This window comes from Phyllobates terribilis, unplaced genomic scaffold (genome assembly GCF_046119375.1).
Source record: "Phyllobates terribilis strain yellow unplaced genomic scaffold, ASM4611937v1 Scaffold_3__8_contigs__length_932513732, whole genome shotgun sequence".
Classification (NCBI taxonomy): domain Eukaryota; kingdom Metazoa; phylum Chordata; class Amphibia; order Anura; family Dendrobatidae; genus Phyllobates; species Phyllobates terribilis.
In genome coordinates, this window is record NW_027362763.1 from 206,086,128 (window position 1) to 206,158,216 (window position 72,089).

At 42.8% G+C, this 72,089-nt stretch overlaps 1 protein-coding gene across 1 annotated transcript; it reads left to right on the forward strand.

The window, feature by feature from the left end:
• Window positions 1-9,204: 9,204 nt before the first annotated feature.
• AMMECR1L (AMMECR1 like) lies at window positions 9,205-59,679 on the forward strand. The gene is made up of 7 exons (XM_073673037.1): window positions 9,205-9,359; window positions 24,096-24,422; window positions 29,345-29,455; window positions 41,937-42,051; window positions 49,176-49,266; window positions 51,229-51,325; window positions 58,998-59,679. The coding sequence occupies exons 2-7, from the start codon at window positions 24,109-24,111 to the stop codon at window positions 59,107-59,109; spliced, it is 840 nt and encodes a 279-aa protein (XP_073529138.1). The 5' UTR covers window positions 9,205-9,359; window positions 24,096-24,108; the 3' UTR covers window positions 59,110-59,679.
• Window positions 59,680-72,089: the final 12,410 nt, after the last annotated feature.

Below are 72,089 nucleotides of genomic sequence, written 5' to 3' on the forward strand. Positions count from 1 at the left end.
GTGCCTTCTGTGGGGAAAGCTGTACTAACAAGTGCAGGAGGAGAACCTGTAAATCTTATATATTAAAGCCACAAAATCACATCCACCACACGTTACAGTAAAGATGAACTAGACACACCTGTTAACCTCTTCTTGACATTTGCAGTACTATTAACTCATATGTATGCTTCCCTTCTTTGAGGCAAGCTCTGGATCTGAGCCTCCATCAGCCCCAGCAGACACTGGCTGTTTTATTCAGCCAGCAGGTGGAGCTGAGCTTCCCCCACTTTCCTCCCTGCTGGTATTCAAGAGGTTGTCCACTACTTTTATCATTGATGACAATCTTAGGATAGATCAATGTCTGATCGGTCGGGGTCTGACACCCAGCATCCCCAAAGATTAGCTGCTCCTGGTGTTGGCAGCTGGAACTGCTCAATTGCTCCATCTTCTGACAGTGGCCACGGAAGGGTACTGCACATCTGCCTCCTATTGAAATCAATAGGAGGCGAATGTGCAGTACCCAGCTGTGGCCACTCTCAGAAGACAAAGCAGCTCCACAATTGAGCACTTGCATATGCAGATACAGCTGATTGGCGGGTGAGCTGGGTGTCAAGACCCTGACAGATCAGACATTGATCTATCCTAAGGATAAGTCATCAGTGATAAAAAGTAGTGGGCAACCAATGTTCAGTCAATCTTTCCAGTAGAAAAAAATCAACTTGTATAAAACCTGAGTAAATAAAAAAAATTGGTCTTTATCTCTCAGATGGTTACACTGTAAACGGATACAGCACTGCTGCATGTAGTATGCACACAGCTATGCTATATGCATGTTTGTAGAGATCCCTCTTCCATTAAAGCTCCAAACATCAGTAATTTTTACTGCAAGCAAATAACGGACCAATGTTCATCAGTGTTTGGTCAGTGTCAGTTTTTACCATTAGGGTTACATTTTTTCCCTGTACAAGAACTTTTCTCAAGCTTCTCCTATCAAACAAACATGAAAATCTAACAGAACAAAGAAGGCATCCAACTACTGTCCAATTTTTTTTTTCACTTATTCCAAAGACTTGCTTCAGTAAGTTTGACTGGGATCAGAAACTGGCGCACCTGTCAGCAGGATTGTGCTTAGTAAACTACATACACTGTCAGGTGGGCGCTGTTACATTGAGTAAAACGATACCTTTGATGATGAAATCCGTTCTGTGGTTCTTTGAGGCTGTGTGCCCACGTAGCGTTTTTCAAGCGTTTATGCTGCGGAATTTCCGCAGCGGAAACGCTTGTAAAACGCTAGGTAATCCGCACCCCATGGTCCCCAAGGGGATTCCGCATGTTCTATGCACATGCTGCGGATTTTTCCGCAGCGTTTATGCTGCGTACAAAAATCCGCAGCATTTCATTTAATTTTGCGGAAGCGCAGCGGAACTCCCGCCATTGACTTGCATTGAGACGCACAGAAACCGCGACTGTACATTTTTACAAGCGGCTTCTATGCGTCTCTATGTGCGGATGGTACCCAGTTCTGGAGGAGAGGAGACTCTCATCCAGACCTGGGTACCATTGTACCTGTAAAGAAAGAATAAAATAACAAAGTTTATACTCACCTGTCCGGCGTCTTCTCTCTGAATGCCAGCAGCGCTGAAGAACCTTCGGTGACGTCACAGTCATGTGACCGCAGGCCCTTCACCGCTCTGTCTCGCGATATGCCGGCAGCCGGGAACCAGCCAGGAAGCAGCGCTGCAGCCACGCCGGGGCATCGGGGGTGAGTATAGCTTTATTTGTTTTAATTTTTACGGTTCACACTGTATAAATCCATGCTGTTTGCATGGATTTATACAGTGTGACCTAGTTGTCAAGCACTTTCCAAGTGATGCTATCGCCTGGAAAGTGCTTGTCAATCTGCATGCGGAAACGCATGTGAACCCGCATGTGGATCCGCATGTATTCTGCAGGAAAAACGCATGCACAATCTGCATGCGTTTTTTTCTGCCAGGGAGATGCAGAAATGCTGCAGAAATTTTCTGCTTCATTTCTGCATCGTGGGCACATAGCCTTATAATCTTTATTTTCAGTTCTGCCATAATGATATGCATGTGCTCTGGTGCTCTCATTATGTATTCATGTATTCCTATTGCTGGCCTCTGACAGGTCACTGTGCTTTCAGTCACCTGCCTACTGTTTTAAATATTGCCTGTGTAAGTTCTGTGAAAATTTACATCCCCCAATATGGCCACTGCGGCCCGCGCATGTGCAGTAGCATCTTTTGGTTGCCGAGATACTACTTTGGGCGCCTTTTGCTTCAGGAAAAAGAATTTGGGTGCAGCAATATGGTGCCGCACATGCGCAGTAGCATCTCTTGGCGATCGAGAAATACTACTGTGCAAGCGAGGGCCATATTGCTGCAGGCTAATTTATTTTTCCTCTAGCAAAATGGTGCCTGCGCAGTAGCATCTCTTGGCGATCGAGAAATACTACTGTGCAAGCGAGGGCCATATTGCTGCAGGCTAATTTATTTTTCCTCTAGCAAAATGGTGCCTGAGCAGTAGCATCTATCACCTGCTGATGCTACTGCACACGCGCAGATGCCATTTTGCTAGAGGAAAAATACATTTTTCTGTAGCAATACGGCCTGCGCTTGCACAGTAGTATTTCTCGATCGCCGAGAGATGCTACTGCGCATGCGCAGCGCCATATTGATGCACCCAAATTCTTTTTCCTGAAGCAAAATGGCGCCCGCGCATGCGCAGTAACATCTCGGAAACCATTTTACTCAAAGTAATGGCGCCCACCTGACAGTGTGTATGTAGTTTACTAAGCACAATCCTGCTGCCACGTGCGCTTTAACGGCTTCAGCTTTCCAAAGACGCCAAGCCGATAAAAGTAGTAATCTGTCTGTTCTTCTGGCATTTTCTGCTAAAACGATGCTCTATACTTCACAACACTATGGGAAGACTGAAAAAAACTGCCAGCAGACAAAGAAATTATTTTTTCCATACTTTTCCCCAGACAGTGCTCTAGTGTATTACAGTGATGAACCTGGGCTGATGGAAAAAATTAACATTGTAATCAATTTGAGCGAGTGGAGACTCTATTGATTTATCAAAAAAAAAAAAAATCTGAAAGCTGTGCTACTGCACAGTGGCAGCAATTATGCTTCAGTGCCTGTAGGGCATTCTGTGCACTTGAAGGAAAGCTATGAGAATTTAGACTTTATTCTCATGAAACTTAACTACAAGGATCAGTGTGTTGCGATCTGAAAGTTCTCTCTTTGCTTTTTGGGCAGCAAGGAGGATACACAAAGTACCCATGCTTTTTGTGTGAATGGGCCAGCTGGGATAGGACTTATCTCTGGAACCAAAAAAGTTGCCCAACAAGAACATCTTTGCAACCTGCACTCAAGAACATAGTTCCAGAAAGTTTTTAGTTGATCCCACTAAAATTCTGCTGCCACCACTGCACATTAAGCTTGGACTGATGAAGCAGTTTGTGAAAAGCTCTACCCAAAGAAGGAGAGACATTTAAGTACCTGTGTACCAAGAGCAAGGAGAAAGATTTCATCAGGATATCAAGGAAATGGAACAACAATACCAAGGTAGATGGAACGTGAACATGATGGGGGACTACTTCTGGATGCTTCACAGAGAAGACCCTCAGGCCTGCTACAATAGAAAAGGTATCAAGAGAAGCTTTGAAGAGATCATGAAAAGGGGCAAGAATTAATTTCCAATAAAGTTGCAAAATGAATGTTCAATACATTTTTATATATAATATTGTGTACATTTTTGACTACAATAAAGATTTTTCTAGTTCATCTCGCTTGTAAGTAAATTCACGTGCGTTTTGTGCAAAATCCATGGTGATGGTTAGAAATAGAGGTGCTTTTTGAAATGAGGGCATAAGAAAAAAATGAATCAGTCATCGGATTTGAAACAATTTTCATGAACCCAAATTTTGCATACCTGTGTAATTGATTGGATTTAGACCTAGAGACCAAGTCAGTCCCTTGAACGAGGCGCTGCCATTAGGAAATACTTTTGGTTCTGAATGGGTGTTCTAGGTTTGTAACAATGTATAAGAAGGTGATACATGTCACCCTGGGCTGTGACCACTATTGGCCTGCAGCTGTGCACTATGGCATCTTTCTATCATAGCCATTAGTAATCATTTCTGTCATTAATAATACAGTAAATATGAGGCTACGTTCCCATGATGAGCGTTTGGTGCATGTTAATGAATTTCTGCGCCTATTTAAATTTGGTTACTTATTGCTTTTCCATTGCATTTTTATTGCGTTTTCATCTGTTTGGTGGGTAGTGCTTTAACTACTTCATTACCTTCGATGTATAGATACATCAAAGGTTGTGTCCCTCCCTTTGATGTGGGCTCTAGTGCTGAGCCTGCATCTTTCTGTGCACATGATGGCTGATCTGATCAGCCGTCATGTGCCTCTTAATAGCCGTGGGTGGAGTCCCCATCCACCTGTGGCTGTTAAGATGTTAAATGCCGCTGACAACAGCATTTAACTCGAGCGCGCTGGAAGTACGTCATAAGGCTATGTGCCCACGATGCAGAAATGAAGCAGAAAATTTCTGCATCTCCCTGGCAGAAAAAAACGCATGCAGATTGTGCATGCGTTTTTCCAGCAGAATACATGCGGATCCACATGCGTTTCTGCATGCAGATTGACAAGCGCTTTCCAGGCGATGGCATCACTTGGAAAGTGCTTGACAACTAGGTCACACTGTATAAGGCTATGTGCCCACGTTGCGGACCTGAAGCATATTTTTTACGCTTCTCCCTGGCGGGAAAATCGCATGCGGATATTACATGCGGTTTTCCCGCCAGGTAGAAGCGTTTGTGAGGCGTCTTTGCATGCATTTCCGCATGCGGGTTATCAAGCACTTCTCCAAGCATCACTTGGAAAAGTGCTTGACAACTTGTTCAGAATGGTAAAAAATAAAAAAATAAACTTTATACTCACCTTCTGATGCATTCTCTGCCCCGTCCGGAGGCTTGAGCGGCTCACGCTGCTGTGTGCAGGACCTGCGGTGACGTCATTGAGTCATGTGGTGGGTCACATGACTCAATGACGTGGCAGGTCCTTCAGACAACAGCGCGACGGAGGGAAAACATCAGAAGATAAGTATAAACTTTATTTTATTCTTTTTTTTACAGATTCTTTGGTACCCAGGTCTGGATGAGAGTCTCCTCTCCTCCAGACTTGGGTACCATCCGCACATTGATTCCGCGGCGCTTCCGCAAAATTAATGAACATGCTGCGGATTTTTGACTGCAGCATATACGCTGCGGAAAAATCCGCAGCATGGGCATTGACATTGCGGAATGCCATTGGGGACCATGGGGTGCGGATCTACATGCGTTTTTCAAGCGTTTACGCTGCGGAAATTCCGCAGCATATACGCTTGAAAAACGCTACGTGGGCACACAGCCTAAATCCATGCAACCGGCATGGATTTATACAGTGTGAACCGTAAAAATTAAAACAAATAAAGCTATACTCACCCCGGAGGCCCCGGCGTGGCTGCAGCGCTCGTTACTGTCTGGTTCCTGGCTGCTGGCATCTCATGAGACAGAGCGGTGAAGGGCCTGCGGTCACATGACTGTGATGTCACCGCAGGTCCTCAAGCGATGCCGGCATTCAGAGACAAGCCGCCGGACAGGTGAATATAAACTTTATTTGTTATTTTATTCTTTTTTTACAGGTACAATGGTACCCAGGTCTGGATGAGAGTCTCCTCTCCTCCAGAACTGGGTACCATCCGCACATAGAGACGCATAGAAGCCGCTTGTACAAATGTACAGTCGCGGTTTCTATGCGTCTCAATGCAAGTCAATGGCGGGAGTTCCGCTGCGCTTCCGCAAAATTAAATGACATGCTGCGGATTTTTGTACGCAGCATAAACGCTGCAGAAAAATCCGCAGCATGTGCATAGAACATGCGGAATCCCCTTGGGGACCATGGGGTGCGGATTACCTAGCGTTTCACAAGCGTTTCCGCTGCGGAAATTCCGCAGCATAAACGCTTGAAAAACGCTACGTGGGCACACAGCCTAAGGGTATGTGCCCACGATGCAGAAATCAAGCAGAAAATTTCTGCAGCGTTTCTGCATGTAAAAACGCTTGCGGATTTTACATGCGGATTTGACTTGCGTTTTTCAAATGCATTGGGACCACAAATCTGCATGCAGAAACGCACAAATAATGAACATGCTGCGGATTTTTCCGCAAGGAAAATCCGCTGCGGAGAATTCCGCAGCATGGGCACAGAACATGCAGATTTTCATTGGGGATCATGGGGGACTGATTACCAAGCGTTTACACTGTGGAAAATCCGCATCAAAAACGCTTGAAAAACGCATAGTGGGCACACAGCCTAAGGCTGTGTGCCCACGTAGCATTTTTCAAGCGTATATGCTGCGGAATTTCCGCAGCGTAAACGCTTGAAAAACGCATGTATATCCGCACCCCATGGTCCCCAATGGGATTCCGCAAGTTCTATGCACATGCTGCGGATTTTTCCGCAGCGTTTATGCTGCGTTCAAAAATCCGCAGCATGTCATTTAATTTTGCATTTCCGCAAGCGGAATTGCCTTTGTCCAATGCATAAAAAACGCAAGGCAATTCCGCATGTGGAAAACGCGTGATAAACGCGCGAAAAATGCGCGATAAACGCGTGCGGAATTCCGCATGCGTTTTTCCGGGAGAGGACTTGCATTTATGAAGCAGAAATTTTCTGCTTCATAAATGCAACGTGGGCACATAGCTTAAGACTAGCCCATCAGTGCCTGCCCTATGACTGCAGGGCGCCGACGGATTGACACCCGGGGGTCTACAGGAGACTCCTGTGCTTGTCACTGCAGATCTCATATGAGCGGCCCATGGCCAGCGTTCATAGATGATGATTTCTGAGATAGATTGATTATTTATTTTTATATATATATATACACAGTACAGACCAAAAGTTCGGACGCACCTTCTCATTTAAAGATTTTTCTGCATTTTCTTGACTATGAAAATTGTACATTCACACTGAAGGCATCAAAACTATGAATTAACACATGTGGAATTATATACTTAACAAAAAAGTGTGAAACAACTGAAAATATGTCTTATATTCTAGGTTCTTCAAAGTAGCCACCTTTTGCTTTGATGACTGCTTTGCACACTCTTGGCATTCTCTTGATGAGCTTCAAGAGGTAGTCACCGGAAATGGTCTTCCAACAATCTTGAAGGAGTTCCCAGAGATGCTTAGCACTTGTTGGCCCTTTTGCCTTCACTCTGCGGTCCAGCTCACCCTAAACCATCTCGATTGGGTTCAGGTCTGGTGACTGTGGAGGCCAGGTCATCTGGCGTAGCACCCCATCACTCTCCCTCTTGGTCAAATAGCCCTTACACAGCCTGGAGGTGTGTTTGGGGTCATTATCCTGTTGAAAAATAAATGACGGTCCAACTAAACGCAAACCGGATGGAATAGCATGCCGCTGCAAGATGCTGTGGTAGCCATGCTGGTTCAGTATGCCTTCAATTTTGAATAAATCCCCAACAGTGTCACCAGCAAAGCACCATCACACCATCACACCTCCTCCTCCCTGCTTCACGGTGGGAACCAGACATGTAGAGTCCATCCGTTCACCTTTTCTGCGTCTCACAAAGACACAGTGGTTGGAACCAAAGATCTCAAATTTGGACTCATCAGACCAAAGCACAGATTTCCACTGGTCTAATGTCCATTCCTTGTGTTCTTTAGCCCAAACAAGTCTCTTCTGCTTGTTGCCTGTCCTTAGCAGTGGTTTCCTAGCAGCTATTTTACCATGAAGGCCTGCTGCACAAAGTCTCCTCTTAACAGTTGTTGTAGAGATGTGTCTGCTGCTAGAACTGTGTGTGGCGTTGACCTGGTCTCTAATCTGAGCTGCTATTAACCTGCGATTTCTGAGGCTGGTGACTCGGATAAACTTATCCTCAGAAGCAGAGGTGACTCTTGGTCTTCCTTTCCTGGGGCGGTCCTCATGTGAGCCAGTTTCTTTGTAGCGCTTGATGGTTTTTGCAACTGCACTTGGGGACACTTTCAAAGCTTGCCCAATTTTTCGGAAAGACTGACTGGTCCCAACCCCATTTATAAGGCAAGAAATCCCACTTATTAAACCTGACAGGGCACACCTGTGAAGTGAAAACCATTTCCAGTGACTACCTCTTGGAGCTCTTCAAGAGAATGCCACACTCTGTCCATCCCAGCTTTCCCCCATATTAAAATCTTCTTCAACTTCGGGTTCAAACCAACCATGCACATAAAAGCCTCTGTCAGGACTGCACACATACTGGCAGGCGACCAGTCCATGGATTATTATTTATCCTATTCAGTATATCAAGGCTGCATTATACAATATATGTACTTTTTACCTTTTGTGTCTCCCCCACTTCCTCATAGACTGTAAGCTCGCGAGCAGGGCCCTCACTCCTTTCGATATGCTTATTCTGTATTGTCTGTATAAGTCCCCCCTAAAATTTGTAAAGTGCTGCGGAGTATGTTGGCGCTATAAAAATAAACTATTATTATTATTATAATGCCAAGAGTGTGCAAAGCAGTCATCAAAGCAAAAGGTGGCTACTTTGAAGAACCTAGAATATAAGACATATTTTCAGTTGTTTCACACTTTTTTGTTAAGTATATAATTCCACATGTGTTAATTCATAGTTTTGATGCCTTCAGTGTGAATGTACAATTTTCATAGTCATGAAAATACAGAAAAATCTTTCAATGAGGTGTGTCCAAACTTTTGGTCTGTACTGTATATAATTATTAGTGCAGAGTGTACTTTAATGAGAAAAAAATGAACTTTTAAGAATTTACCAAATGGCTGCAATGAAACAAAGAGTGAACAATGTAAAGGGGTCTGACTACTTTCCGTACCCACTTGTATCTCTGCATGTTCGAATTTACTCCAATATTCGGATCTCACTCGGCCATGCAAGTCGATGAATCAGAGAAACCATCGGATGACATCTGAGTGCAGTCCGATTTCCGTGTGTGTGTGTGTGTGTGTGTGTGTTTTGCACTGGATAAGCCCCATACTCGGTGTAGCACAGCGCCCTCCCGCGGCCGCCATACTCCACCTCCTCATGGATCACTCTGTACACGCCGCTCCTCTCCGCTCAGGATCTGACACGCCACGTGAAGAAGCTTCGCCCAGACTCTGACTCCTCCCAGCCAACACATGTGACCAACCACATGGTCATGACGTCATCAAAGGTCCTTTAAGCCACTAGGTTCTAGCATCTACCGGCCGGTTCGGTTCGGCTGCGGATGGCAGAGTCCGGCCTGAGGGCTGGAGACGACACGGAGCCGGCAGTGGGCAGAGCGGGTGAGATCCTGTATATGTTGCACATTAGACGCGTCCAGCAGCCGGCGCCTCCCGCCAGACATTACTCATCTACTGCAGATGATCAGTTACCTGCACTGATCGGGGCTGCCGGCTGATCCGACCTCCGGAGTCTGTGTGCCGCCTGCTGACACATGGCTGCTCCATCGCCACTGACCACAGGTGGCACCATAATATGACCCAGAAGTTACAGTTTGGTCATGGAGCAGATGATGGGCGGCAGAAGGCTCACCATGGTGGGCTAGTGTTATGTTAAAGGGGTCCTCCACATACAGCAAAGCGACCCCAGAGCCTGGCGGGCATATGAGGTAAGGACACCAGCTGGTACTCACCCTCCCCCTCTCCAGTTCCGGTCTCTGTTTTTTTTTTTGCTGCATCAGTGACATCATGTCGACAGCACACATCACTGCTGCAGCCAATCACTGAGCTCAGTAGTGATTGGCTGCAGCGGTAATGTTTGTTATCGACCTGATATAATCCCGGGAACAAAAAAAAAACACAGACTTGAACAGCTGGGAAGGGCAAGTACCACCCAGTGTCCTTACTTTCCATGCCTGCGGTCCACATTGCTGAAAGTGGAAACCCATCCAATATAATAAAATAATGTGATTGTTAGGTCTGCTGCCGACAGACCACCACTATGTGGTTCATTTGGGCATATAGATATGAGAGGTTGAGGGTTTAGGACCCCTGTGATCTCTGTTAGGCTGTCTGTATACCGACCACAATACCCGGACGGACCCCAGAAAGTCACAGCCATGTTGGCCAATTGTGGACTGTGTACGGGCCATGACATACAGGGGCCTGAGCCCACCTCTGCCGGAGTGGAGACACTGCAGGACCCTGGGGCCCTGCCTGTCTCCATTATATGGCCGGCTTACATGCTCTTGGGTACGTGCACACAACGCCTTTATTTCAGGTGGATTCCACTCAAAAAACACCTGAAAATCGCCAACTAAGGGCATAGAAGGATGAACATGTGTGCTGCGCTGTGACGTGACGACGGCGCGCTGCGACGACTGCCTGCTGTGCTTGTGCTCTGTCTTGTCAGTGTATTTTAACTACTTCAGGTTTCCAAAGCAGCTAGAAGAAGCGACCTGACCGGTCTGGTGTTTTCCCCTCTGAAGACTCTGTACTTTACACAAGTCAATGGGACGGGTCAAAAGCTGCTCAGGATTCTTTTTATGTAATTTGTCAGCGTTTTTTTTGCTTGAAAAAACACCAGCAGTATCTTTATTGTTTTGAAGGGAGTTTAAAAAAAAAACTCCCAAAAAAACACTGTAAAAATGCTCAAAAATTATACCAGATGCCAAAAAACGTTGCTCAAGGAGAGGAAACAATAAAGGCATGCTAAACGAAGACGCTTCAAGAAAAGCTGCTTTTGTCTGGAATTTCTTAATTCTCAAGTGTCTTCCTCCTGTAAAACTCCTTAGGTTCACTAGAAAAAAAATGTGTGCGCTTAGGGAAGGTGCACATGAGTGTAGATTGTCTCATCCCAAATAATCGGGTGGAGTATGCATATGATACTGCTGTCAGGGTGTGGGGGTCAGTGTCAGCTTAGTGTGCTCTGATTCTCTCGGATGTGGAGAAGATGGAGGAAAAAAAATGTCTCCATCTTCTCCATTTTATGAGTGTGCAGAAATCGGACTGCACTCAGATGTCATCTGATGGTTTCTCTGACTCATCGACACCGAATGTCGGAGCAAACTCGAACATGCAGCGATTTTTTTTTTTTTTTTTTTTTTTTTTTTTCTCCCTAGTACAAACTCTGTCCAAGGAAAAAAATCGGACATGTGCACGGCCCCATAGAGTAACATTGGTCCGAGTGTGATCCGATGTTTTGTCAATCTCAACTACACCAATAATACAGCCGTCTGCCCTTAGGGTGCTGTGTCTGCAGGGATAATGAGGACTTGTCTGCAGCCTCCCCTCAGTTATAGGGTCAGAAAGCTGCTCGGGTGAAGATTGAGCTTTATAACCTGTCAGACAAGCTTGTCACAGGACACAGTGACAGGTTTTCAGTAGTAAAGTGTGAACACAAGTATGAGAGCCTCTCCAGTGGGTCTTAGGTCTCATTCAGACGTCCATTTTTTTTTATTTTTAATTATTATTTTTTTCTTCTGAGAAAAAAACAGACCACTCTTTATCATTGCTCTGGATAACATTTTCATCAATTTATTTTTTTTGTCCCTTTATCTATTTTTGCCTCTGTTTTTCTTGTATGTCCCTCAGAAAAGTTCGAGCTTCTCTTACGAATAGTGTGACATTAACCTAATATGTATGTGATCAGTATTTGTAAGCCGAAACCAGGAGTGAGTGAGAAATACAGATTAAAAAATGCAGATTAAGATCTCAGGAGACGAGATCTCTATGCCGAAATCTTAATCTGTGCATGCTCTGCTTCTGGGGGCCATTTTCCCAATGTCCACTGCATTGTAAACCAAGGCTGTGGAGTCCATTTTGGTGGAGTCGGTATAAAATGGACCGACTCCGACTCCTAAAATATATAATAAATTGGGTACAGTAGTTCAATGCAGTTTGTGGGGAATATTTTTTCTTAAGAATTTGAGAAAGTTCTGAAATGTCCTATAAATGTCTGTCCTATTCCTGATCTAAGGGTCTAGACTTTGCGGTGATGAATCTGTGCTACAGTAAATTTATCTCTTAGACATGAGCCATGTATGAGGGAGTTGGAGTCATGGAAATTGAGAAGTTGGAGGTTTGGCTTACCTACTCCACAGGCCTGTTGTAAACCATGGGAAGTGCGGGGACTCTGGCGAAATTTTGTGACAGCCCGGGGCCCATCGCATCCTCGCACCACCGAACACCCCCTCCTCCCCGCATCATCACTTAACTCCTGCCACTACCAGCTTCCTGCTGCAGCGACCCAGCCTCCTGTGACCCTACACCACCGCAGCCGCCCCCCCAGTAAACTACTGTAAAGGCGGACTATAAGATGCACCACCATTTTATTAAAAAATGTTTTCCTATTTTTCTTCCCAAAATGGAGTGAGTTTTATGGCATCTTAAATCCACAAAATACATTATATTGTTATTTTTTATATTTTAAAAATTACAAAAAGGAAAATGGGCTAATGCAAAGTATGGTCACCCTGCATGGTTAGTACCTAGCAGCACCCCCTTTTTGAAGTATCACAGCTTGTAAATTCTTTTAGTAGCCGGCCAGGAGTCTTTCAATTCTTGTTTGAGAGATTTTCATCCATTCTTCTTTGGAAACTTCTTCCAGTTCTGTGAGATTCCTGGGTCGTCTTGCATGCACTGCTATTTTGGGGTCTAGCCACAGATTTTCAGTGATGTTCAGATCAGGGGACTGTGAGGGCCATTGTAAAACCTTCAGCTTACACCTTTTGAGGTAGTCTATTGCGGATTTTGACATGTGTTTAGGATCATTATCCATTTGTAGAAGCCATCCTCTTTTTAATTTCATCTTTTTTACAGATAGTGTTATGTTTGCATCAAAAAATGTAATCCATTCTTCCCTCTACCCTTGCAATGTTTCCCGTGCAATTACCTGCAACACAGCCGCAAAGCATGATTGATCCACCCCCATGCTTAACCCCTTTTGGTTTGCACGTTAATGACCAGGCCAATTTTTAAAATCTTGACCACTGTCACTTTATGAGATAATAACTCTGGAACACTTTAACGAATCCAAATGATTGTGATATTGTTTTTTTTATGACATATTGTACTTCATGATAGTGGTAAAATTTCTTCTATATGACTTGCGTTTATTTGTGAAAAAATCGGGAATTTTGTGAAAATTTTCAAAATTTTAATTTTTATGCCCTTAAATCAGAGCGATATCTCACACAAAATACTTAATAAATAACATTTCCCACATGTCTACTTTACATCAGCACAATTTTGGAACCAAATTTTTTTGGGGTTAGGAAGTTATAAAAGGTTAAAAGTTGACCAGCGATTTCTAATTTTTCCAGCAAAATTTACAAAACCATTTTTTTAGGGACCACGTCACATTTGAAGTCACTTTGAGAGGTCTTTATGACAGAAAATACCCAAAAGTGACACCATTCTAAGATTGAAGTATGGATAGCCTCTGTATTAGGCAAGTATTATTCTTACCCACTGGTTCCAGGATACAGGGGCATAGCTTCAGGTGCTGCTGCGCAGCTATTATGAGGAATACGGTACGTACTTGTCCCTGGTCATGAAAAGCAGGGGTGTATGGTATTAGTGTGTAATCATATCCTGCGCTGTGTTAGAGGAGAAAGTGTATGTGTTTATTTGGGACAGTTTTATAGGTCAGGTCTTTACGCATGCGGCGATACCAAATATGTGTACTTTTATTGTTTTGTTTTTTTTGTCATTATAATATTTATTTATGGGTACAGTATATTTTTATTTTTTGGGGTTATTTTTTCAATTTTTTTGAAAAAAATTTTTTTTTCACTTTCTGACACTTTTTTTTTTTTTTAAACTTTTACACTTTTTCCCACTATGGGACTTTCATTTTTTTGTAGGCTGATCACTTGCATAAGGATGAAGCATCACCCCTTATGTTGTGCAGGCTGCAGCCCCTACACACACAAGTTAGGTAGAACGTGCACTGAGCACAATTTATCTAACATGCTGATGTCTGGTGACCCGGATGTCATCATGACAACATCGGGTCACCATAGCAACTATTCGGACCCGGTATACACTGCACTATACGCCGGATAGCAGGTAAGAGGCGCGCTCTTACCGGTGCCTGCACAGGAAATGCTGCGATCGACTTAGAGGTTAATGTGTGGAGCGGTGCGGCACCACTCCTGGCACATTGTCACAGCTGACACCCGGCGGTGATCGCACCAGTACCGCCTCTGTGCAGGCACAATTGCCAGGGTGTAATAATGCGTATCTCGTTCAATAGGCCCAGGGCGCAGATACGTATTATTACGCCCCACGTCAGAAATGGGTTAATGGTTGTCTAGATGTTCTTTTCCTGAAATTCTGTGCAGGTGGCTCTGAACAGTAGAACAATGCACTACAACTCCAGAGTCTGCTAAATCTTTCTGAAGGTCTTTTGCAGTCAAGCGCGGGGTTGTGATTTGCCTTTTTAGCAATCCTATGTGCAGCTCTCACTGAAATTTTGCTTGGTCTTCCAGACCTTATCTTGACCTCCACTGTTCCTGGTACCTGCCGATTCTTAATTATATTTAAAACTAAGGAAAGGGCAACTTGAAAACACTTTGCTATCTTCTTAAAGCCTTCTCCTGCTTTGTGAGGCTCCATCATTTTCAGAGTGCTAGGCTGCTCCTTAGAACTACCCATGGCTGCTGTTTTTAGCACAAGGTTAGGAGGCCTGTTTTTTATAAAGCTGGGAAATTTTCATCACCTGGCCTTTCCTAACGATGGTATTGAACAAGCCATAACCCTAACAGGCTAATTAAGGTCTGAAACATTGGTCAACGTTTTCTGAGTACAGAAATCTCCAAGGGTGCCCAAACATTTGCATCTGCCCATCTTCCTTTTTGTCACTTTTTAAAATGTAAAATTCTATATAAATTAATATTTATTTAATTTTTCTTTTTTGAGGGGGGGGGGGTGGTGGGCTAAAATACAAAGGAAATGTGTCATCTTTAACTTTAGCCCTTTTGGAGATCATTTAATCTTAAACTTTGCTTATCTGTTCACAATAACAGTAATTTTGACCAGGGGTGCCCAAACTTTTACATGTCACTGTATTCTTTGATTTACTCTGGTGCAGCCCTACTTGTGCACCCAACAGGCAGGAGTGTCGAATATCTTCTTGTTCATTTTTTTAAAATGTTTTGGCTTTTTTTTTTGTCTAGGTTCAAAATAAAACTATTTCCAGACTGCCCATAGATGATAAACGTCTGGGTGGTCCGTGTTCTACTCTGCAGTGATGTCCTAAAACGTCACTGCATAGTATATCATCTGCGTGATATTGTGCAGCTGCAGGAGGGGGGAGTCTGCTGTCAGACAAAGCCAAAGTCCCCGCAGAGAAGGCAGAGATATTTTTCACTCTTTCTACCTTCCCTATCACTGCATACATAGCACTTACAGTCCTGCTCATCGTTATTGGCACCCATGAAGTTTAAGTACTTAATGTGGAATATCTCCTGAAAAAAATGAATCAAGTGAAACAGGTATTTTGTGTAGAAGTGTGTTAAATACAAAAGAGTAAATGATAAACAATAATTTAAAACCAAAAACAATTTAAGGGAAAATAAAAAATCTTAAAGCTTGCTGTGTCACTGGCCCTTTACATTAATTTAGTATGGAAACACATTTTGACTCGCCTATAAATCACAAAAGAGATTCTCCTGTGATTAATTGTCGGTGCCCATGTGACATGAATTAGCCAATGAATGATGACTTTCGTGTTTTAAAAATCCACATGGTAGGCCCTGTTCCTTTGTCACAATGGTGAAGACAAATGAGTTGTCTGCGGACATCAGATCTGATATTATTAGCAAACACAAGACTTCCAAAGGGTATAAGGCCATCTCCAAAGACCTTAGTATCCCAGTTTCAACAGTGCTCAATGTTATTAAGAAGTTTTCCAAGCATGGAACCGTCAAGAACCTCCCTGTACATGGAGGAAAGGGGAAAATTGACAAGAGATGTCTTTGAAGGTTGGTGCGAATGGTGGAAAAACCACCACTTCAAACATCTAGAGACCTGAAGGCCAACCTGGAACAGTCTGGGGTCATGGTTTCAACACGAAACATACGCCGCACACTAAACCAAGCAGAGCTTTATGGGCAAACGCTAAGGAAGAAACCATTGTCAAAGAAAAGACATAAAAAGGAACAACTGATCTTTGCCAAAGAGTACCTTGACAAACACAATCCTTCTGTGAAAATGTTCTGTGGACAGATGAAAGAAAAATAGAGCTTTTTGGCAATGCATGGTGGAGGATCCATAATGCTGTGGAGTTGCTTTGCTGTGTCTGGTACTGGAGGCCTTGACCGTATCACAGGAATCTTTAAATTAGAGAATTATCAAGAGATTTTAGTGTAACCTGTTCTATCCAGTGTAAGAAAGCTTGGTCTGAGTCGAAAATCATGGGTCCTCCATCAAGACCATAACCAAAAGCACACATCCAAAAGTACAGCGGAATGGCTGAAAAAGAAAAAATGGATGGTTTTAAAATGACCAGCAATGAGTCCTTACTAGTGATGAGCGAGCGTGCTCGTTTAACCCTTTCACTGAGCATGCTCGGGTGCTTACCGAGTATCTTTGGTGTGCTCGTATATTATGATCCAGTCCCTGCGTCTGCTTGATTTATGGCCATAAGACAGCCTGAACACGTGAGGATTCCCTAACAAACAGGCAATCCCTGAATGTGTTTAGGCTGTCTAACAGACGTAAATTATGCAGACATAATATACGAACACACCAAAGACACTTGGATAACACCCGAGCGTGCTCGGTGAAAGGGTTAAAAGGGCACGCTCACTAATCCTGACCTCAATCCCACTGAAAATCTTTGGGGTGGACTGAAATCTGCCATTGGGAAAAAGAACCCTGCAAACATTCAAGAGCTTGAACAAACTGCAAAAGGAAGAGTGGGAGAAAATTCCAGCTGAGAAGTGCAAGAAGCTTATAGATGGCTGCAAGAAACGTTTTGAAGCTGTCATCAATGCCAAAGGGTGTGCAACCAAGTATTAATTAGGGGGGCAACCAAGTATTAATTAGGGGTGCCTTTATTGCTGCACATGCTGTTTATTCTGTTTCTTCTTTGTTTTTCAACTTCCTTGTTGCAATTTCAATGTTTTGTTGTATTACTTTGGACCACTAATTTAAAAAATCCTGAGGATATAACTTTGGTACATTTCCATTTATTTCTGAAGATATTGTATGGCCTATGAAAAATAATGAAGGGGTGCCAATAATGGTGAGCAGCACTATAACAAGTGTGTGTATACAGAATAGGAAGTGCTGACAGCACTAGCCCCTCCTCTGGACCCAGTGATCACGTGTTCGCTGTGTGTAGTTGAGGGACCTGGTGCTGTCAGGTCCTCAGAGACCCAGTCAGCTCTGCTATGCACCAAGGAGGCTGAATTTTCACTGTTACTGGGACTAATATACCAATATACCAGCCCCAGTTACAGGGAAAATCCAGTAAAAATTAGTATTTAAATGTGGTAATGCTCCCCAAAGTTTTTTTATGACCCTATGGTGGGCACAATGCGTGAAAGTGAAATAAATGAAAAATAAATAATAAGCAGGAAAATCCAAATGTTTGTTACTAGCCCCATCCCTGTAAATAAAAAAACAAAACAAAAATATGTCCTTCATATATAAAAATAATTGTTTCGGCAAGAGGAACAAATTTAATAACATATTTTTTGTGGTCATAGGAAAAAATATGAAAAAACACGCACGTTTCCTTTATTTTACCAAAAGGCATAAAAATTAGGCCCCACATATTGCGAAATAAAGATGCAAAAATTATAGCAATGTGCAAACGAGAAGCATTTTTACAGCTTTTAAATCACACATACAGAAAAAAAAAATTGTCTGGTCAGGAACCGGGTTAAATTGCCCAATCTTGAACTGCTTGCATTGAAGTAGTGTATTTTTTAAAGAATGCTTATCTATAACAATTAAATTAGGCCCAGTGTGAGAATGGTATGATTTAAATTTCCTTTTTGGGTAAATGGACACTTATCTATTTATTTAACAGCTTTGGGCTCGATCTTGAGCCATGGTGACTTGATGGATGAGCAATCTGTAGGAAAATTGATCTTGTGCAAGCCAGTCCACAGGGTCTTCTCCGCTGTTATCTTGATAGTACCAAGCCATCAGATTACCGGTCTTCCTCTTCGCCTGGTTCCTTCTATTCTTCCAACCTTGATGTCCTTCTCCAGTGATTGCTCTCTTCATATGATGTGTCCAAAGAAGGCAAGTTACAGCTTGGTAATCCTTGCTTTGAGTGACGTGTCTGGCTTGATTTGTTCCAAACTTGATTTGTTTGTTCTTCTTGCCATCCATGGTATTGATAACATCCTCCTCCAGCACCACATTTCAAAGGTGTTATTCTTTTGTTGTCTTGTTTCTTTACTGTCCAGGTTTCTCATCCGTATGTTACCACAGAAAAGATCAGAGTATGTACGAGCCGTGTCTTTATCACCTGTGAAATGTTCCTCGATTTGAAGATCTTGTCCAGTGATTTCATTGTTGATTTGCCCATAGCTATTCTCCTATTGACTTCCAATGTCGTCGTTGCATCTTGAGTAATCATTGATCCGAGTAGGTTGAAGTCCTTTGCAACTTCGATTCGTCACCGTCCATCTCAAATGTGTCCCCCTCATACCTGGCAGTAGTAAGTATCTTTGTCTTCCTTGTATTGAGTAGGAGTCCCATGTTCGAGCTTTCCATCTTCACACTCCGTAATAAGTCCTTCATTCCTTCTACGCTTGTTGCTATCAATGTTAAATTGTCTGTATTTAAGAATGTTGATGATTTGTCCAGGAATTTTGATTCCTTCTTCTTTTTCGGCAAGTCCAGCCTTCATAAAAATAGCTTCTGCATATAAATTGAAGAGGAAATGGTGATAGGATGCAGCCTTGTCTGACACCTCGCTCTACTTTGAACCATGCAGTGTTCCGTTCAGACTGCTGCTTCTTGGTCAATGTAAAGGTTCCTAATGAGGCTGATCAGATGGTTTTGCACACCCGTATCCTTCATGGTATTCCAAAGTTTCTGGTGATTAACACAGTTGAAGGCTTTGCTGTAGTCGATGAAGCAAAAATAGAACTCCTTGTTTGTAGTCTTTGTCCTTTTCCATTATCCATCTATTTTTAGCAATTACATCTCTTGTTCCTCTGCCTTTTCTGAGTCCTGCTTGTTCTTCTGGCAGCTCTTTGTCAAAGTAAGGCTGTAACCGTCTTTTTATGATCTTCAGTAGTATTTTGCTGCCATGAGGTATGAGTTCAATAGTCCGATAGTTTCTGAATAGGAATAAACACCAATCTTGTCCAGTCCTTAGGCAATTTACCAGTTGTCCATATCTCTTGACACAGGCGTGTGATGACATCAACTGCTGCATTAGCAGATTTAATTAGCTCTTTTGCAATATTGTCACATCCAGGCGATTTGTTGTTTGACAGAAGCTTTATTGCGACAATGAATTTGTCTTTCAGGATGTTCGGCTCTATAATTTTCAGTCTCAGTTTGTTTCGATATCACTGAGTCGTTCTTGTAGAGGTTTTCCGTGTATTTTTTCCATTTTTCCTTGATCTGTTCTGGCTCAGTTAGTTTGTTCCGTTGGCGTCTTTCAACATGCTAACTCTTGGTTGAAACTTTCATCGTATCTCTTTGATCTTTTAGGTATGCCTTCCTGGTCTTGCCCCTAAGATGTTCACTTTCTATCTCTGTACATATCTTTTGGTAATAAAGTTCTTTGTCTGCTCGAATGGCTCTCTTTAGTCTTTTACTGATGATGTCTGCTTCCTGCTATTTACCCTTTTGCCTTTTTTCTTAGATGATCTTTTATGGTCTCTTCAATTAACCATGGCTGCGGGGGTCTCTTCTGCCCCTTGTTTGTCTTACTGGCTTCTTCAATAATAACAATAATAATCCTTATGTGTGTCCATAATTCCTCAGGCTTTCTTTCATCCGTGTACTGTGATGCAAATCAGTTGTGCAGACTGTTCCAAAAAACCTTTGGTATGTTGGTCAGATTGAAATCAAAAGTTCATGATCAGTTCCACAGTCAGCTCCTGGCCATGTTTTCACGGTAATAATCGACGAACTCCATCTTTGGCAAACACATATGTAGTCAATCTGATTCTTATAGGCCTCATTCGGTGATGTCCATGTATAGAGTCCAACCTTGTTTCGTTCACAAAGTCCAAAGATTCTAACAACAGTTCCATGTTTGCCATGTTTATCTTGGTTCGCTAATTCCGAGTAAGTTGAGTCCTGTTCTGTATATTTCGGCTTTGACGATGTGGAGTTTGCCTTGGTTCATGGTTCTTTACATTCAAGTTCTGAACTTTATGATATCTCTGCAGCTTTTGATCTTCCCTTATCGACCAAGAAATATCCGCAAAAAGACATCCTTTCAGCTCTGATTTTGGCCCATTGTGAGCATTGGTCATACTCTAGTCAACAATTGACTCTTCTCCAGTAGCTTGTTGAGTGCCCTCTGACCTAGGGGTGCATTTTCCATTCCTTTAGTTGTACTCTCCATCAACTTTTCTTGGCATAATACGAAAGTAGATTGCCAGGCCTCTCAACTGCACAGTAATGGGGCACCCGTGAAGAAGCCACACTGAATCAGCTTTGTATGGTGTCAGTACAAACCGCCTCATAACGCAACGTCCTGCTTTTGACGTTGGCGCTGGGCAGTTTGCTTAGTTTGGCACCTCAGTTGAAACCTCTCCGCCTCGGGTGTCCCTGATGGCAAAATACACAGCAGGTGACATATATTTCAACAGCACTGATCCACAAATATACACATACACAGTACAGACAACAAATACACAGTATTGGCAACAAACACATACATGTGTACTATGGACACTAGCAGTAATAAATTTAATCAAATCTTATAAGCAAGCTCTAATCTGGTCATTGTGTATGGAAGGGGAGGAAGGATGTGGTAACATCACCTATTGTGAATGGTGGATATTGTGTTAGCTACTGTGTATAGAATTGTTACTGTTCATTGTAATCTTGTCTGTGATGATAATGAGACTGCTGAAAAGGGATCTGTACAGAATAGGAACTATGATCCTAGTATAATGCATAATGGCCAGAATAAAAACTGCAAGAGTTTAAATTTATTTTAATAAAAATAGTGATACAGATGATTAATAGAAAAAAAAAAAATCTTTTAGACATACATTTAACAAACTTTTATTTAATCAATAGTTAATTTTTTGATGATGCATTCCCTTAAAGGGAATTTGTCCTGCAAATCATACTGTTCAAACCATGGGCTACATGATTGTGGCCAAATTTATTTTTCTATGAAACTTTGCATTGTTTCAGAAAAAATTATAGATAGAAGATCCATCTGGGGACCCATAGTCAGAGACCAGACTAGTCCGGCATTGCTGTAGGTGAATGGCAGGTCTATGGCTATGAACACATGGCAGAAGGCAGTCACCTGGGTGGCGCTGGTAGAAGATGCCTCGGGATGGCGCTGGATTAGTCTCATCTAGAGTTATGGTCCCCAGCTGGATCCTCTAACAGAATCTCATAGATGCTGCCTGTGGTTTGGGCTGCATGAATCAGATGACTGGTTCCCTTTAAACTGGAAACAATAGTAGAAAGCAGGTTACATTGTTTACTTGTTTGAACCAATTTTTGAAGTGTCATGCAAGTTTTAAAGGGGTTGTCTGGTTTTAGGGTACAAGTCTGCAGTCATTCCATATGACTGCAGACTTGTGAATCCTCCCAATGCGCACTGTATTCTTCAGGAGTGGACGCTCATGTTACCACAAGTATGCAATTTGCATACTTTCAGCCACACTCAAATTAGACTTGTCCAGTCTTGATCAATACACTTGCATTGAGCGAGGCCACGCACATCTAGTCGGCACGTGACCACATGTATGCAAAGCATATACTTATAGTCATGCGCCTCCTGCTCCCAGCAATGGGGAATTCTCAGAGGCACAATGTGAGAATTCACAAGTCTGCAGTCATCGACTGCAGACTTGTACCCTAAGGCCAAACAACCCCTTTAACAATTTTTGTTCAGAATAGATGTTAATAATCACTATTTTGCCAATGGACAGACAAAAGGTGTTGTCCTACTACCAGGGCTGTGGAGTTGGTAAGCCAAACCTCCGAATCCTCAATTTCCATGACTGACTCTCTGACTCCCTCATACATGGCTCATGTTTAAGTGATAAATTTACTGTAGCACAAATTCATCTCCGCTAAAAGTCTAGACCCTTAGATCAGGAATAGGACAGACATTTATAGGACATTTCATAACTTTCCCAAATTCTTATGAAAAAATATTCCCCACAAACTTCATTGAACTACTGCACACAATTTATTATATATTTTAGGAGTTGGAGTCGGTCCATTTTATTCCGACTCTGACTCCACCAAAATGGACACCGACTCCAAGACTCTGACTCCGCACTCACAGCCCTGCCTACTACTTAAAAAAAAAAAAAAAAGAAAAAGTTGCAGCAAGTGCTTTACAATAACAACAAAAATTTAGCACTTTACTTTCCAATTTCTTACCAACCTAGTGTCCTACAAGCTGCTAGCGATGACATGCTATAGTGGAATGTGAAAGCTCACCGCAGTGCTCATGTGCCACATGTGCTGGCACCACTAAGGCATGATGATAGGACCTCAGTGGCTTGTGTATATATAGACCGGTAGGGACCGCCAGTGCATCTGTGCTAGGTCAGCAAGGAGTGAAGAGGTGTGCAGCGCTTTTTATAATTTTTTTTTTTTTTGTGTGTGTGTGTTTTTAAAGAATTTATTACTTCTCTCCCCCCCCCCCCCCCCCCCAAAGCATAGGCAACCTCTTGTTACCTGAATGTTAACTAAAAATCCGTGCAGAGTAAGTTCCTAAACTTCTATGGTGGCTATAGGCAGACAGAATTTTATTATTTAAAGGGTTTGTCCAGTTAAAGTACCACTCCAGCATATTTTTTTTTTATTTCACAGCTGGAGTGGTGATGAAAATCCAAGTCCCCTGCCCCCTGTCTGCTACTCGGCTTCCCCTGTCTGCTACTCGGCTTCCCCTGTCTGCTACTCGGCTTCCCCTGTCTGCTACTCGGCTTCCCCTGTCTGCTACTCGGCTTCCCCTGTCTGCTACTCGGCTTCCCCTGTCTGCTACTCGGCTTCCCCTGTCTGCTACTCGGCTTCCCCTGTCTGCTACTCGGCTTCCCCTGTCTGCTACTCGGCTTCCCCTGTCTGCTACTCGGCTTCCCCTGTCTGCTACTCGGCTTCCCCTGTCTGCTACTCGGCTTCCCCTGTCTGCTACTCGGCTTCCCCTGTCTTCACCTTCTTTTGCCGACGCTCCAGTCTTTCTCCTGCAGTTGTGACCTGCCGGCTGCTCCAGTGTTTAATGGAGCTGCGCGGAGGTCACTAATCAATGTGGGTCTATGAGAGCTTCGTTCTGGCCTTTTTTTGGCTCTCATAGACTGGCATTGAGAGTTTGTGATGTAGCTTCTGAGTTCTGACCAATCAGAAGCTGCGCTCACAAGTGGGCGCCGCAGGACTGGAGCGGCCTCGAAAAATGGTGAAGGCACCTGAGTGTGAGCATATGACCGGGGGTAGGGGACTTGCGTTTAAAACACCACTCCAGTGGTGAAAAAAAAAATGCTGGAGTGGTGCTTTAAACAAAAATGCTTAAAGGGGTATCCTATTTATAGCAAGTTATTACAAATCCACAGAATAGGAGAGAACTGCTATATGGTTGGAGGTCCTGCTATCTCTAGCAGTTTCATATAGATTTCATGGGGTGATAGTTCTCATGCACAAACACTGCTCCATTCAAAGAGGGAACATCAGCCACCCATTCTGACGGTTGGTGGGAGACTTGGCAGTCAGACTCCCACCCATCTAATAGTCATCAGTCTTCAAAAAATTCAATAGATTACTTTTTTTTTTTTACAGAAAAATAACATTACAAAAAAAAATTGAACTGCCATTACAAATCAATCTAATCAGAGCGTTCTAAATAGCAGGTGAAGAAGTAATTGCGTCATACTAACGTTTCTACTCTGTCATGTGTAGGGTGTACCACAGAATGGGGAAGAGACGCTGCGTGTCAACTACAGAGAATAAGCCATCTTCAGGCTGCTGTGGTGTAAAAAAGCCCAAACTGTGCCCTTCTTCTGCTGGCAGCGTTCAGCCCCCAGTACCACATAACTGCCAGCCCCACGAGGACAAGACGGTGGGGCCAGGTGCTCTCACCCCACTCTCCCGCCCTAATGGGACCACAAGTGGAAGGGAGCAGTTGGTGGTGACAGCTGAAATGGGCTGCTACTGCTTTGATGTTCTTTATTGTCATCTGCACTGCTTCCCACAGCCACGTCTGCCACGTTTCACCAACGACCCCTAGTAAGTGATAAGTTAAAGCTATATTTCTCATGCCTGTTACAGATTGGTAAAGTACAATATTGAAATATGTTGCTATATACAGGAAAAAAACATAATTTTGCCGTGATTTCTTAGATGATTTCTACATTAGATGCGTAATGGAAAAGGCCAAAGAATACAACAAGGAGAACTATTTTTGCTTCATTGACTACAGCAAAGCCTTCGACTGTGTTGATCACCAGAAATTTTGGAATATCATGAAGGATATGAATGTGCCAAACCATCTGATCAGCCTCATTAGAAACCTTTACATTGACCAAGAAGCAGCAGTCTGAACGGAACACGGCATGGTTCAAAGTAGAGCGAGGTGTCAGACAAGGCTGCATCCTATTACCATTTCTCTTTAATTTATATGCAGAAGCGAACTTCAGGAAAGCTGGACTTGCCGAAAAAGAAGAATGAATCAAAATTGCTGAATGAATTATCTACAGTCTTAAATACGCAGACAACACAACATTGATAGCAACAAGTGTAAAAGGAAAGAAGGACTTATTGCGGAGTGCCAAGATGGAAACCTCGAATATGGGACTGCAACTCAACACAAAGAAGACCAAGATATTGACTACTCCCAGGTATGACTGGGACATCTTTGAGATGGATGGCAACAAACTGCAAGTTGTAAAGGACTACAACCTACTCTGATCAATGATCACTCAAGATGCAGCGACAACACTGGAAGTCAATAAGATAATAGCTATGGGCAAATCAACAATGAGGTCACTGGACAAGGTCTTGAAATCGGGGGACATTTCCCTGGCGGCGAAGACACTGCTCATACAGTCTGTTTTTTTTGTAATAACATATGGATGTGAAACCTGAACAATAAAGAAACAAGACAGAAGAATCAACGCCTTTGAAATGCCGTGCTGGAGAAGGATGCTATCAATACCATGGATGGCAAGAAGAACAAACAAAACTATTTTGGAACAAATCAAGCCAGACATATAACTCAAAGCAAGGATCGACTTGTCTACTTTGGACACATCATACAAAGAGAGCAATCACTGGAGAAGGACATCATGGTCAGCAGAATAGAAGGAACAAGGCGAAGAGGAAGACCAGCAACCTGATGGCTTTATACTATCAAGATAACAGCAGAGAAGACCCTGGTGGATCTATCTAGGCTTGCATAAGAAATATCTTCCTACAGATTGTTCATCCATCAAGTCGCCATGGATTGAGATCGAGCTGAAGGCCGTTAATAATAATAATAATAATAATCATAATAATAATCATAATAATTCTCATATGACAGGCCATGTTCAGATCTCCTGGAAATGTTTGCTGTGGATTCAGCCGCAGATTTGTGCTCGTCACTTGTCTGCTCCATATACGATTTCCATACTTACAATCTTATGATATTTGCCTTATCCACTTCTTCTCCCAATTGAGTTTATTAAGAGAAGTGGAGGAGAAAAAGGTTGGCACATGATCGGCTGTATGCAAACCACATGTTGAGCCGTTGTGTAATGAATGCCAGGAGTGTAAAAACATCTGAATCCTAGAAACAGCCGAATCCTAACAGTGAGTACATTACTCACTACTAGGAATCTACATCTTAGAGTCCCAGTCAATGTCCCTTTTAATATCCTCCTAACAGCTCTGAAGGTGTCCACTGCCTAAAATGCAAATAGTAAATATCTTAAAAAATGTATATATTAATGCTGGTTGGAAGGGTTAACCATCTGAAAATGAATTGTAACCTACTTTTTTCTACATTTTTTTTTTATTATTCTCCTGTAATTCGTCAAGAGTTTTTTTCACCGCCCTTCGCAGGGAACACCTTGAAATACTGTGGGGTGCCCCCGCCCCCTCTCGAATAAAACTGGAGTCTCTGTTTATCTTTCCTTATTATTTAGTAGGATGGTTGCTATGTTCCTCTGAATACAATCTGCTAGAGTGGTGGGTCCTGAATAAATATTACAGGGTTTCCTCCTTAGAGGTACATTATTCCCTGAAGAAGCTATGCGAAACATGCATTTACAGTGTGGACAGTATCCTTTTCTTTTTGACTTGTACTGCCGATCTTCAATTATTTCTTTATTTTTACTTGCTTATGTAGCGCCACTAATTTCTACAGTGCTTTGCAGAAAAAAATCATTACTGTCCCCATAGGGACTCCCAATCTAAGTTCTCTATCAGTATGTCTTTGGAGTGTGAGAGGAAAGCAGAGAACCTGGAAGAAGCCCATGCAAATACGAAGAGAACATACAAACTCCTTGAAGATGTTGTTGGATATGAAATTGTTGTTCTCGTGTTTTATGTATTTATTTTTTTTTTTAACCTTTATTGGATTGTCAATTTGATGTTAACAAAATATTTTCTACTCTTATGAATATCTAATTTATTTTTCTGATGTAATGAAGATAAGAGCCTTCTTTTTTGGTTAATCATCTCCCAGTCAGTCTGGACCAACACAGTCTACGATGTCTGAGTGTCCGCCTCCAGTGGGCATACACTCTTGAAAATGATGCACGGCAGAGCGCGCGTTCACTCTGCCAGCACCATTATACTCTATGGCTCCATCAGCGCATACGTCTGAATCCCTTTTTGCGGGGAGTTAAGACGTAAGCCCTGACAGAGCCACCGAATTGGTGCCGGAACTCAGTGTGAAAGCCCCCGTAGTGACGTTGAGAGTGTGCTATCCTGTTCTCCATCCGACCCCTGGTGAAGAGGCTAAGGGGTCTCCACATACACCTCTGTGGCTGAATCCACGCTTTCCTCATCTAAGAACTATAGCAGGGATTGAATTCTGGGGAGCACACGGGATGTATTTTCTATGTGACATTGTAGGGAAGGGATATGAGCATTCACTCTTCGGACACTGTGAATTGTGGCATACAGCCAGAGCACACTTTGGGTATTGGTGATCTCTCGGAATCTCACCATCTTGGAAGACCTAGCTCAGGTCACAGGCTTAGCTTCTCCACCACCCATCTTTAATAATCATCTAACAAGAAACGTCATAAGATCTGGGGACGATGAATAGATGCCTTCCACAAACTCTTTATACACATTGCCCACCCCATGTGCAGTTGAAACCATAAGTTTACAAAGAAACAACATGACATCATCATATGGACAGTCCAGAATTGTTTAAATGCATAGTAATCTTATTGACTGTAAACTTTTGACTTTGCCGTAAGTAATAAAAATGCCTTAAAACATTCTCTCCCTCTCGTTATTCTGGCATTTGGCAAATATTAAAAATGATGGTAATCCTAATTGACCTAAAACGAGAAAGGTTTATTCTGATTTCATGACAGATATTGAGAAAAACATGCATATGTGTCATTTTATATAGTGTATGCAAACTTCTGGTTTCAACTATATAGCTACACTACTTTTTTTTATTTATACTCCTTTTTATGTCTTTTTTTGGCCCCGATTGGGGTATTCTAATACAAGGTTGTTGTAAATAGATGGTATCCACCCCAGATGAGGTTCTTTATCACAATTGTGGTTCTGAAGAATGTATGCCTTTATTAGAACGCTGGTTATATTCTATCTGTAACTCATTCCTCTTGTATGGACAAGCTGTATTCTCTTTTATTGTAACCATTTGTACTTTTATTGTTCCCGTACAACTTTTTACTAAAGCATTTAAAAGAATGTATGCATTAAAGAAGATCTGTCATGGCTGTTTTAGGTAAATATCTGTAGTCCCCATGAAATAGAAGGTCTAGATCTGGGTCTTTCCTTTCATAATTCTGCATTGAACAGTTCCTCTGTTATTTCTTTTCGAAAGTTATGAATATAATTACAACTGGGTGTCACCATTCCACTTGTCAAAGGGGCGTGTCCCTGCACAGTCTGACCCTGTCAGCACTGATTGGACTGTGACTCTCCCCAAACTGTTAACACCCAGTTGTCAATTCAAAATCTTTTAGTAGGACTAACAGAGGAACGGCACAATGCTGAATCATAAGAACTGATGCTCCAGAATGGTTATTTTTATGGATTCAAGTAATTACTAAAACAGGAGGTCTAAGGAAGAATAATTCTCCTTATGCAAAGTCAGCATGTGACCAGGCTCGTTAAAGGGTCGATATTGAGTTTTAGGATTGCTACATCCAATAGGTGGCGGGACAGCTCACAGATTTGGTATCCTATACTTGCATATAAAATTTAACCTTTAATATATATCTTAAAATTAGACACCGTTTGATACGATAAAAACAACAAACCACACTATCAGAAAAGAAGGGGAGTGCCTTTCCCTATTATGGCACTATCTTACCCTACCTTGCTGCGGAGGTTGGCACCCTATATCCTGCGCAATGTAGCAGCTTATGTATATTTTTTTACCCTACCATTTGCTAATGGTTCGGAAATAATTCTATTGTTTGTACCTTGCACTTTAACTTTTGGTCACTATAGGGTGATATAGGGAAAGCAGGGTGAGCCGTCGGTGAGCGGGGGCGCCATTGCGCTGGATATAGGGTGCCAACCTCCGCAGCAAGGTAGGGTAAGATAGTGCCATAATAGGGAAAGGCACTCCCCTTCTTTTCTTCATTTGCACTGATAATGTGGTTTGTTGTTTTCATGGTATCTAACGGTGTCTAATTTTAATATATATATTAAAGGTTAAATTTTATATGCAAGTATAGGATACCACATCTGTGAGCTCTCTTGTCTATTGTTGGTGCCAAGTAATTTGAGTCTTACTGTGATTTCCATCCAATAGGTGGCGCTAGAGCCCAAGTCCTCTTCCTGTCTGAAGAAGCTTTTGCATACTCACTAGTCACGCCACCTGCCTGGTCTCCTTTTCTTTTTATCTTTTTGACATTTATGTAGTGAGGTCAGTTCTTTATGTTCTGTTATATTTAATTTGGACTTAATCTTACTTTACCTATGTCTTTTTTCACTTTTCTCATTTCTAGCCCTCTTTTTGTCACATGGAAGGCTGGACGTGACAAGCGTCTTCGTGGCTGTATTGGCACTTTTTCTGCCATGAACTTACACTCAGGACTCAGGGAATACACCTTAACCAGGTACTTTAGACAAAATAAAAACATTTACAGTGCTCATACCCCATATATAGGGTGTGCAAACATATTATAAAACATGCATCTGTACAATATTGTAACTATAAGACCACTTGTCTGTAGTAACTGGACCGAAACTGTGCTGATACAGTGAAAGGAATGACTTTTCAGCAGTTGCACCATGCCATTATCTTACTGGTTTGTGTTTAATTCAAATTTTCACGTGTTATTTATTAACTACTTCTGAACTTTGTATAGTTTAATGTTCATTTAGCATGAGCTTTTTTTCTCCTCGTTCTTCGGGTGATTGCCAGCATAGTTTACTTGTGTGGATAATCGGAAAAGAGTTTTTTCCTACAAATGCTCCACAATTATCTTTTAATCTAAATGCACCATAAGAGCCGTCCCAATGTGTTCCAGTGTCTGATACTGGGGAAATAAATATATATCATAGTCAGTCTTTTGTTCCACCAGGAGTTAACCTCTGACAGATGTTGTTGTTGTGTTTTTTTTTTTTTTTTTTTTTTTTTCCCCTCTTTCTCAATGGTAACACGCACACATCCATGACTACAAGATTTTTAGTTATCTGTGTAGGCTGTAAAAAGAATCTCCACCACTTAGAAATATACGATGAGGTCCAGAAGTATTTGGACAGTGACCGAATCTCCGTGATTTCAGCTCTGCGTGCCACTGGTTTTGGATTTAAAATGAAATAACTGAGATGCAATTGAAGTGTAGACTTTCAGGTTTAATTAAAGGGGTTGAACAAAAATATCCTGTGAAACATTTAGGATTTGCAACCATTTTTCTCCAAAGCCTCCTCAATTCCGGGGCTCAAAAGTAATTGGGAAAAACTAACTTTACCATAAATAAAATGTTTAATTTTTAATACTTTGCAGAGAATCCTTTGCAGGCAATGACTGCCTGAAGTCTGGAAGCCATGGACGTCACCACACAGTGGGTTTCCTCCTTTGTGATGCTGGCCTTTACTGCAGCTGACTTAATCTGTTGCTTGTTTTTGGGGTTTTTTCTGCCTTAAGTTTTGTCTTAAAGGAACCTGTCAGCTGATACATGCTGTCCAAACCGTGTGCAGCATGTATCAGCCACTGACTGTACGATCCCAGCCGTGTATGTTTGTCTCTGAAACAATGTGGCATTTCAGAGTAAAACATACTTTTAATAGCCACTGGGGACCGAGCTGCACTATTGACTAGCTGTACAGGCAGGTTCCCAGCGGCTTCTCCCAGCCCGCTCACAGTGACTGACAAGCTTCTGTCTATGTGCGCGTATAGGCAGAGACTTGTCAGTCACTGTCAACGGGCAGGGAGATGCCGCTGGGGACCTGCCTGTACGGCTAGTCACGCACGCGGCTCGGCTCCCGGCACCTAATGAGGCTATGTGCGCACGTTGAGTATTTGGTTGCAGACATTTTTGCAAGGATTCTGCATCTCTTGGAAGCAAAAACTCTGCGGAAAAAACACGCGTTTTGCCGCAATTTTGATGCTTTTTTGCATGCAGTTTTTGATGCGTTTTTGTACAGCAATCATTGCTTTTTGGAGCTAAGTAAAGATATTTGAAAAAAAAAAAACGTGGGACCTCGCTGTAACCCTTTGGATTACCGTCGGACCTGGGGTGAGTATATTTGTTAATTTAAATGATTAAAGAATGTGTCTGTTGTATTTCAAATAAAGTGTTTTATTCTCTGTGTGTGTGTGTTTATTTAACTTTTTACTTGCAGGTTTAGTAATGAAGGTGTCTGGTTGACACCTCTTCATCATTCAACCTAGTGCTTGGTGTCAGCGACACCTAATCTCATTACTCCTAATCCCATTACTCCTAATGCCATTCAAATATGAAGTGTCATTTCTGGGGCAGCTGAGGGCTGCCATTTTTAGCCTAGGAAGGGGCCATTAGGCCAACATGTTCCCTGGCTATTAATAACAGCTCACAGCTGTTTGGTTAGCCTTTAGGCTACGTCCTCACGATCAGCAACCAGCAGCGCTGTGGACGCCGCCTATTTTCGCTGCGTCCAAAACACTGTGTCCTAATGCCGCACTTGTTTTGTCAGTACATGCGGATCCACCGCATGTAATGAGATTGCAATCAGTCAAAATCTCCAGCAGAGATTTCTGTAGCGTCTCCACTACAGAAATTGACATGCTGCTGGTGAGTTTACACAGCATCAAAAACAAGAACAGTGGGCATGGGATTTCCTATAAATGAAATAAAATGAAGAATTAAATTGAAAAAAAATGGCGTGGGCTCCTGCGTCATTTTGATAACCAGCGGAGGGAAAGCTGACCACTGTTGGCTGATATTGCTAGCCAGGGAAGGGACCATTAGCAAAAAATGTTCCCTGGCTATTAATAACAGCCCACAGCTGTTTGCTTAACGTTTACTGGCTAGATTACAGGGGGACCCCAGAAAAAAATTGACACAGGGTCCCCCTATAAAATCTAACCAGCAAAGGCCAAACAGACAGCTGTGAGCTGATATTAATAGTAGGGAAGGGGCCATGGATACTGGCCCCCTACGAGGCTAATAATATCCGCCCTCAGCGACCCCAGAAATGGCGCATCCATAAGATGTGCCAATTCTGGCGCTTAGTCTCAACTCTTCCCAGCTGCCTTGGTGCGGTGGCAAGTGGGGTAATAGGGTTGGGGTTCATGTCAGCCTTGTATTGGCAGTGGACATGAAGCCCAGGTTAGTAATGGAGGGAGTCAATAAGACGCCCCCATTAATAACCCCATAGTAAAGGTTTTTAAATAAACACACGGCCTGAAAAAATCCTTTATTTGAAATAAAAGTCCAATCGATTTTAATCAGTTATTTAAAAATAAAAAACACCGTATACTCACCTAACGCCTAATCCGCTGAAGCCATCGTCCCCTATAAAAAACAAACAACCAACCATATCCCTCACCTGTCCGACGTGGTGACATAATCCACAGTTTCCCATGAAGATCTGGGTCACTTCTAGAGCAGTCACATCAGTAATCACTTGTGTGACTGTTCTAGAGGACAGCGGGCTATACACTGACAGGAGTGTAATCACTCCTGTCTCAGTGTATAGCGCTGAGCTGCCTGGACAGAGGTCAAATGAGTTCATCAGCTGATGAGCTCCAGTGACCTCACTTACTGCACTGCTGCGTGAGAAAATTCTCATGCAGCATCGGTGCAGTAAGTGAGGTCACCGGAGATCATCAGCTGATCATCAGCATGTGACCTCTCTCCCAGCAGCTCAGCGCTATACACTACGGGAGCGATCACTCCTGTCAGTGTATAGAGTGCTGCCGGGTGATCTGATCGCCATGGGACACTTGGGATTACGGTGGATAGGTGAGTATAATGTGTTTTTTTATTTTAACATTCATTTATTTAAACTTTTCTTTTTTTCACTGCGAGCACAGACACCGGCTGATGACAGCTCCCATCAGCGGCGCCTGCTCTCGCTATTATCAGCGGCAGCAGCCATAGGCTGATGGGAGGAGTAGTCTTTCATCAGCTGACACCTGTCACCCTTGGTCAATTCTTTGTGAGTTTTGCCGCATTTTTGACCCATTGACTTCAATTGAGTCAGGCAAATCCGCAAATATTATTATTTATTATTATAGCGCCATTTATTCCACGGCGCTTTACATGTGAAAAAGGGGTATACATACAAAAACAATTACAATGATCTTTAACAAAACGTGACGGCGACTGGTACAGGAGGAGGAAGGACCTTGCCCGCGAGAGCTCAGTCTACAAGGGATGGGTGAGGATACAGTAGGTGAGGGCAGAGCTGGTCGTGCAGCGGTATGGTGGAGCGGTGGTTACTGCAGGTTGTAGGCTTGTCGAAAGAGGTGGGTCTTCAGGTTCCTTTTGAAGGTTTCCACGGTAGGCGAGAGTCTGATGTTGGGGTAGAGAGTTCCAGAGTAGGCTGGATGCACGGGAGAAATCTTGTATTCGATTTCTCGGAAAGAGGAGATGAGATGGGAGCAGAGAAGAAGATCTCGTGAGGATTGGAGGTTGTGTGCAGGTACAGTACAGACCAAAAGTTTGGACACACCTTCTCATTGAAAGATTTTTCTGTATTTTCATGACTATGAAAATTGTACATTCACACTGAAGGCATCAAAACTATGAATTAACACATGTGGAATTATATACTGAACAAAAAAGTGTGAAACAACTGAAAATAGCTACCTTTTGCTTTGATGAATGCTTTGCACACTCTTGGCATTCTCTTGATGAGCTTCAAGAGGTAGTCACTGGAAATGGTTTTCACTTCACAGGTGTGCCCTGTCAGGTTTAATAAGTGGGATTTCTTGCCTTATAAATGGGGTTGAGACAATCTGTTGTGTTGTGCAGAAGTCTGGTGGATACACAGCTGATAGTCCTACTGAATAGACTGTTAGCTGCTTTTTTCTTGCCATAATACAAATTCTAAGTAAAGAAAAACGAGTGGCCATCATTACTTTAAGAAATGAAGGTCAGTCAGTCCGAAAAATTGGGAAAACTTTGAATGTGTCCCCAAGTGCGGTTGCAAAAACCATCAAGCGCTACAAAGAAACTGGCTCACATGAGGACTGCCCCAGGAAAGGAAGACCAAGAGTCACCTCTGCTTCTGAGGATAAGTTTATCCGAGTCACCAGCCTCAGAAATCGCAGGGTTACAGCAGCTCAGATTAGAGACCAGGTCAATGCCAAACAGAGTTCTAGCAGCAGACACATCTCTTCAACAACTGTTAAGAGGAGACTTTGTGCAGCAGGCCTTCATGGTAAAGTAGCTGCTAGGAAACCACTGCTAAGGACAGGCAACAAGCAGAAGAGACTTGTTTGGGCGAAAGAACACAAGGAATGGACATTAGACCAGTGGAAATCTGTGCTTTGCTCTGAGGAGTCCAAATTTGAGATCTTTGGTTCCAACCACCGTGTCTTTGTGCGACGCAGAAAAGGTGAACGGATGGACTCTACATGCCTGGTTCCCACCGTGAAGCATGCAGGAGGAGGTGTGATGGTGTGAGGGTGCTTTGCTGGTGACACTGTTGGGGATTTATTCAAAATTGAAGGCATACTGAACCAGCATGGCTACCACAGAATCTTGCAGCGGCATGCTATTCCATCTGGTTTGCGTTTAGTTGGACCATCATTTATTTTTCAACAGGACAATGACCCCAAACACACCTCCAGGCTGTGTAAGGGCTATTTGACCAAGAGGGAGAGTGATGGGGTGCTACGCCAGATGACCTGGCCTCCACAGTCACTATACCTGAACCCAATCGAGATGGTTTGGGGTGAGCTGGACCGCAGAGTGAAGGCAAAAGGGTCAACAAGTGCTAAGCATCTTTGGGAACACCTTCAAGATTGTTGGAAGACCATTTCTGGTGACTACCTCTTGAAGCTCATCAAGAGAATGCCAAGAGTGTGCAAAGCAGTCATCAAAGCAAAAGGTGGCTACTTTGAAGAACCTAGAATATAAGACATATTTTCAGTTGTTTCACACTTTTTTGGTAAGTATATAATTCCACATGTGTTAATTCATAGTTTTGATGCCTTCAGTGTGAATGTACAATTTTCATAGTAATGAAAATACAGAAATTTCTTTAAATGAGAAGGTGTGTCCAAACTTTTGGTCTGTACTGTATGTACCGGGATACTAGGTCACAGATATATGGAGGAGACAGGTTGTGGATGGCTTTGTATGCAATGGTTAGGGGGTTATGAACTCAAGTTTCTGGGCAATGGGGAGCCAGTGAAGGGATTGACAAGAGAGGAGAGGCCGGGGAATAGCGGGGGGACAGGTGGATTAGTCGGACAGCAGAATTTAGGATAGATTGGAAGGGTGCGAGAGTGGTAGAAGGCAGGCCACAGAGCAGGAGGTTGCAGTAGTCGAGGCGGGAGATGATGAGGACCTGCACTAGTATTTTTGCAGATTCATGGTTGAGGAATGTGTGGATCTGGGAAATATTTTTGAGTTGGAGTCTGCTTGAAGTGGAAAGGGCTTGAATATGTGGTTTGAAGGAGAGATCAGAGTCCAGGTTACCCCAAAGCAGCGAGCTTGCGGGACTGGGGAGAGTGGGCAGCCATTGACTTTGACAGATAGGTCAGATGGGGGGATGAATGGGAAGGTGGAAAGATGATGAATTCTGTTTTTTCCATGTTAAGTTTTAAAAATCTAGCCGAGAAAAGGATGAAATAGCAAACAGACATTGTGGGATTCTGTTTAGTAAGGAGGAGATATGGGATCCAGAGAGGTATTTTTATACATGCTATTTTGCTGCAGATTTGACTGAATCAATTGAAGTCAATGGGTGAAAAACGCGGCAAAAGCGCACAAAGAATTCACATGCTGCTTTTTTAAACGCAATGCAAATCCTGACAGGAAAATTCCTGATCATGTGCACAACACTTCAGGATTGTCATTGCGTTAGCTGGCACACTGGTTTTTGTCCCATTTCTGCTCGGAAAAAACGCTGCGAAAACGCACCATGTGCACACAGCATAAAGGTATGTTTTTCCCTGAAATGCTGCGGCATATATGGCTGTGATCGTACAGCCAGTGAATGATACATGCTGCACCCGGTTTAGGCAGCATGTATCAGCTTTTAAGCATGTGAAATGCTGCTCGATGGGGTTGACATCTGATGATTGACTCGGTCATTGCAGAATATTCCACTTCTTTACCTTAAAATCCTGGGTTGCTTTCGCAGTATGTTTTGGGTCATTTCCCGTCTATACTGTGAAGTCCAATCATCCTTGCTACATTTGGCTGCATCTGAGCAGAAAGTATCGCCCTGTACACTTCAGAATTCATCTAGCTGATTTTGTCTTCAGTCACATCAATAAACACTGGTGACCCAGCTCCATTGGAAGCCATACATGCCCATGCCATCACACTGCCTCCACCATGTTTACAGAGTATATGGTGTGCTTCTGATCATGAGCCGTTCAAGCCTTCTCCATACTTTCTTTTTCCCATCATTTTGGTACAGGTTGATCTTAGTTTCATCTGTCCAAAGAATGCTTTTCCAGAACTGGTTGGCTTCTTTAGATGTCTTTTGGCAAAGTCTAATCTGGTCTTTCTATTTTTAAGGCTGATTAATGGATTGCACCTTGTGGTGAACCTTTTACCTGCTTAATTGATGATAGATTAACGAGGGAATAGCCCGTGCAGCCCATTAAAAAGCTTTTGATATAATTGTCCAATTACTTTTGCTCCATTTAAAAAGAAGCAGCTAGATATTAAGGAACTGTAATTTCTAATCCCTTTCCCTAATTAGGATGTGAATACCCTCAAACAAAAGCTGAGTGTCTGCACTTTAAGTCCATGTCGGTTGTATAACTATGTCTAAAATATGTTTTGGTAAACAGCTAAAATGACAAAACTTGTGTCACTGTCCAACTATTTCTTGATCTAAGTGTAAGTGGTTGTCTCTTCTTTTCTTGTTGTTGCACTACAGTCCTTTCAGTCTCTTGTGCATGCTGCTAGGAGTTTATAGGAACAGCTGGAGGGAACTCAGTGGGACAGGGTACAGTCACATATTATTATTTCATATTTTTTTTATTTAACAATATCCTTCTTGTGGTTAGAAGATCACCTTAAAGGGAACCTGTCAGTCGGCTTCTCTCTGAACCCTTGTAGTTGATTGACACATCTGTCATCTGTGTACATTGGGAGAAACATGTCAATCAACTAGAGCGATGTGGTGAGAAACGCCGGACTAAGTTCGTCTCCAACTATGGACCCTGGCTGGATCTTAAACCAATGTTTTCTCTGAAAAGCCGGAGTGTTTCATAGAAAAGCATACTAGGCTCTATTCGTGCAGCCAGACTATGATTCATGCTGTCCGTGGTTTGGGCAACATAGCTCAACTAAGGGGTTCCTCAAATCAAATCATACATAAGACCAGATTTAGATTATTTATTTACAGTCATAGCCGAAAGTGTTGGCACTCTTGAAATTGTTCCAGAAAATAAAGTATTTCTCCCAGAAATTATTGCAATTTACACATGTTTTGTTATACATATGTTTATTTCCTTTGTGTGTATTGGAACAACTCAAAAAAACAGAAAAAAAAGGCAAATTGGACATAATTTCACACACAACCCCCTAAAACGGGCCTGACGAAATTGTTGGCACCTCTCCAAAATTGTGGGTAAACAATTTTGTTTCAAGTATGTGATGCTCGTTCAAAGTCACCTGTGGCCAGTAACAGGTGTGGGCAATATGAAATATGTTCCTTTGTCCACAGTGCGCAACATAATCAAGAAGTTTACAACCCATGGCACTGTAGCTAATCTCCCTGGATGTGGATGGCAGAGAAAAATTGATGAAAGGTTGCAACGCAGCATAGTCCTGATGGTGAATATGCAGCCCCAAAGAAGTTCCAAAGAAATTCAAGCTGTCCTGCAGGCTCAGGGTGCATCAGTGTCAGCACAAACTATCCGTCAACATTTGAATGAAATGAAACTCTATGGAAGGAGACCTAGGAGGACCCCACTGCTGACACAGAGACATAAAAAAGCTAGACTGAAGCTGCCAAAATGTACTTTAGTAAGCCAAAATCCTTCTGAGAAAGAGTCTTGTGGATGGATGAGACCAAGATGGAGCTTTTTGGTAAGCACATCATTCTACGGTTTACCGAAAACAGAATGAGGCTTACAAAGAAAAGAACACAGTGCCTACAGTCAAATATGGTGGAGGTTCAAATATGTTTTGGAGTTGTTTTGCAGCCTCTGGCACTGGGTGCCTTACCTGTGTCCAAGGTATCATGAAATCTGAAGATTACCACTGGATTTTGGGTGGCAATGTAGTGTCCTCTGTCAGAAGGTTGGGTTTCCCTGCTAGGTCATGGGTCTTCCAGCAGGACAATTGCCCCAAACATACGTGAAACACCCGGAAATGGATGGAAACAAAGCACTAGAGTGTTCTGAACTGGTCAGCAATGAGTCCTGATTTAAATCCAATTGAAAACCAGTGGAGTGGAGAAATCTTAGAATTGCTGTTGGCACCCTTCAAATGTGGAGCAGTTTGCAAAAGCGTGGTCCAAAATTCCAGGTGAGAGGTGTAAGAAGCTTGTTGATGGTTACTGGAAGCGATTGATCAGTTATTTATCCCAAAGGGTGTGCAACCAAATATTACGTTGAGGGTGCCAAAAATGTTGTCCTGCCCATTTTTGGAGTTTCATGTGAAATTATGTCCAGTTTGCCAGTTTTTCTTTTTTTTTTTTTCTTTTCTTTTTTTTTTTTGTGTTGTTCCAATTCACACATCAGGAGGGTGAAAGAGGCTGCCTGATTCATATATCACGCAGCTTGAGATGCATTTAATAAAGTGCAATAAAGTGCAATTTTAGGAAAATGACTGCATATTGATAATGGCAAGTGACAGAGAGCTGTAGTCCGAAAGTATATCACTACTTTTTGATGCCTCCAGAATAGTGTACCAAATGGATCAACTCTGCAAAGGTCAAAATTTAAAAATATCCTAGATATATGCCGCTCTTATGCAAATGACTGTATCTCCATGGTAACAGACAACAAACAAACCCTGTGTAGTCTTATCCTGCAGTTTCTTATGTCCGCTACTTTCTGCTAACGTTCTGCAAAGAATAGGGGACAGACAGAAGAGAATATGAACATCGAGACACGTATAGAAGCTGTGAAAACAAATGGTAGGAAATACAAAATGAGACTTTGTTACAAAAGTACATAGCTTTTATGTATATTTTGTGATTGAAAGATAATTGTAATTTTATACTTTTTTAGAATAAATTCATGTCATGTAACAGACGCCTCTCCAGTTATATCTGTTTTTCTGGAAAATTTGGCATCCTTCTCTTTCCAGGGGTATTTCCTGTGACTGTTGTGTGGGCATGCGGACAGTGGATGTACTCATTGATATGCACTGGCTGAAAAATTAGAAGTAACCGGTCACATCGAACATGCAGTTCAGTTGGCAGGAAGCGCATGAAATAGAGCAGGTGGAGCTGAGCAGATTGACGTACAGCTCCGCTCCTCTGAATATACATATTATCCCCGATTAATTTGGGTTAGGTGCTCAGTGGACAGTTTTACCCAGTGATTCATACTAATCTCTGTATACGCAATCATACAGGAAAGGCTATAGGACCGCCCACTGGACTCCTAAGCCCACAATCAGCAATTTAGTAAATTACAATATGAACCTTGGGAGGTTACATTCAAGGAGAAACACGTTGTGCTATTACATGTTGCCATGTTTATGTTTGGAATGATTTTATATATACACTGCTCAAAAAATTAAGTTGAACACTAAAATACCACATTCTAAATATCACTGAATGAAATATTCCAGTTGCAAATCTTTATTCATTATAGTGAAATGCATCGAGCACAATAAAACATAAAAATTATCAATGTAAATCAAAATGAATATCCCATGGAGGTCTGGATTTGGAAAGATGCTCAAAATCAAAGTGGAAAATCAAATTACAGGCTGATCCAACTTCAGTGGAAATGTCTCGAGACAAGGAAATGAGGCTCAGTATTGTGTGTGGCCTCCCTACAACTCCTGGGCATGCTCCTGATGAGGTTGCGGATGGTCTCCTGTGGGATCTACTTCCAGAGCTGGATTAAAGCATCAGTCAACTCCTGGACAGTATGTGGTGCAATGTGGCAGTGGTGAATGAAACGAGACATGATGTCCCAGATGTTCTTGATTGGATTCAGGTCTGGGGAACGGGCACATCGGTCCAAAGTATCAATGTGTTCATCATGCAGAAACTGCTGACACTCTCCAGCCACATGAGGTCTGGCATTGTCATGTATCAGAAGGAACCCAGGGCCAACCGCACCAGCATATGGTCTCACAATGGGTCTGAGGATCTCATCCTGGGACCTAATGGCAGTCAGGCTACCTCTGGCGAGCACATGGAGGGCTGTGCCTCCGTCCAAAGAAATGCCACTCCACACCATTACTGATCCACTGCCAAACCGGTCTTGCTGTGGGATGTTGCATGCAGCAGAACGTTCTCCATGGCGTCTCTGTAACGTCTGTCACATGTGCTCAGTGTGAACCTGTTCTCATCCGTGAAGAGCACAGGGTGCCAATGTCGAATCTGCCAATCTTGGTGTTCTCTGGCAAATTCCAATCGCCCTGCACTTGTGGACGTTGGGCCCTCATACCACCCTTATGCAGTCTGTTTCTGACAATTTGAGCAGACACGTGGATGTTAGCGGCCTGCTGGAGGTCATTTTGCAGGGCTCTGGCACTGCTCCTCCTGTTCCGCCTTGCACAAAGGCGGAGGTAGCAGTCCTGCTGCTGAGTTGCTGCACTCATACGGCCCACTCCACATCTCCTGGTGTACTGAACTGTCTCCTGGTATCTGCGCCATGCTCTGGACACTGTGCTGACAGACACAGCTACCCTTCTTGCCACAGCTCGCATTGATGTGCTATCCTGGATGAGCTGCACTACCGGAGCAGCTTCTGTGGGTTGTACTGTAGACACCGCCTCATGCTACTGTACCTCTAGGGGTGAGAGCAATGGCAAAATGCAAAAGTGACCAAAACAACAGCCAAAAAGGATGAGAACAGAGAAATGTTCTGTGGTCACCACCTGCAGAACTGCTCCTTTTATAGGGGGTGTCTTACTAATTGCCAATAATTGCCCGTTGTCTGCTCCATTTGCACAACAGCAGGAGAACTTGATTCACAATCAGTGTTGCTTCATAACTGGACAGGTAGATTTCACAGAAGCGTTATTGACTTGGAGATAAACAACACAATGTAAGTGTCCCCTTTATTTTTTGAGCAGTGTGTATTGTATACTGGTTATTAGATGTTACTGTAAATCTCTCTTGCTCTTCCTTATGAACCAGAAGGAAAACCATTTTCTCTTGCTTTGTACCATAATTTGTGTCCTCTGCCATTTGGCTTTTGTTATCATAGTTAATATTCAGTACTATATACTGTCTATAGGAATAGCACAGGTTAAGTTGTGAGTGAGTGAGATCAGGGCGGCTGTTCCGCATGTGGGTAGGGCAGCTTTTGGGCATTATTAGGGCCACTATATTGTATTACCCCACTAATCACTTTTTACTTTGTATACTTTCAAGGGTGGGGTTTATATCTTCAGCAATAGGTCCCCCTACCCCTCACAGAAATTGTACTGGCACGGTCCACACATGGTATATGCAAGAGGGCTACAGAAACAGATGGCACTGCCCCACTCGCAGTGGTTACAACTGGTCCAGAACGGGGCACCGCTTCTCCCTAGTAGGTTGATTTTGAAGTTTATGACCACTGTTATGATATTTTAGAGTATTTTTTTTTTACTCCATAAAGCTATATATCAATCTGCTCGGCTCCTCCTATATAACATGCTGCTGGCAGATCAAATGCCATGTTCAATGTGACAGGTTCCCTTTAAGAAAATGGTGACTTGTGTTCTGCACATTTTGCCTTCCATAAGTGTAGTCTTTGTATTATTTAAAATAAAAACCTATATTCCTGTCAACCTGCAGTGCCCTTAAGGACAGCCGCTTCCCTCCTCTAACCCGTGAGGAGCTGCCCAAGCTGTCTTGCTCCGTGTCTCTGCTCACCAACTTTGAGGATGTAGGCGATTTCCTGGACTGGGAGGTAAAACGTTCCACGTGACTTTGGCTTGAATCCATCCTGCACTATCTGCTCAGCTTCCAGTATCGCTACACAAAAATCAGCATCTTCTCTCCTCTCATTTTTCTTCTGTATTTTTAAGACGACACAAAGGCCTTCTGTGCATAAAACTGTTCTAATAAAAAATTCCAGTGTTGCTTACAGCTACATATTTTTCCCTTGGCAGTATAAAATATGAAAGAAATTATCTGAACTGATTATTTGTTTTTAGAATGGATTCTTAAAAGTCAGAAGTGTAAAGCTGGATGTGCACATAGCTGTTGGCCCCATGATTGCTTAGTTAAGAGTCCTCACTCCTGGCTTTCCCCTACATATGCACACTCAGACTGGCCAAGCAGCCATGTCTTCTGAAAGGCCTCTTATGGTGCCTCATATCCAGGGAGAACCAAAGGATCAGGCGCTTAAAAGGGTTGTCCGGCTTTAGGCTACAAGTCACATTTTATGACTGCAGACTTGTGAATCCTCACATTGTGCACACTACACGCTGTGAAGGTTCTCAGGGAACGGGGGGGGGGCGCATGACTGCAAGTATGTGATTCGCATACATATGGTTATGTGCCAACTAGACTTGGGCATCCTCTCTCAATGCAAGTGTATTGAACGAGACTGGACATGTCTAGTGGGAATGTGGCTGTAAGTATGCAAATCACATGCTTGTGGACACATGACCACTTACTCCCAGCGCAAAGTGCTCGCGATGTGAGGATTCAGAAGTCTACAGTCACATAGAGGGACTGCAAACTTGTAGCCTCTGGCTGGCCAACTCCTTTAAAAAAAATGATTGGTTGAATCCTTCTAAGCTCCATGCAGAAACAGGAGGTCAATTTTCCCTGTAGAAATCATGAGTCACTGCAAAAGTCCCTGGCTGGGATGAGGAGCAGAGCAGCTGGGTCAGAAGTTGAAGAGGGAGGCGACTGATGCAGGGAAAAGACTTCCTGTTTCTACATAGAGCAGAGAAAAGAGAAGCATTACTGGGTAGAAAGGCAAAATGAGCAATTGTAAGTACCCAGTGCTATATTATATGATGACTGCAATATATTAGGAGAAAAACGTTGATGGGAGGGCTTAAATGCTGTATCCTTCTCTCCTCTGATTCTATCTGTTTTTGGAGAGTGGTTAGACCAGCTTTTCTGAAATTAGTAATTGCCGAAATTGCCTATAATATTCTCCAAATACAGCATTTTTTGCAGTATCTGAATGACGTTGTTTGTTTTTTCCAATATTGTGGAGATATTGAGATGAGATGTTAGCAGTGCTCTTGTACTATGGAGGATGCGGCTGCAGCTTCTCCACAATATGTTCTGTTGCATGAACTTGAAGAAAAAGGCGAGGTTCTGTAAATTGTCTTGGAGAGCATTGAGCTGTATTTCAGTATTTGGAGGATAGTATAAGCTGAATTGGCAGTCTGTCGAGGATGGTGTTAGATAATCGAGATGTAATCTTTTTTGTTACTTACTAATTTCACTATTTGAAAATCTGGAGGGAGTAATAATAACTTTTTATTATGCCCATGAGCACTAACAGCATGGTAATTAATGTTAGGGTATGATGTTACATGCTGCTTTTTCAGGGACCCGAATTCCAGCAGTGTATCACTTAGATTACAGGGTGCAGCAGTTGTGATACAATCCCTGTTTTCTCTGCTGCTGATCTAGCAGTTCTCTGAATGCTGAGCTCTGTATAGCCCCACCCACACCAAAGCTTTCTATGTACATTGTATAGTGACAGAAAGCTGCTAATCAGTGCCGGGGGTGTGGGGTTGGACCAGGAGGCGCGAGGCAGGTTGTCCTGTAGTGATAATCTCCTGCTAATAAAACATTGATTTTATTGAAACAGCAAAACACAGCCCAGTAAGTGTCACATCACTGAAATGAGGGTCTCTGATCTTTAACTATGCTGCTCTCAGATTACATGGTAAACCCTGCTGACAAATACCCTTTAAAGGAGTTATCCCATAAATTAATAAATCTGAAGCATTGCACATTGTTACTTTTACCATATCGTTGCAAAAACCACCACTTTCCAGTGTAATGGAGTGTGTCCAGGAAGCATCTCCCAGGAGTGCATTGCAATCTGTTCCTGCTAACTCCTCATCTCCTGTCTGCAGGAAAGATAGCCACCTACACACGGCCCCAGCGATCCCACCATTATATAGATACATAGATGGGATATTAGCTATCTATTATCTTCTTTAACACCTTACGGCCAAAAGGACATTACATCTACAGGAGCTTTTATGAATCTATGGGTGGTAATAAATAGGTTTTGGAGGTGTCTTTGGGAATATTTGCCCATTCATGCAGAAAGAGCATTTGTGAGGTCAGACACAGAGGAGAGGGCCAGGCTCACAATCTTTGTTCTAGTTCACCCCTGATGTGTTGAATGCTGTTGAGGTCAGGTTCTCATCCAACCTTGCCTTTAAGAAGCTTGTTTTGGGCACAATCATGCTGAAACAGAAAAGGGCCTTCCCCAAAGTGTTCCCACAAAGTTGGAAGTTACAATTGTCCAAAATGTCCTGTCGTGCTGAAGAATTAAGATCTCCCAGCACTAGAACTAAGGGGCGTAGGCGAAGCCCTGAAAAACAAGCCCAGGGCATTATCCCTAATCTATCATATTTTACTGCTGGCACAATGCAGTCAGGCAGGTAACATTCTCCTGGCTTTTGCTAATCCCAGACTCGTCCATTAGATGCCAGATAGAGAAGTGTGATTCATCGCTCCGACCCATTGTCGTTGCTCCAGAGTCCAATGTCTGCTTTATACCACTCCATCCTACACTTGCCATTGTGCTTGGTGATGTAAGGCTTGCATGGAGTTGCTCGGCCATTAAAATCCATGTCCTAAAGCTCCCGAGACACAGTTTTTGTACTAACATTAATGCCTGAGGAGGTTTGGAGCTTTGCAGATGTTGAGTCAACAGAGCGTTGGTTCCTTCCACTTTTCTATAATACCACTCACTGTCCTGAACTGACTTGTTACACTGGTGATGTCCTACTACAGGACCACGCTGGTGTCCGTGATCTCTTTACCATTAGCCATTCTCCCACATATGTGTGTAAACTTCATAGTGAGGGGCTGGATTTTATACACCTGATTTCAGTGATTATGCAGTCTATCCCAATACTTTTCTCCATACAGAGTATCTATCATCTGCCTCATATCTATCTGTCCACATCTCTTTTCTCTGGTCCCCAGTTATTAGAGCTCCTGCACTTGCTGCATTTCTCCTCTCATTACCACATAGTATCGGCCTTAGATCATTATGCAGCATGAGCAGGGACATTGCAGGAAAGCTACTGAGCATGTGCGTCCATGACTGAAGGTAGACCTATACTTCAGCCATAGGAGAAAAACAGCCAGAGGCACTACTACAGATGAAAATGTAATGTATTTACATGACCGCATACCATTTTCATTGATGTACAGTGCCTTGAAAAACTGTTCATATCCCTTGAACTTTTCCACATTTTATCACTTTACACTTAAATGTGTTTTTATTTGGCTTTTATGTGATATACCAATACAAAGTAGCAAGTATTTGTGAAGTGTAAAGAAAGTTACACATGGTTTTCTAATTGTTAAAATATAAAGCTGAAACTTGTGAAGTGCATTTGTGTCCTGTCCCCTGTAGTCTGATACCCCTAAATAAAATCCTGAGTGACCAATTGCCTCCAGAAGACACATAATTAGTAAATTGAGTCCATCTCTATGTAATTTATTCTCAGTATAACTGCAGATGTTATGTGAAGGCCTCAGACATTTTGTTTGAGAACATTAGGGATCAAACAGCATAATGAAACACCAAAGAACACACCAGACAAGTCAGGGATAAAGTTGTGGAGAAAAGTAAAGCAGGGTTAGGTTATTAAAAATAAACAAATAGCCCAAGCTCTGAACATCTCACAGAGCACTGTTCAATCCATCATTCAAAAATGGAAGGAGTATGACGCTACTTCAAACCTACCAAAACATGGATGTCCAACTAAACTCCCATCCCAAGCAAGGAGACTACTCATTAGAGAAACAGCCCAGAGGCCCATGGTCACTCTAGAGGAGCTGCAGAGATCCACAGCTCAGGTGTGAAAATCTGACCACAGGACAACTATTAGTCCCATAAATCTGACCTTTTATGGAAGAGGGGCAAGAAGAAAGTAATTTTTGAAAGCAAGCCATAAGACATCCTGTTTGCAGTTTGTAAAAAGACATGTAGGGGGCACATCTAGCATGTGGAAGAAGGTGCTTTGGTCAGATGGAGAGCAAAGTAGAACTTTGTGGGCTAAATGCAAAACTCTAAGACTGCATATCACCCTGGAAACACCATCCCCACCATCAAACATGGTGATGGCAGCATCATGATGTGGGGATGCTTTTCTTCTGCAGGTCTAGGGAAGCTGCTCAGAGTTGATGGAAAGATGAATGGAGGAAAACCTGTTAGAGGCTGCAAAAGACTTGAGATTGGGGCGTAGGTTCACCTTCCAGCAGGACAATGTCCCTAAACATACTGAGAGAGCTACAATGAAGTGGTTTAGAACAAAGCATATTCATGTGTGTGAATGGCCCAGTCACAGTCCAGACCTCAATCTCATTCAAAATCTGTGGCAAGACTTGAAAATTGCTGTTCACAGACACTCTCCATCCAATCTCGCTGTGCTAGAGCTTGTTTGCACAGAAGAATCGGCAAAAATTTAAATTTCTAGATGTGCAAAGCTAGTGGAGACATACCTCGAAAGACTTGCAGCAGTAATTGCATTGAAAGATGGTCCTACAGAGTATTGACTGAGGGGGGCTGAATACAAATGCACGTCACAATTTTCAAATTTATATTTTTTAAATATTTAGAAATTCATTTATCATTACTGTACACTTCCCAAATACTTTCTACTGTGTGTTGATATATCACATAAAGTCCCAATGAAATACATTTAAAGAGGAAATGCTCAATTGCTGAGCTGCTCCGTCCTCTGATAGTGGCTGCAGCTGGGTACTGCACATCTGCCTCCTATTGAGTTGAATAGGAGGCAGATGTTCAGTACCCAGCCTGGCCACTATCAGAGGACGGAGCAGCTGCTCAACTGAGAATTTCCAGCCTCCGACACAGAGAACAGCTGATCGGCGAGGGTGCCGGGTGTTGGACCCCGACCGATTAAGCACATTGATGACCTATCCTAAGGATAGGTCATCATTGATGAAGTAGTGGACAATCTCTTTTAAGTTTGCGGGTGTAACGTGAAAAAATGTGGAAAAGTTCATGGGGTTTGAATACTTTTTCAAGGCCCGGTATATTACAATTACATGTCTTTTAACGTGCTCTGTTGAGTTTTGAGCAATATTTTCATGGAACAGTCCATTAATTTAAAAACCACCTTTCACCTATTTTTTATGTTAAACTGGCCACACAATATGATAGATTATGTAGAGCAGATTAAAACTTTTTTTTTTTTTTTTTTTTTTTAAATTTTGCCTTTCCATTGTGGAAAAATTGTCAATCAAACAGTGACTTTTTTTTTAAATTTTGCCTTTCCATTGTGGAAAAACTGTCAATCAAACAGTGACTTTTTTTATTTATTTATTTATTTTTTTTTAAAGTCAAGTGGACATTACCAGAGAGATTTCACTGGGGGCATGTACCTCTTCCTCTTTCTATCACTGACCAGTAATAAGCAGGCAGCAACACACTAAGTACAGAAGAGCATGCCCCCACAATAACACTGACAAACAGTCTGCTTTCCTCACTGCAGACTTATGGCATGTGCTGGTGCACAGCAGAACTGAGTGTGATTAACTCACAGCTCTAATCTCTGGCAGTCAGTGTTGGGGGAGGGATAGTTATGGGGAAGCTAAGTCTCATTACAAACACTTCCAGTAGCTTAGTCTTGCCAAAGCTGCTGTAGTGATGCCAACTCTGCTGTACTGCACCTCACCCCACACTGAATGCTGTGTCATTATGTCCTACACCGAGCCTGTTCAAAGTTATAGTGGGGCATGTTCTTTTTCTGTTTGTTTGTGGATGCCTGATTGTGATTGGCAGAGCTGGCAGCACTATGAGAAGAGAGCTACTAGAAGTGTTTTTAATCAGACTGCCAGAGATGAGATGTGAAAGCTGTCAGTTGGTCACACCCAGCTCTGCTGTGCTCCAGCACATGCCATCACTCTGCAGTGAGGTGAGCAGACTGTTTGTCAATGCTATTGTGGGGGAGTGTTCTTCTTGCCCCAATGTGCTGCTGCTGCCTGCTTATGATTGGTCAGTGTCTGAAAGAGCAAGAAGTACACGCCCCCAGTGAAATCTCTCTGGTAATGCCCAATTGGATTTAAAAAAATTAACTGCTGAAGTGCTAAATACTTTGATATATATGTCTCCACAACGGAGAAGCGAAACTTTAATTAATTAAATAAATAAATAAAGTTTATTCCTCTTTAAGTTAGATTCTCTATATTCTACTCTGAGTCGCTCACTAATATAAATCCTATAACAAATGGTGGTGATTGGATCTGTACTGTCTCCAGATTATCCAAACAATCCAAAAGGAGCAATGCAATTATTTTTGTTATTTTTCCATTTGAATCAAATCAAGATCTTGTGGCTGAACTTGAAAAGAGATGTAAAGAAAACTGGGCCTAATTCCTTAACCGTAGATGCAATTACTGGAGCTAAAGCAGATTCCATCTGTAATGAAGCTTAAGGGGGCAATTACTTTTTTTCTAAGAGAGGTAAAGTTGTGGGAGAAGTCTGTTCTTTGCCGTGTAGTGAAATGCTCTGTCACTGCTTTAAGATGTAGTGATATTATGTATAATGTCTAACATGCCGAGAAATATGATGATTGGGAGATTTTCAGTTTCTGTACCTCATCTACCAGTATGATGACCTTACAACATCAGGATATAATCTATATATTTATTATCTGATTCATTGGTGTGGTTACCTACATAATGTGTATGGCTGGGAAGTTATAAGGTTATATAAAGGGACATGCTTTTTAGGGAAGCACAACCATAAATTATAAGTAAATACCATAATGCTTTTATATAAGCTATTCTTGTTTGCAATCTAAAAATAAGATTACCTAACTGCTCATGTAATTTCTATTCTAGGTTGGAATCCATGGGATCCGGATTGAGTTCCTAAATGAAAAGGGGGTAAAACGCACAGCCACCTACCTACCAGAAGTAGCCAAGGAACAAGGTACGTTATTTCACCTGTATAGCAAAAATATTGTCCTAATTGACACAGATTATGTGACTTCAGAGAGCGTCAGCAGCAGAGTGAAACTGGACTCCACTGCTTTAGTTATGGACAGGGCTCCATCAGTCAGAATGGTATAACCCCACCACCTATTTTTTTCGATAAAAGGCTGAAATAGTCCTTTACACCCTGCTTGATGTAACTCATCGACAATCCTTTCAGTGTATATATGTGTGTGTGTGTATGTATGTATGTGTGTATATATATATATACATATACATACATACATACATACATACATACATACATACATACATACATACATACATACATACATACATACATACATGTTTAAAAAATAATTTTTGCAATTGGGTTTTATAAAAGGCGACCGGTCTTGTGCACAAAACGCCTCTATTTACCTACGGATATAAGGCAAATCTGCAGGTAAATGGCACACTGGCCACCTTAATGAAAGGACGGATACCGGGAGTAAATGAACTTATTTGTTCCTGAGCCTCCGGCTTTCAGTCATAGGTGTGCACACAGAGCTTACAGTCACCGTTCACTATTCTGTGAGCGAGCTGTAGTCACTTCCAGGCACTTTGATTTCCACATTGTGGAAGTACAAGGGAGTGATTACAGTCACCACTCACAGTGAGCGCCGGTGACTGTAACCGCTTTGTGCACGCAACTATGACTGAAAGCTGGCGACTCCCAGAGGAAGACGAGATAATATTCTCTCAGTACCTGCGCTTTCAGTAAGGTGGTCAATCAGAATTTTAACACTATTTACCTGCAGATTATCTCTATATCTGCAAGTTAATAGCTTTTTTTTTTCACAGGACAGGTTCCCTATAACCTCTTCCCAACATGACCAATTCAGTTTTTTCCTCCACTTCTTTCAGTCATAGAGCTCAGTGTAAAGTGAGTGGCGGCTCTAACCGTGCCCCTGGCACTGACTGAAAGCCGGCTCAGAATAAAACAGCATTGCCTGTTTTCCAGTACACTACATGGTAAAATGAATGGTGCATTTCAAAAGTACAACTCGTCCCTCCAAAAAGAAGCCCTCATACGGCCATGTGGATGGAAAACTAAAAAGTTATGTCTCTTGGAAGAAGGGGAGGAAAAAAACGGAAAATCGTCTGGGGGTTGAAGGGGTTAAGTTTTAAAAAAAAAAATTAAAATAAATTGTCATCAAAGGTGGACATCCAAATAAAAGGAGTCTGTTATCACAAACTGACAGTATACACTTAGCATGTAGCCTTGTAGGGGCCCTTTTATAAAAAAAATATATATAACATAATATGCTAATTGGGGTGTGCAGTGAATCCTCCCCGTGGCCAAGAAGCTCTGCTCACCGTTCCCTCCCCTGCATTGGCTGTGCATGTTCCCACCTCTCTCATGGGTGATTGATAACACTGGCTTGCTTGGAGTGCGCACTATCTGCAGAGTAGACGCTGGCTGTACTGAGCTTTCTCGGCACATGGTGCTTGATCAAGGCAAGTCAGTGCTGTGAGAAAGGTGGGGACATGCAGAACCAGTGGGCAGAGGGATGCCCTGAGCCTCTTGGCTACACCGAGAGTGCACCAAGCACCCTAATTAGCATATTTTATTACTCTTCAGTATCCGCAGAACGGAGGCAGCGATTAGAAGACTAAAGGTGCTATTCTTTTAGTGGCTATATCCCATACAACCTATGTGCTTAGCTTATACGGTCACTTTGAGCTGACACTCCCTGTAATCTATGGTCATTTACTAGGTCATAATCATATCTTTATTTCTGAACACCACTAAACAGTAGTATGAGAACGCTATGGAAACTGAATATCTCTTATACCTACATTATAAAACATTTACATTTCTAATAATCCCATACCAACTTCCTAAGTATTGAAACTTTTAAGTAAGTAACTTGTAGATTGCTTCTACCTATATTTCTGTATTTATATCTCTTCTCAGATTGGGATCAGATTCAGACAATAGACTCTCTGCTCAGGAAAGGCGGCTTCAAAGCTCCCATTACTAATGAATTTAGGAAAAGCATCAAACTCACAAGGTGAGTGGTGCCATATACCTATTCTTGTCCAGGTCTCCTTTCCACAACCTCGTCTTCAAATGTGTCTGATGAGTGTCTACTCTATGCCCCTCGTCCTGGAGTATGATATAATGTCGCCTTGCACTCAACATTACTATAGTCGGAAAGCTAAAGGCCCCATAAATATCAGATAAAAATTATTTAAACTTGTCGATTTCAGAGAGACAAGCCAACCATCAAATGTGTATAGGGGCCTAAAAAAATCTGCTGCAACAGATGATGTCAGAGATAGAAGGATCAGGCATGCTAAAATTCAATGACCAATCTAGTTGTTCTCCTGAGAGATGGTCTTCAAAAGAGAAGTCGGACTGCAGCTTATTCCCTTCATCCAATTAACATTACTCAGATGAGCCAAGCGGCAAGTGTATGGGGAGTTGGGAGGGAAAATCTCATGGGAACCTTAAAGGATATGGACACCTTTTTGGCTTGGAAAAAAGTGAGATCAGCTTGAAACGTAGTGCAATTTTATCTAGTTATTAAAATTGCACTAAGTTTAAACCTTATCCAAGTTTCAGAGTTTTCTTTTGTGGGAGTGTCTCTCCATGTAATACATGCTGGATGTGAGTTCTGTATTATTATTGTTGTTATTATTATTGGTTGTTTTAAAACACCATTAATTCCAGGGTGCTGTATATATAAAAATGCTTTACATACATATAGAAAATACAGTAGCAAACTAACAGTGACAGACTGGTACAGAGGGCAAGAGGCAGGGCTGCCACCAGGAATTTCAGGGCCCCATACTGGCAAAATTTTCGGGCCCAGATCAGACTCCGCCCAAGGTCCACCCCAGCTCCACCACCACCCCTTGAACCTTCCACAGTCCCACCGCCCACTCTTGGAAAAACTCCTTCTGTACCACGTCCTCACCAATCACACAGTAACAGTTCCCATTGAACCATAACACATACATAGCTAGCAGCTTTGTTTTGGCCAAAAGATTTTTTAAGCCGCCACCACAACAAGGAGGCTCTTCTAAAAATGACCAATAATACCACATACAAGGAACAAATACCGTTACACCAAGACCAGACCACATAAAAGGAACAAATACCGTCACACCATGGCTAGACCACATATTACCACCTCATAGTGACTGAATAATACCACATGCAAGGAAGAAATACCATCACACCATGACCAGACCACATATTACCACCACATAGTGATCGGATAATACCACATACAAGGAACAAATACTGTCACACCATGACTAGACCACATATTACCACCACATAATGACTGAATACTACAATATTGATCATTAATAAAAAAAACAAAAAAAAACAACAATACTAATATTACCATGAATGCCATTATACACAGGAGCTCTGTACATAATATACAATGTATAAGTAATACAGGGAACACCCGTGACATTATACACAAGAGATCTGTATATAGTGTCAGTATATAAGTAATACAGGGATCACCAGTAACATTATACACAGGAGCCCTGTGTATAGTGTAAGTATACAGATAAGACACCCGACTCGCCAGTGACGTCTCTAGTTGAAGTCCTTCATCCAGCACAGACCGCCATCACTTCTTCCAGCCATGTGTCCTCATCAGGCTGCCCCCATGTGTTCTCATCAGGCTGCCCCCATGCGTCTTCATCATGCTGCCCCCATGCCTTCTCCTCATGCTGCCCCCATGCCTTCTCCTCATGCTGCCCCCTTGCCTGCTCCTCATGCTGCCCCCTTGCCTGCTCCTCATGCTGCCCCCTTGCCTGCTCCTCATGCTGCCCCCTTGCCTGCTCCTCATGCTGCCCCCTTGCTTGCTCCTCATGCTGCCCCCTTGCCTGCTCCTCATGCTGCCCCCTTGCCTGCTCCTCATGCTGCCCCCATGCCTGCTCCTCATGCTGCCCCCATGCCTGCTCCTCATGCTGCCCCAATGCCTGCTCCTCATGCTGCCCCCATGTCTCCACTTTACAAGCAGAGGGGGGGGGGGGGCGCCTCTGCTCACTGGGTCCCTTACTCCAGTAAGGGCAGTAATGCCCTGATGGTGGCCCTGGGGAGAGGGCCCTGCCCTCATGAGCTTAAAATCTAGAGTGTATTTGGTAAGGATACAGTAATTCAGGAGGCTGGAGTAGCTCCAGTGCTAGTGAAGTGTCAGTGGGGTTGTTTTTTTTTTGCTGGATTTAGGCTTTTCTGAAGAGATGAGTTTTCAGGTTATGTCTGAAGGTATTAATTGTGGGAGACAATAGGACCTGTTGAGGCACTGATTTCCAGATGATGGAAGATGCTTGAGAAAAATCTTGGAGGCTATTGGTTGAGGAACGTACAAGCATAGAGGAGAAAAGAAGGTGACATTTGGACGAGAGAGCTAGATCTGAGTGTCATCAGTGTATAGGTGGTACTGGTAGACATTGAAATTTGAGTTGTCCCAGGCCAAAGGTATAGAAGTGTAAGGATCTTATGACAGAGCCTTGATGGACATCAAGAGAGAGAGAGGGCAGGATGTGGAGGTAGTATGAGAATGGGAGACCCTAAATGTGCGGTTATTAAAGTATGAGGAGATGCAGGAGAGGACAATTTCTTTGATATCAAGCGAAGAGAGGATCTGCCATAGGAGGAAGTGGTCATTTGTGTCAGAGGTAGAGTACAGGTCCAGAAGGAGTATAGAATCTGGTCTGTTCTCTTTGGCATTTTGTATATCATTTGTAACTTTGGTTAGGCCGGTTTCAGTGGAGTGGTGGGGACAGAAGCCGCACTTTAGGTTGTGGAAGTATGTGTTAGATGAGAGGTGGCAGGAAATGTGGACTTGCTTGTTGTTCAAGGAGTTTTGAGATTAAAGGCCGTAGCGATACGGGGCAATAGCTGGACATAGAGGTTGGGTCAAGGGATGGGTGTTATGGTTGCATGCTTGAAAGCGTATGGGAAAGCCCCAGAGTTCTAGGGGGCCTGACAGGTCCCTCATGCCCCCCAAACCATCAGCATGTGTTTATATTTCTGTTAACACCCTGCCTAACAAACCCTTTGTACAATATAAGTGATTTATGGCAAAAAAAGAATGTTAAATATCCATTTCCAACATGCTAATTAGTTTCAGACTAGTCAAGTGGGCGTTGGTTTGCACAGACTAGTGGTCTCAGTAATTATGTCACAGTGCCCCTGTGGGCATGATAACATGATTTGTAACAGCTAGTGTCACCACCATCTCTCTGCAAGTCTTGCGCATGTGTGCGACTTTCATCATTTTATGTGCAATGCCACTCTGAAACTCTGGACGCTTGCAGCCGCTTTCTAATGAGGTTGGTGTGCCAGGGTTATCTATTGATTTGTCACATTCTTCTGTGTATGAGAGGTACAACAGAGTCAATAGCTGATGCTAGTGTGGTAGAAGCCAGAGAGTGAGTGAATGTTTAGTTGTGAGAGGTCTCTGCGGGGTTGTGCTAATTGCTGGACTTGGAAGGCAGGTATAAAAATGTGACTAATAGCGGTCAGATAGAGGGAGAGGAGAGGTTAGCTTGGGAAGATGAGGTCATATCTATGTCCATCTTTATGGGTGGATGTGGAAGAACATTGTGTGATACCAAAGGATGAAGCGAGTGACAAGAGTTTGGTGGCTACGGGCTGGTGGGTGTCAATGGGGATGTTGAAATCACTCATGATAACTCTGGGAATGTCAGCAGGGAGAGATTACAGAAGCCAGGTGGAGACTTGATCGATAAAGGCGTTGGCGGGCCTGGAGGTCGGCATATGATGACCACTTGGAGGTTGGAGGGAGAGTGGATAAGGACAGAGTGCACTTCAAAAGACGGAAGGGTGGAGATGGGATAGGGTTTAAGGTGCAGTTATTAAACAGGAGAAGGCCAACTTCTCCACCATGTTTATTGCCAGGGGGAGGAGTGAAGGCCACCAGAACACAGTGCAGCGGGGAAGGCTCTGTCAGAAGGTGTCAGCCATATTTCAGTGAGACCCAGGAAGGATAGATTGCGAGACGTAAAGAGGTCATGAATAACATGGATTACAAGTTGTTTATATATTACAACAACTTAATGGAATCTGGCAATGAACTTGAGATTTTTTTTATTGAGATCAAAAGAATTGTGTATACAAAATGTATAACGTTTCGGTCTTTCTGACCTTCTTCAGAATATACACTGCAATAACAAAGAAATACAACAGTGTTCAATTCTGTGAATAGGGTGGACAATAAGTGATTCCAAAAGACAAAATAACATCTATATAAAAAAAGGGAGAGGGGAGACTAAGGATTACAAAGGACTTTTTAACACAAACAGGTGTGCAAACCTGTGCATAAGCATATCAGAATCTATCCAGTAAATAGTATATTTATCAAGAGATATAAATCAATTAATATATGTACATGTAGGGAGACAAGAATCCGAAGAATAGCCTGCCAAAGAGAAAAGCAATATAGGAGATACACTGAATCAACAAGCAAATGTCCCTAACAATCATGTTCTGAGTTAAACAGCGTAATGTGGTTGAAACAAAAAGACTAGTTCAATATAAGAAAGAGTCAGAGAAAGTGTGTATTTTCGGCAGTACATAAAAAATGGGGACAATGGGGTCTTTTTTTTATGTAGAAAATCAGATGTTTTTTTGTTAATGACCACTGGGGTAAGGCATTTCTGATGCAATAAGGTAACATGGATATTTTATAGTTCATACATAAGGTTCCTAATCCTATTGCCAAACTTCCATATTACTAGGATGCATTGGCAATGAAAGCCCCCCATGTGACACAAGCCGTCACAGCACAACTACACCAAACATTACCCCTGAGCCCAGGAGAATAGGGGTAAGAACCATAAGGTCTATGTTGTGTGGATCTTGATGAACCAATGAACTATTTCAGCCCATATGTATTTCCATCTCCTGTTCACAATCACCTATAAATGGTATCAGTTGTGCTTCACGCTATCCTCACTGACATCTCATTTGATTGTGTGGATCTACCTGTCTCTGACTCTTTCTTATATTGAACTAGTCTTTTTGTTTCGACCACAATATACTATTTAACTCAGAACATGATTGTTATGGGACATTAGCTTCTTGATTCAGTGTATCTCCTATATTGCTTTTCTCTTTGGCAGGCTATTTTTTGAATTCTGATAAGCCGGATTCTTGTCTCTCTATATGTTGATTTATATTACCTAGGTAAATATACTATTTACTGGATAGATTCTGATACGCTTATGCACGGGTTTGCACACTTGTGTTTGTTAAAAATTCCTTTGTAATCTTTTGTCTCTTCTCTTCCTTTTTTTTTTATATAGATATTATTTTGTCTTTTGGAATCACTTATTGTCCACCCTATTCACAGAATTGAACACTTTTGTATTTCTTTGTTATTTCAGTGTATATTCTGAAGAAGGTCACAAAGACCGAAACGTTATACATTTTGATCTCAATAAAAAATCTCAAGTTGAGTGCCGGATTCCATTAAGTTGTTGTATTGTATAGATTGGGACCCTGTCCGTGCACCTCAGAAAGAAGTGCCGTTCTTCCGCTCATAAGTGTAGTTATATATTACAGATGAAGGGGGCATTCTGCAATGCTCCATAGAGCGAGCGTGGAGGAGTGGCGGTTAAGTGACTGGGTTTTAGGTTAGAGAGGTTCTGGAGATTTCTGGAAGCAGGAGCATGATGGAAAGGAGAAATAATAGAGGAAATTAGCTGCATAGGACCAGGACTGGGAGACAGATCACCAGCAGTGAAGAGAAGCAGAGAGAGGGAGAGTACATAGGAGGAGAGTGCACAACTTGTGGTTCTTTATTGTTATAAAAGGGGTTTTCTACTACTCAGACAACCGCTTTTCAACCCCTAAGTTTCCCCATTGTAAAATAATAACACTTTTACTCCCCTCCGGTGCCGGCGCCATTCCAGCGATGTCTGCACTGGCTCTCCCAGGAATTGCATGACTTTGGCCACAGGCATTGCGTGGCATAACAATCACCCACAGGGATTGCGTGGCATAACAATCAGCCACAGGGATTACGTGGCATAACAATCAGCGGCTGCTTCAATCTCTCCGCTTTTGAAATGTATAACATGCATCCGGAGGAAGTAAGAGAGCAGCAACTCTCGCTTCCTTCGGATGTATGTAATTTGTTCGAAGGCGGAGAGAGTGAAGTCAGCACTGATTGGCCGCAGGGATTGCGTGACATAACAATGTCATGTGATTCATGGGAGAGCCCGTGCTGACACTGTTGTTTGGGTTCGGAGATAGAGAAGGACAAACAACAACTGTGAGGGTTATATGTAAGCATGATGAAAGAGCTTACTTGTGGAATAATAATAAAAGGGGAGGTGAGTTTACTCTTGGGTAGTTGCTCCTACCTTTTGGTCACTTCTTGTACATTTCTGGTATATTTTTCATGTGCACTTAATAAGTTGCAATTTAAGGAGCTGCACACATAGACCACACGTGTATCCAGGATGCTGCTGTCTTTACATGCTTTCATGTATCCGCACAGCACGGAATGCCAGAACTGCACTTCTTTCCTTTCCATGTGTTTTCCTTGTTATCTATACCGTTTTCTTTTTCCTCCATAAACCTTTAGATACTTTCCCCCTCTCTCCACTGCAGATCTGTGTACTACCCCTCCCTCCTGCTATCTCTAACACTGAGAAAAGGGAGGGGGAAAGCAGAGAGAGCGTCAGGAGCTCCCATGGATTTGTAACATTTTTGTATAACACTCAGCTAGAAAAAGGACTCAAAGACCCTTCAGCAGCAAAATGGTAGAACATTTTTATAATGACTTTTTAAAAAAGCTACTTGACTTTGCATTTAGGAAGCAAATGAACAATAAAAAATGATGCACCTTATCTGTCCTATGCCTGCCTGTTACTCTAGGAACATAAAGTAGACATCACAGAATATCTAACAAAATAGTTTATGTTCAGAGACAAACCAATTATTTTTTTTAACTTCTCAGAACTGCAGGAACATTGCTATTTTGGTAATAGCTGGACTTGTCCATTGGGTAATATTAGGCTGCCCATAAAAGTCATTATTTTGCAAAAAATTGGAATAGGTCAGTAAACTACACTATGCAATACAATAATATGTAATTCCAGCATATACTGCATGTTAAATGGAGGCCATGAACGTGATGTGAACAGATCCTATAATAGATTTTGTGTGAGAGCCTGACCAAAGAAATCCATAAATCTCCTGGATCCCTAGCAGTGTAGGGTTGGGAATGAGTTCAGTTTCAGAAAACTCTCCATATGGGTGCAGTTTGTTTTTAGAAAATAAACTATTCTGTTCTCACCCTCCCCAGGTCCATCACTGAGTTTCCTCCACTGTTCCTGGTGTCTGTTATTGTTTGCAGCGCTGACTTCACGTCACATTAGCTTTGCCCGAGCTGACGGCATGAGCCGTTCAGACCTGCATAGCCCGTATAGTGACTGCTGCTCTGTCGACGTGATGTCAGCGTTGCAGACAATACCAGACTCAGCGGAAGAGATTGAGCGCTGGACCTGGTGAGGGTAAATAAGGCACAGTTTGTTTTTTTAAAAAACTAACTGCAGCCAGGGAAGACATCTTTTAGATTTTCTAATATCGGAAAACCCTTTTAACTGTACACAATACTGGATTTTTTTTCTTTACTATGGACTTAGCTTTAACACATTGTAACGCTGTGTTTTCTTCTACAGGTACCGCAGTGAGAAGGTGACAATCAGCTACACAGAATATATGGCCTCCCGCCAGAATGCACAGCAAAATGGCACTGTGCATGTACTGCCTCATTATACGCATTACTCCTGACACAGCGCTGCCCACACTGCAGCACTGTCCCCCGCTCGCCGGCAATGCCTGTGATCTCCTGACATCTGACTCCTCCTCAGCCCCCTCCTCCTGGTCCAGTTACCTATACTACTGCACCATCTTATGAGCTTCGCCAGAGGAGGGCGCTGTGCCCAGAGACTGGTAGACACAAGCAGCCTTACCTCACACCCGCTCTCTCCAGGGACTTTGGGTGGGAAGGAGAGCTAAATGGGAAGTTATGGTCTCCTTCAACCCCTCCAGTGTTAGGGGTCACTCACCCCAGGAAAAGCTCTTTTAGGTTTTTACATTCTATATTGATTTTTTTTGTATATGCATATATAAATATCGATTTTTAACATAAAGTACAACCTACATTGTGAAATCTGCTCCCTTATTTCCAGAACTTGCCTGGATTGGGGCAGCATGGCCTCCAATGTGTCACTTTGCACTTTTAACAGACCTACCGGTCTTGGGCTGTAAGTGACACACTGAGAGCCAATAATAAGAGGTTGTTCACTACTTTCACTGATGACTTATCCTTAGGATAGGTCATCAATGTCTGATCGGTCAGGGTTCAACACCCGGCACCCTCGCCAATCAACTGTTCTTGGTGTCGGTGGCCTCCGGCCGAAAATGCTCGATTGTGGGGCTGCTCCATCTTTTCGTAGTGGCCACAGCAGGGTACTGCACATCCGCTCCCTATTGATTAGAATAGGAGGTGGATGTGCAGTACCCAGCCGCGGCCACTACGAGAAGACGGAGCGGCTCCACAGTTGAGCACTTCTGGCCGCCAATACTGAGAACAGCTGATCAGCGGGGGTGATGGATGTCGGACCCCGACCGATCAGACATTGATCACCTATCCTAAGGATAAGTCATCAGTGATAAAGTAGTGGACAACATCTTTAATATGAATGGAATAGAGTTGAGCAGAAAGATTCACTGGACCCTGGTGCAGTGTACACAACGATACTCCATGGCATCCGGACTAGGGAAGGGCGAACTTCCTTGGCTGGCACTTGAATGTCGGCATCCTGGGTGTCTTTTGCGATTACTATGCCTCCATGGTGTCATGACTTGCTTCTCTTGAGACTTGGTGATCCCAAGAGGCTCTCAGTATGTCAGCATTCGGGTGTCCAGACAAGGAAGATCACGGACATGCATGGACCAGTGACCACCAAGTGCCATTGTGACCGCTGGACCAGAGTCCTATAAATATTACAATTATACACTTCCCCTTTGCAAGGACATCTTTCTATGCATTACATCATACAATATTTTTATCCCGAAATTGCATAGAATCTCCATTTTTCTATGCAATTCCCAATATGTTTAACCCCTCTGATGTCAGTCCCGCTATAAACAGTGCATGTATCGTTAAAGGGGTGGCTCACTTAATACATAAGTATAGCTAAACTACCATAAATCAATTATTAATGGTAACAATGTTTTGTCCTTTCAGAGCTGCCATGCCCCCATGTAGGTGACCTATGGGCACCAACACAAGGACTGAAGTTTTGTCCATGAAATATGATTTCAATGGGGACTTCACGTGACAACATAATCCATAGAGATGCACGTTCACGAGTAAGGTTACAGGATGCTCTCTAGCGGCTCCTAATATATCAGTGCCGTGTTGCCATGTCCATTATTGCTACTGATCAGCGGTGCAGTGGAGAGAGGGGAGTGAAGAGTCGCTCCCTATCGCTCCCAGGCAAGACTGTGGACCACTCATGTTTTGGGAGCGGTGGGAAGAAGAACCATACAAAGTGCCAATGACACTGCCCAATGAATCTACTGCTGATATGCAGAGAAGATCACCGGAGAGCTTTAGGATGTTTCCATCTTCAGGTCTGAGCATGAGCTGGACCGCAGGACTCGTACTTTATACAATTGGCACCAGAGAGTGTCAGGTAGCCTCACTCATGAACTCACACTTTTATGGACAATGCTGCACAAGATGTTCTTTTCAAAGCCATTTTAAGGAATATGGACACGGTCAGGGAAATTATTATTATTTTTTTTTTACTAAAATGCATGCATTTGTGGCTGCAAATCAATTTTGCATTTAGGTTTCTTTTAACATTTTGCACTATTTGCTTTTTTGATATCGGTGTTGCACTAAAGCTGACTGCAGAGTTAACTGAGCATCCATCAATGAGCTCATTCTGAGGCTTTATAACTCTTGTCTTCCTTCCTGTGAGCTCCTGTCAGCTGATTTATGACCATATAAAAATTGATCTGAACTTTGTGGTTATAAATCAACACTGAGGAGCACAGAAGAAGGAGGAGAAAGAGTTAGAGAAACTCCCGTCAGAACACAGAGGTCATAGAAGGCAAACCGTGTGATGTTTTTAGTAAACCCTAATTAAATGAATGCATTTTGGGCCAATAATAATTTTTTTTCAAGTAAAACAAAATTGCTAAATTAATAAAATAGCTAGCTATAAATATGTATAGTGGCCAACCTGTTAAGGTTCTTAACCTTTTTTTTAATGCTTACTGCTGTTTAGTCTTAAAATTAAAAAAAAAAGTCTTAGGGTCTCCAAATCGGCTGCATTGCTGGGTAGGACAGTAAAAGACAAGTTTGCTGGCCACAAATGGATTTTCTATCACCGAGATGCAATGTAATTTATTTCTGGACAGGTTCCCTTTAACAATGGCTATTTTATGTCTGGTTGCTATATTTTTATCCAGGCTCATGTACGCACTCTCTATTAAAGGTGTCACCGTTAATAATATATAAATATAAGATGATAATAAGAGATCGATGCATAATCTTGGACACCCCAGCTGCTAGCCAACAGAACATCTAGACAATTGCGCAATGTGGCTTTTTTTTTTTTCAAGACTAAACAGCTCTATTTTAAATAAAGCTTAAGCGTGGGAACAAACAAAATGGTTTATAGCCAAAAATTAACTGCAAACGAAATAAAAATGAATATACTTCCCATGCAGTGTGCGGTCCAGCATTCTGCTGCCATCCCGCTCTCCCGGACAGCTGTGTCCACAAGTGACCCTGTATGTAAGTAGTACCAGTGGGTATGGAGCACGTGCTGATCTGACGTCATTGGCACATTGTACCGACCCCAGTAACCGTGGGAGTACTTACAGTCAAGTTTTGACAAATGAAAGTGTCAATAGCTCTTTGGGATTTACTTGATAACACGGTGTCATGTGTTTAGAGGTTTAATGCTACTTTTCGAAGGTGGGTGACAACCTATGAGGCTGCCATTATAGGGGCTATCATCCAGTGTCCTAACTTCTGCAAAACAACCTCCTGACTATATCATTATGTTTTTTTTTTCTTAAAAAGACCACCTCTGTTAAATGTAATGGTTGTCTTAAGGTGACTGTTCACATTTGGACACTGTGTCATGCTTCTGTGCTCAGTTTTTCCCATAGAGAACTCCAAATCCTCTTCATAGGCTTAATATTTGTAAAAGTTGCCATACTGGCTGTCTGTAGCCCTCACTGGAGGGAGCTTATGGTATAATGTGTTAATAATAGAGGGCATCTGAAGGTGCTAAACAAGGAATCTCCTATCTCCAGGTGATAACTGTTAGATGGGTGTAAGCCCCGGAGTTGGTCCCTACCTTTAGGGAATCAGGGCCTTGTGTCCACCCATAGGACTGCAGTCAGGGCGAGTTGCTTGGACCATCTGGTCCTTCTAGTAAAGGCTGCAGGCAGTAAAATTGTATTTTTTTTTATTTTACATCTATGCACTTGATTTGGAGTTCTGCATAAAATGCAGCTTTATCCTTTCCCTAGATGTAGTAAAGGGGGCGTCCATCACTCCTTATATCTGGTTTGGTAAATAGTCGCTTTCCCCATGAAATAACATCTTTTCTTATAACTCATTGGTGTCTTGTTGCTCTGTTATGGCTCATAGAAACGTATAAATAAATTGACAACTGGGCGTTATCATGCCTTAGGTCAAAGGGGCGTGTTCCAACACAGTTTGGCACTGGTAGCATGGATTGGACACTGTCAGGGTGTGTATTAACTCGCCTCCAAATGGTAACACCCAGCTTTCAATTTATAACCGAGGAACAACACCGGGTTCTAGGAAAAGATTCTCCTGCTTTGGTTTTACTTGCAGAATCCATATGTTTCTTATATTAGACATGGAGAGGTGACAGCGCCCCCTCCCTAAGAATAAAACAGTATTTTTCACTGATTTATTAAATAAAATAAGTGTTCAGTGTAATGGCAGTCACCCAGCTTTCCCAGGGACAGCTAGAACAATGGCTAAATTGACAGGAGAAAGTTTAAAGGGTTATTTCCAAGATGTTAAATTATCTGCTATCTATATAGAATAGGGTGATGACTCAATGACCGCTAGGGTCCGACCGCTGGGACCTCCAGAGATCCTGAGAACCAGGACCAATCTTGAATGGAGCGGAAGTGCACATGCTAAACCTTCCCTCCATTCATTGTTTATGGGACTGCCGGAGAAAGTAGATTACAGCACCCTGGTATATCTGTCACTCCCATAGACTATGATGAATGGAGTCGAGCACGTGCACTTCTACTCTATTCAATACTGGGCACTATGGAGTCCTGTTCTTGGGATCTCTGGGGTCTCTGCAGTCGGACCCCCAGTGATCATAACGTTATTGCCTATTCTATGGATAGGGAATAACATTTTGAGAGTACCCCGTAATCTCTTGTACTGTTAGGTTGTAGCAGGACTTGCTTTTTATTTTATAAGCAATTAGGAACATGGAAACTCCTACTCGCCCCAATCGGAGTGTAATAAAACATCCACTGATCTTGTAGCTAGCTATCCCTTTTCCCATTGCAATCTTATTTATATACACCACAAATCCTATGCCTTGGATGACATTGCCTGCTGGCGACCTGGAGAGGAAGCTCAGGTGAAGAGAGTAACTTTTGTGGCACAGACAGGGAGAGAGGATGGATTTGGCACATGAAATGTCAGACTTCCTTGATGTCAAGCTCCATCTTCATCTTTGTCCTACCCGAGAAGCTACCGCCAACTGGCTTCTTTGGCAGTAGATTGAGAAGTAACCTGCCAGACGCACCTCCCTCTTTCCCTCTGAGGAATCATGGAAAATAGTTTTTCCTTTCATGCTGCTGAGAATAAATTGAACTGATTGATTGGATCAGGCAATGACGTGTTGTGTTGTCATCATTTAGAATTCTTGTGCTCATCTCATCCGCATTGACATGAGCACGCCTCCAACAGAAGAACCGCTAAGGCTTCAGGTGGAATTTAGGATAGGCCAAACAAGACTCAAAGGTTTGTTCCATCACTGGCGGGAGAAGGATCTAATGTACGACTCCACTCGATAACAGGAACCAATTATAAATGTGTCTGGATGTCTTAAAACCTGGTCACTTTGACAAGTTTACACAATGATTGGTGTAAGGTGGTGTACATCCACATTTCACCTTACTGATGGCAAAAGATGAAATCTACGTGCAATGTTTCATGAGGCTTTGGTGGAGTTTTTGGAGACATAGCCACTCATGTGTTTGATTCTGCACCAAAAATGTCCTCAAAACTTCTAAATGGAAATCCAGCCTTCTAAGCGTGATGTAGTTAGCGTTACAATAAGTGCAGCTTGGTGCTAAGTTCTATGTATCGTAAATATCCTATATTTGCTCATACCACTAATGACGGCAATTACTTTGAATCTGTAGATAATTGCAACGAGTGGAAAATTCCACTTGGCCTCTAGATAAGGGAGGCTGTGTGTCAAAAGCATGTTATCAGGCACGGCCATGTCAGGTGTAGTGTGGTTAGCGCCCACAATGGCTGGACCGGACTACGGGGACGATGCCAATGCCAGTGGATTAGTTCAGGTCGGTGTCTTCTTTTGTTTGCCACCATTAGAGTAGTCGCACAGTTGCCTTGGAAGTGAGTAGATTGGTAAATCTCCAGCCACAAATAGGAGTGATGTGAGTAATGTCCTTACTCCACCATAGCCAGGAGAAGCCTCGCCAGATCATTTTTAATGCACAATCAATCCACACACTGTAATCATTGCATGGTTGTGAGGCCGTCCTCGCTCTGCTCTGCACACACTTACATTCAATTAAAGTGAACCTGACAGCTGATACATGCTGCCCAATCCACAGGCAGCATGTACCAGGCACTGGCTGTAAGATCTCAGCTAGGTATGTCTGACTCTGAAACACTGTGACGTTTCAGAGATAAATATACTTTAAAAGCTGCTGGGAACTGAGCCGCACTGTAGACTAATCATACAGGCAGGTCCCTGGTGACTTTTCCACGCCCACTGCCCTGGATTGACAGGTCTCAGCCTACATGTTCCTATAGGCACAGACCTGTCAATATAGAACAGCGGGCGAAGAGAAGCCGCCACAGACCCACCTGTCTGACTAGTCTACAGCGCCACAGTGTTTCAGAGTCAGTCATATCTGGCTTATTATAGTCTGTGTTTCTGATCACATGTCAAAAACCACAGAGACGTCAGTTTTTGATTCGAGTCACAGATCATAATTACCCATGCATGTCTATGGGTCTTTGAAAATCATAGACAGCACATGGATGGCGTCAGTGTACAGTCCACGTGTTGTCCTTTATTAACACTGTAGTGAATAGGAGAAGCTTTTATATTCTGATGAGCACAAGTGCTCGTTACTTCAGTTTGCCTAGGGTGCTCTGGTATGCACTGAGTATCGCAGGTGCTTGAGTGACATGTTCGAGTCCCTGCGTGTTTCACAGCTGTTAGACAGCCACAAAACATGTGGGGATTGCCCGTGTTTGTCAGGCAATCCCCTCATGTTTTTTGGCTAACAGCCACGAAACATGTAGGCGCAGTGACTTGAACATGTCACTCGAGCACCCGCGATACTCTGTGCATACCAGAGCACCCTAGGCAAACTGAAGTAACGAGCACTTGTGCTCATCATTCGTCCCCACACCTAGACGTGTCTAATAGACTTTTACTATGATCTTACTGCATTATCTGCCCTATTTCTTTAATAATGTTTGAGCCTTAATACAAAAAAAGTCACTACTTTAGAATATTACTGCATCCAAGATGGTGTACGTGTCACATATGGTATAATCATTATGGTAATCCGCTTAAGAGGGTACATTTGATTTTTAGTTAAAATACCTTTAATACGGCACAAAAAATCAAATAGGGTAATTGTACTGTATGGCTTTTTCAAAAAGGTGCTCTTTTTCTATAGGTTAAAATGACACCATGATGGGAACTTGACCGACCCCATCAAAGGGGTTGTCCAGGCTAAATATAATCTTGCCGCCGCCTTGGATTATGTGAAAATAAGAAAATGTGCTATATTCACCTGCTGTCAGCTCTGTTGAGCACGTTGAGGCTGCTCCGCAGTTTGCGCAAATTAATGCTGCAAATTTGGTTCACGTGAATCCACCTTTTAAGGCTCATTCAGACGTCCGATTTTTCATGTATGAGAAAAACTGTCCTAGTTTCATCAGTGATTTTGTTCAGAGTTTCATTAGATTTTCATCGGAGATTGGTCTGAGTTTCATCAGTTTTTCTCAGATGGGGAAAAAAAAAAAGTTTCTCTACTTCTCCTATCTAGCAGTTCGTGAAAAACAGTCACAGTTCTGATTACATCCGATTCTGTCTGAATTTTTCATGGACATATAGACTCATTGCTGATTTTTGATTCGACACTCAGATCAATATTGGACAAGTCTTTGTGATTTTGCCCTTACCACTCGGTACGCACAAAAAAAATTGGACATGTGCACAGCCCCATAGACTATATGAAGCATGAATTCTATCCATAATAAATACAGATACTTTTCCCCCATGAGTTCTATGTCTGAATTATCCCTTAAGGCCACCGTACACAGACTAATGTCAGCTGAACCTGCCAATATTGATGGGTTCAGCCAACGGTCTAATGTGAATGGTGGTCTGGCTGACTTGCAGGAGAGATGTCAATCGCATTGTTCTCCCTGAGATAAGCCGCTGGCCGACGTGTCAGTTGGCAGCTTTCTCATAGGGAACACAGGAGCATTCGGCCAAACAATCACTGCTGTGTATGAGAAAGTCAGCTGTGATGGCTGTCGGCCTAAGCATTGTTTGGCCGTCAGCCATCTAATGTGTATGGCCAGCCTTGGTCTCAGATTACATGTTTGAGGAGTAGAAATCCGTATGAAGACCTGTGATTGTATCTGACAGTGGCATGAACTGACCCTGAAATCCTTGTATCTCAATGAGACTGCTGACCTGTGCACTTTCAGCTTTATGTCTTTAGGTTTTTATCAGTAAAATAGAAAAAGTTGTGATTGTATAAATAAAGCTAAAAGCTCTAAATATTCACATATATAAATACCCTTTGCCTTAGGGCTCGCTCAAACAAGCGTATAACTGATCAATGTTTTATCGGATAGCACTCGGCCCAGTGTTAGGCTGGGTGCCCACGTTGCGTATTACAAGCGTATATGCTGCGGAATTTCCGCAGCGTAAACGCTTGTAAAACGCATGTATATCCGCACCCCATGGTCCCCAAGGGGATTCCGCAATGTCAATGCCCATGCTGCGGATTTTTCCGCAGCGTATATGCTGCGGTCAAAAATCCGCAGCATGTTCATTAATTTTGCATTTCCGCATGCGGAATCAATGTGCGGATGGTACCCAAGTCTGGATGAGAGGAGACTCTCATCCAGCCCTGGGTACCAAAGAACCTGTAAAAAAAATAAAAAATAAAGTTTATACTTATCTTCTGATGTTTTCCCTCCGTCGCGCTGTTGTGTGAAGGACCTGCCAAGTCATTGAGTCATGTGACCCATCACATGACTCAATGACGTCACCGCAGATCCTGCACACCACAGCATGAGCAGCTCAAGACTCCGGACGGGGCAGAGAATGTATCGGAAGGTGAGTATAAACTTTATTTTTTTATTTTTTACCATTCTGATTCTTTTTTTTAACTATTACTTGGTCACACTATATAAATCCATGCCGGTTGCATGGATTTATATAGTGTGAACAAGTTGTCAAGCACTTTTCCAAGTGATGCTTAAATGACTTGGAGAAGCGCTTGATAACCCGCATGCGGAAATGCATGCAAAGACGCCTCACAAACGCTTCTACCTGGCGGGAAAACTGCATGTAAAATCCGCATGCGATTTTCCCGCCAGGGAGAAGCGTAAAAAACATGCTTCAGTTCCGCAACGTGGGCACTTAGCCTTATACTACGGGGCAGTGCAGATCTGAGATTATTTTTTTATGTTGATTCGGCATGAGAAAAAAAAATCACTGCATGCAGCGAATGGATATGCAAATCGATGACATGCACCTATACAAGTCTATGGGTGCATGAGACACATCGGACTGCACTTGGATGTCATCAAATTGCAGTCCGATTTCTACAGATTCAGACAATGGAGAAATGAAGTTCTCCATCTACTCCACATCTCTGCTCTAATTTTCTCATGTGAGAGGATCTGATCACAGTAAGCTGGCGCTCTGCTCAAACTCGAATCAGTGTGTCATTAGCATAATCTAGCCAATTCTCTCGCAGAGGGAAACTTTTTAGTGTGAGTGTGAGATGGCAGGAACACATAGAAATAACAAATCTAACATTTGTATGTTAGATATAGAAAAGGGAGAAATAGGTCCAGCCAGAAAGGGTTCACTTTTGGTTTGGAAAGTACTTTATTTGAGCAAGAAAATAAACATGAATGAAAGCAAATGAACATAATGCACTGCAATGTCCAAACACCTTGCTGTGCATATGTTCCCTCTTTTGTCACTTTGGACAATTTACGGCTTTCAAAGCCTTAATTCTCCTGGCAGCTTCCACATGGAAGCCGCCACTATGGTATGTATAGAATTTAACAATTTGTAATATAACTTTGCACAGTAGTTGGCATTGCGACATTATAATGAATGGAATTATATGTGATCTGCTTTCTGTATATGACGCCCTCTATAGCTCTTGGTTCTCGTTGTAGAATACTGAGCACTATGATCATTCCTATCGTCACTGTGTCAAGAGACATCCAGACAAGAAAAAACACTACAATATATTTTTATTGAAATAGCAATAAGGGACATTGTAATAAAATTCTTACTGGCTCTTTAAGAAAATAAATGATCACAATGACTCTCAGTTCTGAACCCCATGGAGACCACAGAAATAGGAGTTGTTGCAGACTGGTTGAGAGCTACAGAACCTAAAGATCAAGAGGACGGCAAAGAAAGCCCCTGAGGAATTATGTCTCTGGGGAGAAAAAAAATCCTTCCTGACACCAGTTGTGGCTATCAGATATTACCCTGGATCCTGTCTGTCCTGATGCATATTGCTGTATATCTACAGTGGCGACCAAAAGTTTTTCTTTTTTTTTTTTAAAGTGTGAGTACTTCTGCCTGGTTGTTGTGATGCCATTTCCCTGGTGATGAATTGAAATTGCATGAAGTTGTCATCGTGCAAGACCTTAATTTTAACCAAAATGCTTTTGAATATAGGTATGGTCATTTAATTAAAGAAAACTGACTGCCAAAAACTCTTCATATACTATTTATTGATCACAACTTAGAGAGTAATTCATTGTTTACAATGCCATCATTTATAGTATTTTGTAGCATAACCTCTTGCTTTAATTACTGCACCACACCGATGAGGCATTGAAGCCACTGGGGTATTCAAGACATCTTGAGGGATCTTGCTCCATTCCATATGCAGATCTGCAAACAATTCATCTATATTGCTATGGGTACGGGCCCCAACTCGTCACCCTAACTCATCCCAAAGGTGCTCTATAGGGTTTAAATCAGGTGACTGGCTTGGCCATTACAACAGGTGAACTATACTCTTTGCTAACCAATTTTTGACTAAATTGGATGTGTGCTTATCATTGTCTTGCTGGAATTTCCATCCTCTGCCTACTTTGGTTTTACCATGTGGCAGCATTACATTCTCCTGTATATCCTTGTACATGGTAGCATTCATAGTTCCATCAATTCTATGCAGAGGGCCAATGGCAGATGCAGAAAAGCAGCCCCAAACCGTGACACTGCCACCACCATGTTTCATTGTAGGTGTTTGGCACCTTACATCATTATGTTTTCCAATTGGGCAGTATATATAATGCTTGCCATCACTACCAAACAGATTGAACTTGGATTCATCCAACCACAACACCTTAGACCAATCTGTCTCTTTCCTTTGTCTGTGTTCGGCAAACTCATGTTGGATCTTCCGGTTCTTTGCAGAGATGAACGGCTTCTTGACTGGAGCTCGTGCATTCAACCCTACTGCTCTTTGCCGTCGCACCCCAGTTTGCCGACTCACTTTGACCCCATATTCTTCATTCATTATGTGCTAAATCTGCACAGCTCTTTTATGGACATCAGATACTGACTTTTTCTTAATAATGTGATCAACTCTGGAGGAAGTTTTCCGTGGTCATCCACTTCTAGGTTTGGCAGCTGTTCCATAACCTTCTTCTTTCTTTAATATACGTGACACTTGACTCTGAGAACAGTTGAATTCCATAGCTGTCTCTTTTTGGCTTCACTCTCAGAATAATAAACTTCCTGACATCTGGTGATAAATTTGGCTTTGTATTTGCTATGTTTTAACCTACAAACACACACAGCAACCTTTTTTAGGCAAAATTCGACCACCCATGACAAAGTATGCAAAACATTTGGTCCAGCAAATGTTGAAAACTAACACATAAAGGGATAAAACAATGTCCAACACAATTTTCGTCCTTCTAGCTGACAACCATTTGCTTCAGGTTTACTAAAATTGCCAGGAAAATGGCATCATAACAACCAGACAGAAGTAATCACACTAAAGACATATGCAACTGTGGCGCCCCTGCGGGTTCAGTCGCCACAGAGGTACTGCATCTCACCCAGAGGTGTGGTATCCCACTCTCAGGCAAGGAGGGAGTGCTACCCAGGACCCACCCACCTGCATCCAACACTACACCAGACCAGCAGGCAGGGGCAAGATGCACGTGTACAATGCTGAGCCCTGCCCCCTGGTTGGAAGGGGGGGAACCATGTAGTGGGTGTGGGTGGAGGAAGTAGATCAGGGAAGCACCATCAGGAAGGAGTATAAAAAGAAGGTTCTAGAACAAGCCAGTCTCCTGCTCCAGTGCTGGGAGCAGGAGTGCAGTGTGAGGAGAGAGAGCTGGAGTGGGAGCTCAGAAGGAGCTCCGCTCAGGAGAGAGGAGAGCGGGCCTAGTCTGAGAAGCCCAGGAGAGAGTGAGAGAGGGCGGGAGCAGAGGGAAGGCTCCAGAGACAGAGGCGATCCCAGGGGCACGGTGAGTGCAGGAAGCCACCCGTGCGCCCGAATCTACACGGATGTGGAGGGATCAGGCCGCAGAGGGGACCGGCCACTAAACTAGTGGAGAAGAATCAGGCTCAGCTAGATAACTGGAGGCTGCAGTACTTGCAAGGTGCAGCTGCCAACCACCACAATGACATCGCTGAAAAGGTGGCCCCATAGGGTCCAGGTGACTGCACGTCGCCCGACAAGGCCCGAGGCCACTGGCTTGGGACACTGATTGTGAGGCGCAGGGCAGGAGGGTGAGAGCCAGCGCAGGAAGATGACCGAGGAAGGAACATAGAACGGGGAACTGCTTAAGTACTTCTGAAATACTTGAGAGCTGCTGAGCCCCTTCCTTGGTGAACACAGGACGACGTGGGCGGTTATAATCCGAAAAGTGTAATCTGAGGAACTTAACAACTGTGAGTAAAACCTGAAGACTGCACCCCACTGTGTCCTTGAATAATTGCTCGCCATCACTAGCCCAGCACTACACAGCACCAGCAACATCTACCTCATAACATTACTATTTCCTGCCCTGGAGCTAAGCTCTGCCTGTGGAGCGCTGAACCAACCCTGCTGCGTCACCATCAGCTCCAGTGGATCTGCAGCGCAGTGGCGGCGCCTTATAGCCGCATACCACAGGTAGCGTCACGAACATTAAACTATAAAAGCTTTATTCCTCTTTTACTTTTCCCCTT

Coding starts and splice junctions, on each gene's coding strand:
- AMMECR1L (XM_073673037.1), top strand. CDS start 24,109: ATGGGGAAGAGACGCTGCGTGTCAACTACAGAGAATAAGCCATCTTCA. Junction 29,456..41,936: donor AGGGAATACACCTTAACCAG/GTACTTTAGACA, acceptor GTCAACCTGCAG/TGCCCTTAAGGACAGCCGCT. Junction 51,326..58,997: donor AAAAGCATCAAACTCACAAG/GTGAGTGGTGCC, acceptor TTTCTTCTACAG/GTACCGCAGTGAGAAGGTGA.